General features: G+C 45.0%; 1 protein-coding gene across 11 annotated transcripts; it reads left to right on the plus strand.

Moving 5' to 3' along the window:
• The first annotated feature begins 2,833 nt into the window (after positions 1-2,833).
• Positions 2,834-57,363, plus strand: XPNPEP1 (X-prolyl aminopeptidase 1). 11 transcript variants are annotated; one of them, XM_072805386.1, is made up of 23 exons: positions 2,855-2,982; positions 5,746-5,851; positions 11,380-11,468; positions 13,335-13,479; positions 18,842-18,966; positions 30,549-30,612; positions 31,790-31,894; positions 34,204-34,296; positions 34,615-34,758; positions 36,465-36,560; positions 39,336-39,417; positions 40,890-41,100; positions 42,888-42,977; positions 43,507-43,557; positions 44,936-44,994; positions 45,136-45,213; positions 47,092-47,163; positions 48,666-48,726; positions 50,210-50,279; positions 51,123-51,296; positions 52,005-52,081; positions 53,316-53,414; positions 56,814-57,363. In XM_072805386.1, the coding sequence occupies exons 5-23, from the start codon at positions 18,850-18,852 to the stop codon at positions 56,940-56,942; spliced, it is 1,872 nt and encodes a 623-aa protein (XP_072661487.1). In that variant the 5' UTR covers positions 2,855-2,982; positions 5,746-5,851; positions 11,380-11,468; positions 13,335-13,479; positions 18,842-18,849; the 3' UTR covers positions 56,943-57,363. The 11 variants fall into 11 exon arrangements, with proteins under 11 accessions (XP_072661480.1, XP_072661487.1, XP_072661482.1 ...); XM_072805381.1 differs by lacking the exon at positions 13,335-13,479 and adding an exon at positions 17,973-18,083; XM_072805382.1 differs by lacking the exon at positions 13,335-13,479 and having other exon boundaries at positions 2,856-2,982.
• Positions 57,364-71,248: the final 13,885 nt, after the last annotated feature.

A 71,248-nucleotide genomic window follows, 5' to 3' on the forward strand; every position in this document is an offset into this window, starting at 1 on the left:
TCTGAGGGTCATGAAGGGGAATCCGTTCTGTGCCTCTCTCCTAGCTTCCAGTGGTTTGCTGGCCATCTTTGGCTTGTAGATATATCACTGGGATCTCTGCCTTCATTGTCACGTGGTGTTCTGTGTCCAAGTTTCTCCTTTTTATAAGGATACCAGTCATATTGGATTGGGGCCAACTACTTCAGTATGATCTCATCTTAGTAATTATATCTGCAATGGGTCTGTTTCCAAATACGATCACATTTTGAGGTACTGGGGGTTGGGGCTTCAAACTAGGACTTGTGTGTATGTGTGTGTGTGTGAGGGGGCATGATTCAACCTACATGGTTTTACAGGGGCACCTGGGTGGCTCAGCTGGTTAAGTATCTGCCTTTAGCTCAGGCCATGATCCCAGAGTCCTGAGATGGAGTCCTGCATCGGGCTCCCTGCTCAGTGGGGAGTCTTCTGTTCCCTCTCCCTCTGCCCTTCTCCCCTGCTTGTGCTCTCAATCTCTCAAATAAATAAATAAAACCTTTATTTAAAATATGTTTTTACACACTTAATGTTTCTGGCTCCATCTAAGGCCCACCCAGTCTGAATTTGAATGATGAGTCTGGTTGCTTCTCTCTTTCCGGTGTGTGGTGTAGAAAGTTCGATGAGGTGACCTTTTCTGTTCCTTTGTGTTTAAGGGTTTGGGGGCTAGGAATCCATCCTGCTGCCTGAATGTACCTTACAGAGCCCTACCACTGCCTAGCTTGTGGCAAGTGACTTAACCTGTGCAAATCTCAGTCTCCTTGACCAACAAAATGAGAATAACAGTCCTCTGTTCATTGGGCTGTTGCGGGCTGGGCTCACAGTGCTCAGTAAATCTTAGTGATTGTTCCACCTCTTCAAACATGTGAGGACTGAAGAGTCAGAAGAGCCTGACATATCACCTTTTGTGATAATCTAGCTCAACAACTTTTCTCTGAGTTTGTCCCAAAAGAAGCTTAAGATGGGGAGGGGTGCCTGGTTATACAGCAGACCGGAATTCAAATCCAGTCCAGGGAACACAAAGTATTCTCTTTCTCCCCTAAAGCCAGATGCTGTAAATTCTGAGCAGACTCCTCCTAGGCAATGTGATTACGAAATACCTGCTTCTTTTTATGTCCCACTTCTCTGTCTCTCTGACATTTCCTTTTTTCTCTTACAACTTGATCTTTCCCACCATCTATCAGGTGTGGGCTGGAACCAGTCATTTTATTTACAATCTGTCTCTTCTTGGCTCTATAAATTTGGGGATATGGAATAGCCGTCTGCTGCTTTCCAAGGTGTCACATCTTTTAGTTCTTTCAGACTTTTTCTACGGGGCCTAATTTAGCTTGTCTAAATGCTTATTCAATAATAACCAGAACTTCAAGTTCTTGCAGGCTGCAGAAACTATTTGGTACAGGTGTATTAGGCCTTCACCAAGGTCAAAGCAAGAAGTGTAGATCACCTTTAAAAATGCGGTCACTTTCACTTAGTAAATATTTCCTAAGTGCTGATTCTGTGCCAGGTGCTGTTCTAAGCACCAGGGTCCCTTACCCTTGAGAACTGTACATTCTAAGGACATTAATTCCTGCAGAATATATGCAATGAGAACCTACCACATGGCAGGAATTGTTCACCATTAAACAACACAGACACAATCCTTGCACTGATGGCTATTTCGTGTGTATGTGTGTGTGTGTTTAAGAGGGGATAGAATGCAATACACACAAGTAAATTTTTATTATAGTAAAAGGCGATAAGCACTATAAATAAAACAGTATGGTAAGGGGGATTAGGAGTGACAGTGGGATTAGCAAAGACTTGAAGGCAAGGTGAGAGAAAGGTAAGGAAGAGAGCCCTAATAGTTGGGGGAAGAGCAAGTCCGAAGGAAGAGCATGAGTGTGCCTAGTTTTTTTCAAGGACAGCAAGGAGGCTAGTTTAGCTGGAGTGGAGCGAGCAAGGTAAGAATAGAGGGAAGTGAGGTTAGGGGCAGATCAAGTAGAGCTTTTGGCTTGAGTGACGTGAGGAACCATCAGAAAGCGCTAAGCAGAGGAGCAACATGATCTCAGACTTCAAAGGACTGACCCAGCTGCGGTGTTGAGGCCATAGTGTGCAGGTGCCAGGTGGCAGCAGGGAGGTCAGTGTAATCAATCACAGAAGTGCACCAGACCAGAGAGGGGACAGATGGGGGTGGTGAGAGGGGTCGGATTAGAGATTTATCTAAAAAACGGGCCCACACGATTTTCTGACCGGCTGGATGTGACGTTGGAACCAAGAGGGCAGGGATGACTCCAGGATTTTGGCCTGAGCATCCTGAAAGAATGGAGTAGACACTGACTTGAGGTGGTCAAGACTGGTGAAGCAGTTTTTTTTTTTTTTTTTGATGCTTTGGGCCAAGAGCGTGGTTCAGACGTGTTAAGTTTGAGGGGCCCGTTAGCTCTCCAAGCGGGTGGCCCGCTGGATTCTGAGGTTGTTTGGAGCGTGATTCTGGGGCCCATCCCTAGAGCCTCGCCCAAGTACTATCACGACGGGCTTCCTCTCCTCTGTCCTCCCGACGGCTGGAGCCTCCCTGGGGGGCAGCTCGTCGCGCCTCAGCCCCTCCCGCCCGCAAAGCCCCTCTTTCTTCTCTTGGGCGAACACCGAGAAAAATGCACAGGAACGACGCCGAGCGGCACGGCCTCCAGCCTCCCCCCGCTGCAGGCCAACGGGCTAAGCCTGCGGCGGTGCAAGCGCAGACCCGCCCCCGGCGCCCGCGGAGCCCCGGTGGGCGTGGCCTGCGGGTGGGCGTGGCCTGCGGTGGGCGGGGCGGGCGCGGCGCGAGCGCACGCCACAGAAGGGGGCGTGGCCGCTGGGCTCGCGCGCTCGCAGCGTGCGCGCCGGCCGTGCCGCTTCCTGCGCTTCGCAGGGCGATCAGCTGGTGCGCGCTGCCCTGACGTGGGCCGGGGCACGTCACCGCCGAATGGCAGCCTCCAGGAAGGCCCCGCGAGTAAGGTGAGGGACCCTCCTGGGAGCCGGCATCTGGGCAGGGCGCGGGCCCCGGGGCCCGGGCGCGCAGGTTGCAGCCCCGGAGGGCAGGACCTAGAGGGTGAGCGGCCGCGCGGCGCCTCGCGGTCTGGAGGAGGCCGCGGCGTGCGGGAGCCCCCCGAGCGGGAGCAGCGGGAGGAGCCGTGCAGCCGGGCAAGTTCCGGGCCGGCTTTGGAGGGCCGCGGGCGCCCTCGGGCAGCCGGATACCGGCCCGTGGACGCCTGTGCCCGCGGAGCTGCGGCGCTCGGCCCGAGGGGCGCCGGCCGTGGCCCACCTCCTCCCCAGGCCTGGCAGGAAGGCCCCCGCTCTTGCAGGAAGTTGGCCCGGCCCGTCCAGGCGCCTCCGGGGGTCCTGGGCATGGGTGAGCCCCTGCCTTCTCCCCTCCTCCCGTGGACTGTAATCCTGAGGTTACAGCCCTGACAGTACGGACACCAGCAGCTCGCCTTACTCATTTGCCACCGCCAGGAGGATGGGCACCTGCGGGCCCATCCCCATCAAATGGTTTCGGTGGCTGGGTCATAACCTCTAGGAAGATCCCGCCAGTAACGCGCCCTGGGCTCTCCCTGGGCTCTCCCTGGGCACAGGGAGCCGGGAAGGATAAACTCCTGGTCTCAGACACATTTCAGCCTATGCATCCCCCCCGCCCACCTAGGGTATGCTTATTACAGCAGCTAACAAAGTGGGGGACAGAGAAATGTTGGGAGATCACAAAGGCCGGAAGCAAAGATGCCTGGCGTTCCACACGGGATCAGGGATCAGCCGTCCTCAGCTCAGGTGGGAGTTGATGACTACCCTTGGCAGGATGGCCAGGCTCACTTGCTGAACACAGACCGTGGCTTGTATTAGTGATTGTGAGTGGACAGATCCCAAGCTGACCTTGACCTGGCCTTGGCCTTGCTGTGTCATGATTGGGATGGGTAGAGAACCAGACCTATCTTGTGGAAGGATGGGGGGAGGTGTGGCCATCCTGGTGTGGAAGGAGTTGCCCGCTGTGTTAAGCGCTGGAAATGGGGTTAGGTAAGTGGATAAGGATGACTTAGATCCTAGGCACATCCGTGGACCAAGAGTAGGTTTATAGTATCACAGTATTTTGGGGGGCAGGAGGGTCTTTGAGCATCTGCTGGCACAGCTTCCTTGTCTCACACAGAAGGCAACTGAGGGACCGCAAGCCTTTTGCCCCAGGCCCTTCCCCTTGTGGCAGAATTTGAGGGCTATTCAGTGTAAGCATGAGAACTTCTTGCAGTTCAGGTAAAATGGACTTAGGTAAAAAGGGGTTGAGCTGGCCTCTAGTGCAACTGAGTCCAGGAGACCAACCCTGGCATCATCTTGGCCTCTCTTTGGCTCTGATTTCCTAACTGTTGGCTTCGTTCTCAGGCCGACTTTCTCCTTATGGGAGGTCTGCCCGTTCTGTGCTGGCAGCCCCAGCAGAAATAGAGCCTTCTTTCCTAATGGTTGGAGCGCAAACCCCAGATCTGATTTCCAGGGGGCTGATTTGACCGCATGTTTATTCCTGAACCAGTTGTGTGGCCCCAGGATAGATTGTCCAGGCCTGGGTCCCAGAACTTGGTGGGTGAGGGGATGACATTCATCCCAACTCTGTAGGCTGAAAGAAACGGGCGGTCTCAGAAACCATTGTGCTTTGACCAAAGGAGGGAGGGATGGATTTGGGGTAGGAAAAGACCACGTTTCCCACTACATACCCTAAAACTTGTTTCAATCTACTCTTATCTGAACTCCTGAGGTGTGATTGAGCAACTCGGTGCTTGTTTTGCCCCATCCTGCGTGTGATAGACACATATGGTTCTCATCGTGGACTGAGGGTCAGGGTGCCGGTAAGCATGACCCTGCTGGGATTTCTTTATTTTAAAGAAAAGAGAAAGAAGAGAGAGGGAGAAAGATGTGCCCTGCCTACCTGATGCAAAGATCGAGCAGGCAGTTCTCTGCACACTTCCTTCCCCTTACCCACGTCATGATGTTGAGAAGGTGTAGGTGGAAGTAGTCCTGGGAAGGGGAAGAGTGCTGTGCTGGATGTTGGGAGGCCTTGACTGTGGTTCTAGACTAGCCCTGTCACCACCTAGCTGTGAGGCTTTGAGCGAGTCCTTTGATCTCCTCAGTTTGTCTAGAGGAGGAAGCTGAGTTGGTACCTGAGGTACCTTGTATCTCTAACATCTCATGGTAGCCCTGCTGCAGCTGCGAGGCCTGAGAACGTGTCTGTCCAAGTTAAGTGAAAGGTGGCTGGATCTTTTTTTTTTTTTTTTTAAGATTTTATTTATTTATTTATTCATGAGAGACAGACCAAGACAGAGGCAGAAGGAAAAGCAGGCTCCATGCAGGGAGCTGGATGCAGGATTCTTACCCAGAGACCGCAGGATCGTGCCCTGAGCCAAAGGCCGACTCTCAACCGCTGAGCCACCCAGGCATCCGTAGGGTGGCTGGATCTTGGATTCAGAGATCACGGTGTCACAGGAGCAGAAAAACTGTCATGTTTAACTGCTTCATGTTTAGCTTCCTTCATGATCCTGACAGGAGGGTGGAGGTAGTGATGCTAAGGGAGAGAGCTTTACTTCAAATTCTCCCTGAGCATCACCTGTCAGACCTGATTTCTTATTATGGCTTTGCAGCTGAGGTATGTGGCCTGTGGCAAGTTATCTTTGTTCTCTTTTAAAGTGAATGAATAGAGCTACTTCTGAATAACTTCCCTCCAACTCTCTTGTCCTGTATCCTCATTAGTCACGGCGACCAGTTAACTCCCAAATGTATAGAGAAACCGACTTCCTTGGCTCACCGTCTTGTAAAGGTGAAAATATGAAGTCAAGGAAAACCAGCAACTTGCCAGGTGACTATGCGACATGGATCTCTGCCCAAAAACAAGAGGTTACTTTGTAAAATATTATAACAACTTTATTGAGATATAATTCATGTACCACACAATTCACCTTTTAAAAACGTACATTTCAGTGGTTTTTAGAATATTCTCAAGAGTTGTACAACCATCACCACAGTGTTTTGGGACATCTTTATCGCCCTGCCAGAAGAAACCATGTACATGTTAGCGGGCATTCCTCATTTCCCTCAGCTTCACCCTAGCTCTAGGCAATTGCCAGTCTACCTTCTGTGTCTATGGATTTGCATCTTCTGGACATGCATATAGATGAATACAGGGACGCCTGGGTGGCTCAGAGGTTAAGCGTCTGCCTTCGGCTCAGGGCGTGACCCTGGAGTCCCAGGATTGAGTCCCACATCGGGCTCCCTGCATGGAGCCTGCTTCTCCCTCTGCCTGTGTTTCTGCCTGTCTCTCTCTGTGTCTCTCATGAATAAATAAACAAAATCTTTTTTTTTTTAAATAAAATCTAAAAAAAAATAGATTAATACAATATATGGTCTTCTGTGACTGTCTTTTTTCACTCAACATAAAATGTTTTCAAAGTTTACTATGTTGCAGTACTTACTCCTTTTAATTGCCAATAATATTGCATTGTATGGATAGACCACTGATTTATCCATTCTTCAGTTGATGGACGTTGGGGTTGTTTCTGTGTTTTGGATATTAGGAGTATGCTGCTATGAACATTTGTATACAAGTTTTTATGTGGACTTTTGTTTTCAGTTTCCCACACCTAGGACTGCAATTGCTGGGTCATAGGGTAACTCTTTAACTTCTTGGAGAATGCTGGACTGTTTTCCAAAGTCACTACACCATTTTGTAGTCCCACCAGCAATGTCTGAGGGTTCCAATTTTTCCATATCCTTACCCATACTTGTTATTGTCTATTTTTTTTTTTTTAATTTTTATTTATTTATGATAGTCACAGAGAGAGAGAGAGGCAGAGACACAGGCAGAGGGAGAAGCAGGCTCCATGCACCGGGAGCCTGATGTGGGATTCGATCCCGGGTCTCCAGGATCGCGCCCTGGGCCAAAGGCAGGCGCCAAACCGCTGCGCCACCCAGGGATCCCGTCTATTTTTTTTTTATTATAACTTTCCTAGTGAATGTGAAATTATATCTCACTGTGGTTTTGATTTGCATTTCCCTAATGGATAAAGATGCTGAAAATCTTTTCATGTGCTCATGGGCTATTTGTATATCCTCTTTGTAAAATGTCTGTTCAGAAACACTTGACCATTTTAAAATTGGGTAGTCTTTTTATTGTTGAGTTGTAATAGTTCTTTATATACTCTGGATGTTAGACTCTTATCAGATATGAGTTGCAAATATTTTCTCTCATTTCATAAGTTGTCTTTTTACTTTCTTGATGGTATCCTTTGAAGTACAGAAGTCTTTAATAATGAAGTCCAGTGTATCTATTTTCTTTAGTTGCTCATGCTTTTTTTTTTTGCTTATGTTTTTTGATGTCATATTGAAGAAATCTTTGCCTGGTCCAGGGTCAGGCAGATTTCTATGTATTCTAGGAAAACATTTATGTCTATGATCTATTTTGAGTTAATTTTTTAAAAAGATTTTATTTATTTATTCATGAAAGACACAGAGAAAGAAAGGCAGAGACGTAGGTAGAGAGAGAAGCAGGCTCCAGGCAGGGAGCCTGATGTGGGACTCGATCCTGAGACTGCGGATCACGCCCTGAGCCAGGGGCAGGTGCTCAACCACTGAGCCACCCAGGCGTCCCTTGAGTTAATTTTTATATATGGTGTGAGGGTAGAGGTTCACCTTCATTCTTTTGCATATGGATGTCTAGTTGCCCCAGCATTATTTGTTGAAGAGACTATTTCTTCCTCCATTGAATAGTTTTGGCACCATGTCAAAAATTGACAGTAAATGTGAAGGTTTATTTCTGAACTAATTCTATTTCATTGATATGTAAGTCTGTCCTTTTGCTAATACCACACTGTCTTGATTAGTATATTTTATTAGTTTTGACATCAGGAAGGATGAATCCTCCAACTTTGTTCTTTTTCAATATTGATTTGGCTTCCTGGATTGCATTCTCATATGAATTTCAGGATCTCTGTCAATTTCTGCATACAGACTAGCTGAATTTTTTTTTTTTTTTTTTTTTAAGATTTTATCCATTCATTCATGAGAGACACAGACAGAAGCTGAGACACAGGCAGAGGGAGAAGCAAGCCCCTTGTGGGGAGCCTGATGTGGGACTCAATCCCGGATCCCAGGATCACACCCTGAGCTCAGGGCAGACCTTCAACCACTAAGCCACCCAGGTGTCCCCAGAGTATAAGTTTGACATTTATTTTGTTAAATTTATTCCTAGATACTTCCTTTGATACTTTTGTATATGAACTTTTCTTTTTTCTTTTTCTTTTTTTTTTTAAAGATTTTATTTATTTATTCATGAAAGACAGAGAGAGAGAGAGAGGCAGAGACACAGGCAGAGGGAGAAGCAGGCTCCATCCAGGGAGCCCGAAATGGGACTCGATCCCAGGTCTCTAGGATCACGCCCTGGGCTGAAGGCGGCGCTAAACCGCTGAGCCACCTGGGCTGCCCAAATGAACTTTTCTTAATTTCATTTTTGGATTGTTCATTTTAAGTATATAGAAAAAATTTTATTATTGTATATTAATTTTGTAGCCTTCAGTCTTGATGAGTTCTAACTTTTTTGGGTAGATTCTTTAGGATTTTCTATTTGAAGATAAAATGCCCTTTGCAAGTAGACATAATTTTACTTTTTTTTTTAAAGATTTTATTTATTTATTCATCAGAGACACAAAGAGAGGCAGAGAGAGGGGCGGAAACAGGTGAAGTAGGCTCCATGCAAGGAGCCCAACGTGGGACTCGATCCTAGGACAGCGGGATCACACTCTGAGCCTAAGGCAGATACTCAACCACTGAGCCACCCAGACGTCCCTTTACTTCTTTTCTAATCTAGATGCTTTCTATGTCAATTTTTGCCTAATTGCCCTGGATAGAACCTTTAGTACAATGTTGACTTAAAATAGAAAAATTCACATCTCTGTTCTTGTTCCTTTTTTTTTTTTTTTTCTTGTTCTTGATCTTACGGGAGAAACATTCAGCTTTTTTGTATTAAAGATGATATTAGCTGTGAATTTTTGTAATATTCTTGATCAAGTTGAAGAATTTCTCTTCTTCCCTTTAATGAGTACTATAATCATGAAGAGGTGTTAGATCTTGTCAAAATACTTTTTCTGTGTCTATTGGGGTAGTCATGTAGTTTTTATTCTTTATTCTGTTGATATTATGTATTACATTAATTTTTTTTACATTAATTTTTATATGTTGAATCAGTCTTTCATTCCTAGGATAAAGCCCATTTGGTGATGATGTATGATCCTTTTTATATGTTACTGGATTCAGTTTTGCTAGTATTTTCTTAAGGATATTTGAACTTATATTTATAAGAAATATTGGTATGTTTTACTTTTTAATGAAAGAATATATGATTCTCTCAATAAAGAATATCTCATTCTGTCCAACAAAATTAAAGTAGAACATTTCATTCTGCCCAACACAATTAAATTCTCCGAGAACAGGTCTGGAGTGATTGGTGAAAATGTCTGGTCTTCTGGTTCTGGCTGTGTCATAGACTGAGCTAATGTGGACTCTTTTCCCTTTACTAACATATAAAAATGTGGTAAAATTATAACAAAATTACTTTTAACTTCATAACTGAGTAAAATCCAAACTCTTTGTATAACCAATAAGAGGCTCCTTGTTGCCTCTCAGATCTTATCTCCTAACCACTTACCTCCTCATCTGCCAGCACACAACCACACTGGCCTTCTTGCTTTCTCTGATGTATACCAGGCATACTCCTGCCTTAGGACCTTTGTACTTACTATTCCCCTTTTCTAGAATGTTCCTTTCTTAGACATTCACATGACTTGATTTTTAGGACTCTGCTAAAATATCATCTATTAGCAAAGAGACCTTGCCTAGAAAACCCATATAAAATCACCTTTCACCTTCACTCTTCCTCTTGCTCTGCTTTGCTTCTTTTCATAGAATGCATACCCCCTGATAGAACATATTCTTGTTTTGTATCTTTTGCCTCTCTTCCTGGATCCTCCTCTTTTCAGCATCCTCTAGCCCTACCACACACCCTTCTAAAACCCCTGAGATCAGTGACGATGTCTGTTTTGTTCACTGTTGTGTCTAGAGTGCCTGGATTATATAGGAGAGTCTCAATGAATATTTGTTGACTGAATGGACTTGAAAAAGAGAAATCCGGGCAGCCTGGGTGGCTCAGCGGTTTAGCACTTGCCTTTGGCCTAGGGCATGATCCTGGAGTCCCGGGATCGAGTCCCACATCGGGCTCCTTGCATGGAGCCTGCTTCTCCCTCTGCCTGTGTCTCTGCCTCTTTCTCTCTGGATCTCTCATGAATAAATAAATAAAATATAAAAAAAAAAAAGAAAGAGAGAAATCCTCAGGTGCCAAAAATTTAGAGGAACTTAAAGCTTGAATGGTAGCTAGTAAGCTGAGCCTGAGGAGGTTATTAGACTCTGTAGGCCTTCATACCTGGGGTCCAGGGCATCAGACTATCCTGTATGCTGATTGGAGACCTGTGTGTAAATCTTCTCTCGAAGAAAGTAAAGTGGAAATTAGTCTCATAAGCAAACAACAGTGACAGTAGTGCTCACACAATCTAGGACATGTCTGATTTTCATAGATGAAGTAGTCTCAACTGAAGATAAGCTCTTTTTTTTTTTTTTTAAAGATTTAATTTATTTATTCATGAGAATACACAGAGGGGGGAGAGAGGAGAGAGGCAGAGACACAGGCAGAGGGAGAAGCAGACTCCATGCAGGGAGCCTGACATGGGATTTGATCCTGGGTCTCCAGGATCAGGCCCTGGGCCATAGGCGGCACTAAATCGCTGAGCCACCAGGGCTGCCCTGAAGATAAGCTCTTAATAAAAGATTACAAAACACACAAGGAATAAGTTACTAAGAGGGAGCCAGCAGACCCAGCAAATTGAAGATTAACCATCCCCAGACCTGCTAATGGAAAGTCTGAAGTGAATTATAAAATAAAGGCCCCAAATAATTAAAGCTGAGAGAAAGAATAGAAACCATAGTGAAAGAATGAGACACCATGAAGAAAGAGCAGTCAAATTTAAAGAGAACCAAACAGAATTTATACATGTAAAAAAAACAGTCATTGCAAACAAAATCTTTTTAGACTACTTAGACAGGAGATTAGACATAGCTGAAGAGAATTCAGGAATTAGAGGTTAGATATGAGAAGGTTTGCCTGCCATGGTGCTGTTGAAGTTGCAAGTTTTATCTGAAACTTTTACTTATTTCGTTATGATACCGGGGTGAGAGTCCTAATGACTCACGAAGGAAAATTGCTAAGTGAGGTAGATATTCTCTAACTAAGCTTTGCCACGTTTCCTATGGTCAAAGTCTGCAATATCTGTTCTTTCTCTTAAGGGCGAATCACCAGGATTTTCAGCTGAGAAATTTAAGAATAATTGAGCCTAACGAAGTGATACACTCAGGAGACCCAGGTGTGAAAACAGGTAATAATTTTGCCTATTAATTAGATGGGATGTCCGAAAACAATTTTAGGTCCTTGTACCCTAATCCCAAGTTGGGAGAGAAGAGAGGGTAAAGGATTAATAATTGCTCATGGCTGGGACTGAGGGGACAGAAATCTGGAAATTAAAAACCATTTTATCCTTTGGGTTCTGGGTAGTTGGTTACTGTTTTTGTATATATTTACCACTTTTTTTAAGGTAATAAGTTAAGAGAATTATAATTTTCATATTTCCTATTTTTGGTGATTAAGTGGTAGTGGTAGAGGAGTAGATAGGTTATTATTGAAAATACCCTATTCTAGGGTCTAGAGGTGCCTGGGTGTCTCAGTTGGTTAAGTGTCTGACTCTTGATTTTGGCTCAGGTCATGATCCTAGGGTCGTGAGATGGAGCCCTGCATGAGACTCCAGACTCTCTCTCTCCTTTTCCTCCCTCTGCCAACCCCCACCCTGTGCCCCTCCCCCCAAAAGCACTATTCTAGTTTTTCCTGTCTCTAACATAAACTTTTATTACTGCCTTAGAGATTGGCTTTCAATTTTTGTCATAAGATTTTGAAATGAGAAAATTTTATAGTATATTACTCTGCTATATAAATTATGCATTCAGGAAAATCTTTTTGGGAAAAATTTCTGGAACCATACTCTCTTCCCAGAACTGGTTAGTTGTGTTGTTAGGTTGCCAGAAACTTGAATTCTGAAAAGTGGTATATTACTATATTTCTATCCCTTGAAAGCTAGTGCTTTTCTTTGGGGTACCCAGGAGCATTTACTTTTAGTCAACTGGAAAACTCGATTATCTGAAGTTCATAAACCATAGAAGAGCAGTGTTATAATTGCATGCAACTAGGTTCCTTTTCTTTAAAAATATGGATACATATATCCAACATATTTTAGGCCATATTAGGAGGGAGGAGAAGAGGAAGGAAAAAGGAAGGGGAAAAAAGTAAAGTAAAGGAAACAGTGATAGAATTATCAAATGTAGAGTTTAAAGAGACCTTCTCTTTAGTATGTCTGAAGAAATAGAAGTTCGGGGACCATCAGTTGACTGAGGTTGCAGATCCCGTGGAAACTGGAATCCACTTGTTTCGATTCTGTTGGTCTTAGAATAGTTTAAGAGAGCGTAGCAGAGCGTCCTCCAGATAATATGGTATAATAGTGCACAGACTTGGGAGTTAGATAGATACTAGGTCCTGGTGCCTGATGATTGAGTTGAATGGGGCAAATATTTAACTCTTTTCCTTTATCTGTAAAATGGGAATACTGAAACCTCCCTTGGAAGGGTTATTTTGAGAATCATTTAAGTATGTAAAGCCCTTGGTCCTCCCTCAGCAGTGAGACAGAGAAACAAACCACTGCCTCTAAAGCTATTGATGCTGGAAGAGCAGCCTGGTATCCATGTGTGTGTTAAGATGCTGAAATTGGAGTAAACCAACCCCTTCTATTCTTACAAAAAGGCATGTAAGAAACCCAGCTGGTGCTTCAGATATAGATTCAAATAATATTTCTTGAGCTTTTATAATGTACGCGATGCTGTGCATGGTACTTCCACACATGTTGTGAAGTTGACTTCTCCTACCCACCCAGTGAGGTAAATACGGTGTGCCTTTCATATACTTCTAAGCAGTGAAAAGTTTTGTTTATGATAAAGGCTCAAGGTTTCGGAATCTATTTCTAAAAGCAGGCCCACATATGCAAGAGACTTTTACATGAGTCATTCTCTTTAAAGCATGATTTAAAAATACCTGGCAGCGTATGGGCTAATGTTACATCATGGACTAGGCTTGTTGCTCTTGGCTTCCTACTTCCCAGCACACCCTGATTAACTCTTGGCTGCTTCTAAATTTCTCAAAGTGATAGAATGCGGAATGAGCAGATGCTGTTAATACGACGTCTTCTAATATCCTAGCTTCTTTCACTGAAGATTCATTGCTGTTGATTATATTGAGTCTGGAAAGATCATGACATGAATTTGGGACATTCACTCAGCCATCCTTGAGTGAGTATCCATATGTGTTAGGTGGTGGGCTTAATACATGGATTCAGGAATGATGATGACATGTCCCTGTTTAAGGAGAAGCAATATGCATACCTGTTGCACTATTTATCACATTGCTTTCAGGGTTAGTTAATTGTGTATCTAGCTCTATTAATTGTACACACATAACATTTACTATGTGCCAAGCACTGTTTCTAAGGCCTTTGTATATAGTAACCTATTTAATCCTTGTAAGATTTTTCATCTCCTCTGTCTTAGTTGCTTTTTCAGCCACTGCCACCTCCATGGCTGGATCTTGTAATGGTGTCAGCTTTGTCCCCTCCTCAGCTAGCGGCTGATCCATTCAGTCTCTTTCACGGCCTGTTGGTGCTTGTGGCTACAGCTGTCCAAGCCACCTTGGCGCATTGTCACCACCTCCGTGAAGCTGCCTCCATGGCCACAGCTCGTTGCTTTGGCCATTGCCTGTCACTGTCTTCTTCACCTTTACTGTGGCTGCCACTGCTGCTTACCATGTCCTAACTGCAGGTTGTGGTATTGGGACACATATCAAACACAAAGATATATTTGTGACAAAGAAGTGGCTGCCTCTGACCCAGGACACCAACCAAATGCAAAGGGCGAGAAGGAGGAGGAGGAGGAGGGGGGCGGGGGCAGCAGTTATGGCAGGTGGCATTTTTTAGGGAAGTGTGAAATTCTGTAGTAGAGTAACCCTGCAGTGCTGATGATTCTGAGGAGGCCAGTGGAGCGGGAAAAGGAGATGATGAGGCAGGAGATGGTGATGGAGGCCAGGATGTGCTGGTGAGGAGGCAGGTTATGGTGCCTAGGAACCAAAGGAGGCCTTTGACCAATTCCATTTCATCTTTGATGGTTTTTAGTTTGTTGTTGAGGATTTTGTGCTTGCCATTGGTTCTGTTGACTTTGTCAATGAAGTCAGTGACCAATAATGTTGATACACACGATAGAGCTATAAAAACCCAGTCAGTGCCATCAAAATCCTTAAGTCAGCATATGCCCAAATAGAAACCAAATTCTATAAGGAAATTAATGATCTTGACAGAAAATACATCGGCTTCTATCATGTATTTGCTCTTTAAAATTCCAGATGCCCAGCCTATACTCCAGACTAATTAAATTATTAGAAGTCCCTCAGGTACTTCTGTTTTGCAGCCAAGGTTGAAATACTGCTCCAAAGGAAGTCTACTTTTTAGCTTGGCTCTTTTTAATGATAACTTGCTCAGAAATACAATTTGAAACCCCTGAAAAATGTCATAATAAAGTTTCAGATGCTGGCAAGCTTACAAGGTCACTATAGGCTTTATTTTGAACCCAGTTGGAGGTATTGACATATAAGCTTAGTTTGGATCAGATCATTGTGATCTCTCTTTCTTAGATGAGAAATTACAGGTTCAGTAGATTAGACAAAAGGAAAGGATGCTCCTCTGTATTCAGAATTAGCTCTAATGCAAGGAACATGGGCCTGTTCAAATTGTGAATAGGACCATTTCCAGTGACTCTAAGTACTGTCCTTTGGAGACTCAGATGGAGCTCTGAGGCTGGTGGTTGAAGCTACCCTTGCAAAATGAGAATGAGGCACTTTTTCAGTGAGTCCTAAGATCAGTATGATGCCTCATAAGGGAGTCTATTGGATGTAACCATAATGATGGAGACTTCTGTAGCTCCAGATGCTGGCAATGATGGAGAAGAAGCAGATGGAAATGTTAAAAAAAAAAAGAAACTTAGAAAGATCCATACCTAGCCAAGTTCAAGCTATAGGGTGTCAGTCCTGGAAGATATAATGGCCCCAGTGTAACTCTTCATTACTTACAGCTTTGTATGCTAGGATATTTTTGGTTAAAATATTTTTTATTTGTTTAAAAAAATGAGTTGGCAAAATCTGAAACACTGGCAGCACTAAAATGCTGGTGAGGAAGTAGAGCATTGGGAACTTTCATTCATTAATGGCAGGAATACAAATGGTCAACCACTTAGGAAGACAGTTTGGCAGTTTCTTATAAAACTAAATATATCCTTAGCTTATGATCCAGGAGTCATGCTCCTTGGTATTTACCCAAAGGAGCTGGAAACTTATGTCCACACAAAAACCTGTACACGGATGTTTATAGCAGCTTGGTACATAATGGCCAAAACTTGGAAGTAACCAAGATGACCTTCAGTAAATGAATGTATAAATAAACTGGTTCATCCAGGCAATGGAATATTATTTATCCCTAAAAAGAAATGAGCTATCAAACCATGAAAAGACTCAAAAGAACCTTAAGTACATATTGCTTCGTGAAAGAAGCCAATCTGCAAAGGCTGTGTATTATAGGATTCCAGCTATTTGACTTGCAAAACTATGAAGACAATAAACAGATGAGTCACTTTCAGGGGTTGAGGGCCAGTGAGGGGAGGGCTAAATAGACGGAGCAGAGGGGATTTTTAAGGCAATGAAAACTTTCTTTTTAAAATTTATTTTATTTTATTTTTTGATTTATTTATGATAGACAGAGAGAGAGAGAGAGAGAGAGAGAGAGAGGGAGAGGCAGGCAGAGACACAGGCAGAGGGATAAGCAGGCTCCATGCTGGGAACCCGATGCAGGACTTGATCCCGGGACTCCAGGATCGCGCCCTGGGCCAAAGGCAGGCACTAAACTGCTGAGCCACCCAAGGATCCCCGGGCAATGAAAACTCTTAAGTTATTTTGTGTGATATTGTAATATTGGATACATGACATTATGCATTTGTCAAAAACTATAGGATGAAAAAAAACCCCAAAAACTATAGGATGTACCACACCAAGAGTGAATTCTTATACAAACTATGGATTTAAGGGGATAATAATGTGTCAGTGAGGGTTCATCAGGAGCAACAAATGTACCACTCTGGTGAGGGATCTTTTAAAAAATTTTATTTAATTTTTTTCAAGTTTAAAAAAAATATATATATATATTTATTTTTAAAGATTTAATTTATTTATTCATGACAGACACAGAGAGTGAGAGAGAGAGGCAGAGACACAGGCAGAGGAAGAAGCAGGCTCCATGCAGGGAGCCTGACGTGGAACTCCATTCCCGGTCTCCTGGATCACGCCCTGGGCAGAAGGCACGCGCTAAACCACTGAGCCACCGGGGCTACCCTCAAGTTTTTAGTTAAATTCCAGTTAGTTAACATATAGTGTGATATTAGTTTCAGGTGTACAGTTTAGTGATTCAACACTTAGAACACTGGATGCTCATCACAAGTGCCCTCCTTTTTTTTTTTTTTTAAAGATTTTATTAATTTATTCATGAGAGACACAGAGAAGGAAGCAGAGACACAGGCAGAGGGAGAAGCAGGCTCCCTGTGGGGAGCCCAATGTGGGACTCAGTTCCAGGACCCCGGGATCACACCTTGAGCCAAAGGCAGACGCTCAACCACTGAGCCAGCCAGGTGCTGCCACAAGTGCCCTCTTTTTTTTTTTTTTTTTTTTTTTTTTTTACAAGTGCCCTCTTTAATCCCCAAAAGCCATCCTTTCACCCATGTTCTCTATAGTTAAGAGTCTATTTCTTGGTTTTCCTCTCCTTACTCCCTCCCCTCATGTTTATTTCTTAAATTCCACATCTGAGGAAAATCATATGGTATTTGCCTTTCTCTGGCTGACTTATTTCACTCAACATAAGGCTCTCTAGTTCCATTGGCGGTGGCCTTGATTGTGGGGCGGGGGGGTGGGCAGTGAGGATGTTTGTATGTTGGGAGGAAGGAGGTATAGAGGAACTCTATTTTCTGCTCAATTTTGCTGTGAATTTATAATTCTTCTAAAAAAAATCTATTTAAAAAATGAGCTGGAAAAACTCATTATTCTACTTGAATTCTAATAGTATAGTTTTGTGTCACTACATGGGATTAGGAAAATATGGTTGCTGTTTTATAATTGGCTTTTTGTGAAGTTGTTTTGTTATAACTCATGGGACTATAGTTAGATATAGTCCTTATCTAGTCAGATCTATAGTTACTATACAGTATGGTTTATCAGAACTGTACACTGATACCAATATTTTTTGAGAAAAGATTTTCTTTTAAAGATTTTATTTGTGAGAGACACAGAGAGAAGGCAGAGACATAGGCAGAGGGAGAAGCAGGCTCCATGGAGGGAGCCTGATGTGGAACTTGATCCCGGGACTCCAGGATCACACCCTGAGCTGAAGGCAGACGCTCAACCTCTGAGCCACCCTGGTATCCCGAGAAAAGATTTTTTTGAAGAACTAACTAAAGTGATTTGAAAGTCTGCTTGCATCATCTGTGCCTTTATCACATCGAAATAGTCGATGCAATGCTCTGAGTACCTAGAAATTAGTAAAATTTTAAGAATTCTAGTAAGACCACATTTAACATTTTCTTTTTAATGATTTTCATATTTCTGTTTCTATTTTGTATTTTCTTGAGCTGGTGACTCTGTCCCAAAAAACTCTAGTTTTATTGGGATAGACTCCTAGGGACCCCTGTGATTTTTTCAGGGCTCAGTTTGGAAACCTTGGATCTACTCTGCTCTCACCATATTTTAGAGAGGTGAACACAGACCACTGAGGCCTGTCCCCTTCTCCTTGACGTTGCACACCCAATTGATAGTAAGTATTCACTAGAGCACATGACTTAGACTCTTGACTTGTAGTGGTCTGACCTTTCTACTCTTCATCTATAGTTGGCTATTTAACTGAAACATAAAACATACTTCTTTTAATGCAGTCAAACTTAAACAGTAAGATACCAGAAAAAGAAAATAAAAATCCCCCTGTCCAAAGGTAACCATTCATTAACACTGGGGTGACTGGCCTTCTAGAAACTTCTCTGTGGATATACACATACGGAATTTTAAATAAGAACGATCTATACATATTTTGTAATCTGTTTTCAATCTTTGCAAATGAAATACAGGTCTGTATAACTTTTTTTTTTTGGTCTGTGTACCTTTTAATGATTTTAGTAGTGTACTATTATACGTATTATATGTATTATAGTTTATTTACCTAGTTATGTATTTTTCTCTACTTTTTTAAAAAAAACTACAAAGATAAACAGGTATCTTTGTGCATTTATATATCTCTTTGTAATATAGTCCTGGAAGTGAAAGGGGTAACTGATCAATTTGGAAATGGGTATTAGTAGCTCAACTTACTTGCCGCAAATGGCTGTTTGGAAGTGGTATATAAAACTATAAACTTGAGAGTTTTAGGGACCTTTGGTTTTGGTCTGGTGGTGAGGTGGTCAGTTTGAAAATGCAGCTGGGGTGAGGCAGCTGGCAGGTATGTCTCTAGGGCTCTCTTTGAGCTAGTCATGAGTTGCATAGAGCAGGCTGGTTTTGGAACTAACTCTCCTGTTTTTGCAGACGGCAGGATGGCTCCAAAGGTAACCTCAGAGTTGCTTCGGCAGCTGCGACAAGCCATGAGGAACACAGAGTATGTGACAGAACCGATCCAGGCCTACATTATCCCATCGGGAGATGCCCACCAGGTACTGAGTGGAGATGGGCCAGTGATGTACCTCATCAGCCTCTACTCTGTTTTCATTCTTTTCCCTCATCCCCAGGGTGTTTGTAGGATTCTAGTTGTCAGTCTATAGCTGAGCATGTCCTCCAAGGCTTAGCACAGGGACCTGTGTCTAGTAGGCTCTCATGAATGCTTGTGGATTTGTTCCTGGCTCCGTTATTTCCAGTGAATGCACTCAGTTTTCAATAACTTGTGGAAGCGTTAGTGGACAAATGAAGGGGCAGAGGTCTGGGCCTTTCTGTTGCTGACACACTTTACCCCATCTCTTTTGCCACACCCTTTCTTTATAAGAATTGCCTGTCCTGCCTCCCTTCTCCCCATCCAGACTATCCCTCCCATCCCTCTGACATGGCTGGAAGAACAGCCAGAAAGTAGTCATGATCTATACCCCAACAGATTTTAGGGATAATTTTGAATATTACCTTCTCCTCTCCTTCCTCCCCAACCATTACCTTTGATGGAAGCAACTCAGTAAATGCCCTTTACCTCTGAGAACACTAGTGATCTAAATATGGGAGGAGTTGGGTTTAGAGAGGTGGAGACTGCATGTGATGGGGCTGAAGGGCAGAAGGGTGGAAGGATTCTAGTATCTACTCTTTTAGGTCATTGAGTCAGCAAGTGTTTAAGTGCCTATACCATGGTCATGGGACTGCAGGTTTACAAAGGGAACAGTATACAAAATACTGTTCAGAGGGATGAGACAATATACAAAGTATTATTCTTCCATAGACTCATCTATACATATATATTTTTTATAGCCTTTGCTTATATGCAAGGCACTGCCCTAGGTATGGTACATGACACAAAGATGAGAATGGTCCTGTTTTCAAGAAGCATACAGTTGAGTACTGGAGTAGAGACATGTCTGTATTCAAGGTGGGACGTGGAAGTGCCATCAAGAAAATCTGGACAAAACACTGTGGAAGTTTGAGGGTGAAAGGGAAGATGATAGATGGCTTCAAGAGCAGGGAAGGCATTTGAACTGGATTTTGAAGAATGGGTAGAATTGGATAAATAGAGGAAGGGGAAAGGATTCTAGGTGAGAAGATTAGTAGGAGCAAAGGCAGAGAAGCGGGGAAGGTTGGAGTACTTTGAAGAAACAACATGGCAAATTCCCATGGCAAAAGCCCAACGAGGGCATAAGCAATGGTGGGAAATACAGCTGGTGCTCTAGGATCCATTAGTTATAGGTTGCAGAAACTGCCTTGAGGTCCTTTGAAAAATAAAAAGACTTTATAAAGGTTTATGGGCAGAGCCACTGCTTTGGCAAAACTCTAGCTTATGAATGGTGGTCTCTGGACTTGTGGAATGTCAGGGCCTCAGATGGAGTGTCTCATGGAAACTGAGGGCAGGAATGCAGGAGGCCAAGAACAACTGGGATGGGAGGGTTTCAGTTCTTGCCATAGATCAGTTTCTCCCTTTCTTAGGCAACAAGGTAGATGATAAATAGGGGTCCATCTGACAGTTCCCACGTTTATATCTTGATCTTTTACTTTGAAGATACCAGATTGAGCTAGAACCTTAATCCCAAGTCCAGAGTCCTGAGTGAGAACTTAAAAAAAAATTTTTTTTATTAGAGTTCAATTTGCCAACATATAGCATAACACCCAGTGCTCATCCCGCCAAGTGCCCCCCTTAGTGCCCATCACCCAGCTGAGTGAGAACTTGATTAGCATAGTAACTTGGTGTATTTTGTATTTTCTTGAGCTGATGACTCCGTCCCAAAAAACTCTAGTGTGTGCGTGTGCACGCATTTGTGGGATGGCATGTAGTGTAGATAGGACTGATGAGGGTCTACCATGATGGAGGGGAAACGTGTAAGAGTATTACTTTAAGTTGAACAAAGTTCCCCAAAATGTCAACTTGAACTGGCCTCTTTTCTGTCCCTCCCCAAAGGTGCCAGACTGCATGGTTGTGACAATATCAGGCCAGTGTTAATCTGGGATAGCAGGAATATTGGACCCCTGCCTGGAAACATAAGATTTCCTGGCCTCAGGAGCAAATGAAAGGCTGAAATGAATAACCAAAGGGATTGGATAATTTGAGGCAACAGCGTGTAGTTAGTATACTTTGATGTTTATTTTTTTTTTTTTTTTTTTTTTTTTTTACTTTGATGTTTAGAGCCTTATTCCCCCAATAGTATTCCATAGTATTTCTATTGTGTCTCATAAGATGTTCTGGATAAAGTGTATTCAGTGGTCAAGAAAATAGTAAATGAGCTGAGCAGTTTCTTTTTATTGTTACAGTAAGGAAGCTTAACATTAACTGTCATCGCAGCTATTTTTAAGTGTACAGTATAATAGTGTTAACTATGTGCACATTGTTGTGTAATAGATCTCTGAAACTTTTCCATCTTGCAGAACTGAAACTCTGTACTCGTTGAACAACTCCCACCCTCGCCTCCCCTTTTAGATTTTTATTTATTTATTAGAGAGAGAGAGCAAACACAGAGGGAGATGGAGAAGTAGACTCCCCGCTGAGCAGAGAGCCCGAAGCGGGACTCAGTCCTAGGACCTGAGATCATGACCTGAGCCAAAGGTGGATGCTTAACTAACTGAGCCATCCAGGTGCCTGTCTAGTTTCTATTTCTAAGAGTTTGACTACTTTATATACTTCATATAAGTGGAATCATACAATATTATCTTTTTGCGACTGGCTTATTTCACTTAGCATAATGTCTTTAAGGTTCATCTATAGTGTAGCATATGACAGGATTTCCTTTTTAAAGGCCAAATGATAATCCATTGTGTGCGTATACCACATTTTTTTTATATGCCACATTAAAAAAAAATCTGTTCATGTGTGGATGAACATTTAGGTTGCTTCTAGCTCTTGGCTCTTGTGAATAATGCTGTAGGGTATATAAATGTCTCTTCGAGATCCTGTTTTCAGTTCTTTTGGATATATACCTAGAAGTGGAATTGTTGGATCATACAGTAATTCTATTTTTTTAAAAAGTAAACTCTACCCCCAATGTGGGGCTCGAACTAAGGACCCCAAGGTCAAGTGTCATGCTCTATAGACTGAGCCAGCCAGGTGCTCCAGTAATTCTATTTTTATTTTATTTTTTATTATTTTTTAAAGATTTTATTTATTTATTCATGAAAGACAGAGAGAGAGACAGAAAGACAGAGACACAGGCAGAGGGAAAAGCAGGCTTCATGCAGGGAGCCTGACATGGGACTCGATCCTGGGTCTCCAGGATCACGCCCTGGGCTGAAGGCAGTGCTAAACTGCTGAACCACCCAGGCTGCCCCAGTAATTCTATTTTTAATTTTTTGAGGAACCTCCATACTACTTTCTTTGGTGGCTGTACCATTTTGCCTTTTCACCAGCAGTGCACAAAGGTTCCAATTTCTCCACATACTTGCCAATACTGTTATTTTCTTTTTCTTCTTTTTTCCCCAATAATGGAATCCTAACTGATATGAGGTAATATCACATTGTGGTTTTAATCCTCCATTTTCATGATGATTAGTGATATTGAGCATCTTTTTTTTTTTTTTTTAAAGATTTTATTTATTTATTAAAGATAGATAGAGAGAGAGAGAGAGAGAGAGAGAGAGAGGCAGAGACACAGGCAGAGGGAGAAGCAGGCTCCATGTAGGGAGCCTGATGTGGGACTTAATCCCGGGTCTCTAGGATCATGCCCTGGGCTGAAGGCAGCGCTAAACCGCTAAGCCACCGGGGCTGCCCTTGAGCATCTTTTCATATGCTTGTTGGCCATCTGTACAGCTCTTGGAGAAATGTCTATTGAAGTCCTTGGCCCGTTTGAATGGTTTTTTAACTGTAGGACTTTTCAGGGCTTTCAGTATGCAAATGTGCACTGTGCAACTCTAAGGAGAGGATGAAGTATTTATTCAGCATTTTCTAGACTTAAATGGAATTGGAATTCCATGGAATTCCCACAGTCATCTCAGGGGGTAGGGTAGGCTCAGGGACTCAGTGTTCTATGGAATCCCTTGGTCCATTGATCCATAACAGCACTTTTCATGCTATGATGGGTCTTACTTGCTTCTCAAACAGGTGAGAGGAAAGGGAGATCCTTGTGTAGAGAGGAGAAGCCACCAAAGACTAGGGTTCTGCATGTAAAAGTGGATGAAGGGGGAGGTGAGAGAGTGTGAGATATGAGTATAGGAGAAATAGAAGATCTGGTTAGAGCGGGAGTTGGTGGCATGTGAGGAAGCAATGGTGGAGGAGTACATTACCGTTAGCTTTAGTAGGCAGTGGGGAGGTGGGGGGGAGTTGGGTGCAAGTTTAGGGCAGGGGTTTATAACAATTCTTCCATTCACTTCTGTTCTTTAGAATAGATGAACAAGATTCGCTACCTTCGTAGGAACCAAAGTTTCATCTTGCCTCAGGACTGGATGAATAAGTAATTCAGCCAACTCAGCCTGGGCCAGAGTCATGGTAGGAGGTGTAGGTAACAGGCACCCCAGCATTTAAGAAGGGCAGACTCTAGCCTTGTTCCTGAGGAAATCCTTTTTCCCCCTGCTTGGGCCTCCTCTGATGGGTCTTTCCTCCCTCCTGTCAGGTCAGGCTTTAGCCTTTGGACTTGGGCTTCGTATCACATGGATTCTGATCACCAGTGATGCTTTTGCTGATGCACCAGTGATGTTTTTCATTTTCTGCCTTTCAGGCATCAGGCAGTTGCCCTGGACTGATTGGATTGCAGCTGTTTTATCTCAGTGTTGAGCAGGATGGTGGTTCCTGAGGTGGGAGCACATTATATGGCAACTGGTGTGGGATCTTCTGTAAGTCCCTGTATGGGTCTGGTTTCTCCATAGAGACCCAACAAATAGGATGTATAGAGATACCTATTTATAGAGAGACATCCTGAGGGATGGGCTCCCACATTAGCTCCCCTGGTTCTCAGACCTTCGAGTTTGAACTGGAACTACACCCCCAGCGTTCTTGGTTCTCTAGCCTGCAGATGGCACCAGTGGTGTATGTCCCTGTCTGAGTTAAAGGCCCGAGAACCAGGAATGCTGATGTCTGAGGGCAGAAGAAGACAATGTTTCCGCTTAAATGAGAGAGCAAATTCGACTTTCCTCCATACTTTTGTTCTGTTCAGACCTTTAATGACTTGGATGCCAAACACATTGGGGTGGCAATCATCAGCCAGTAGCTGATTCAAATGTTGTCTTTTCCAGAAACCAACTTATAGACAAAGTCAGAAATAATGTTTTACCAGCTAGCTATATGGGGATGCCTTATCCCAGAAGGTGGCCCACAAATTTCACTATCCCTGACCCCTAGCACACTGCTGTCTGAAATTGGGTCTCTCTTCTGAGAGGGTCGTAGAGCCTGTTGTAGAGTCCCAGCCAAAGACTCCTTACAGCTCTGCCTTGTTTGTGAGCCTTCACCTCCAGGGGAGGCCTTGTTGTAGGAAAGACTGGACCATGAATGTTATTTGAATTAAATGTTGAAAGTTTCTGGTTAAGGGTGTGTTGGCATTTCAGTTTGTCTTCTACCTGGAGTTAGGATACAATGTATGTGTTTACTAGTAGGAGATGTCCTTGTAGCCAAGGTAAGCCAAGTTTTATTCTTGGTTCTGGGTGCTGTCTGTGAGCCTTCTTCTTCTTCTTCTTCTTTTTTTTTTTTTTCTCATTTTAAAGCTATTTTTGGTCCAGTATCTTGATTTGGGCCTAATCCGTCCAAAGCAGTTCCTTGTTAAACTGGGGGAATGACAATGAGAGTGGCTGAACCACAGGTGATATTCCAGGCTCTCCCCAGCTCTTCATCCCCTGCTAATGATCCCAGAATATTAGAATATTAGAATTAGTTGGCTTCTCCCTGGATGAGGAGACTGAGAGTCAAAAGCCTGTTGAGCCTCATCTCTCTGGATGAGGAAACTGAGAGTTCAAAATCCTGTTGAGGGCTTTTGAACAAGGCAGTGACATAATCAAAGGAGCTGTGTTGAGTGTGGATTGGAGAAGGGACATTCTGGGAACTAAGAAGCCATTGGGAGACCATTGCAGGATCCCGGAGTCGGGGTACAGAGGCCTTGGACTTGGTGGTGGCCTTTAGGAGCAGAGAGGACGGGAAGGATTTGGAGGGAGAAGTAGTAGAGCACAGATTGAATGTGGACCTTATAGGCAGATGGCAGAGGGGTTTGGGAAGGTTGGAACCTGGGAGAGTTTGTGATGCCATCCAGAGAAACAAATGAGAAATGCGGAGTTCCTTGTTTCAGTTCCTGTGGAGAGGTGGGGCATAGTTGGGGTGACTGCTAAGTGGGACTCTGGGGCCTTGCCAGGACTGTGAAGACAAGGAGCAAGGGTTGGCTTTGTGTGTGACCTGCCGCAGCAGCCTTCTCAGGAATAGAGAAGCTGCTGTTCTCTGTTCCTAATTGTTTCATTTCAGGCTAGATTCAGGGTTGATGGAATTTCTCCTCTGGGTGGGGAAGGGAGGGTGTTGGAGAATGAAGGGGAATCTTGAATTCTGTCCTTTGTGTACTTTCCAAAACATAAATATGCACACCCACACACTATTCCGTGCTAGAGAGCACCCCAAATGCATAATTACGCAAGGACTGGGCACTCCAGGAGTCTGCGTCTCACTGTCCTCTGCAACTCTAAGAGTTTGTTCTTTGTAAACCCAGGACAAGTGATGTGGTAATCATGAGTTTGGGCCCAGGGGGACTTTTACAATGAGAAATTGTCCATTCTTTCTGGTAATCTGAATGCTTTCATGTACTATCTAAGTCAAACATTGGGATTTGTGGGCGCCTCTGGCCCTAAACCTGGAGAATCATTGAGTGGGGCCAGAACTGTGCCAGCACTACCCTTTAGAAATTCAAATTCTTTATCCCCCCCATCTGTAAGGCTTCATTATTCTGCTCTTGGGTGTGTTTAATCAAAGGGTCATGTTCTGTCAGAGGTGACTGCCAGTTTGAGTTTTTGGCTATTTTTATGGTTCCTCCTTCTGGAAGACTTGAATCAGATTTTCCTAACCTCTGTCCTACTTCCATTCTTCCTGGAGTCAGCTTCCTGTTTTGTATCTCTTAAACAGGCTCTCTCCTAGGGTGGAGTAGTGATTTTTTTATTTTTAACTTTTTTGGAGTAGTGATTTTTATCACAGAGTGATTGTATCTACTGTATTTTTTTTTTTTTTTTTTATCTACTGTATTAATTAGAGTAATGCTAGCTGTGGTAACACATCTCAGAGTTTCAGTGGCCTGGTATTGTAGAGCCTTATCTCTTGTTTGTATAGCTGTCTGGAGTGGGTGTTCTTGGTTGGTGGGTGACTTTCTTCTACTAGGAAGAGAGTCATTCAGAGATCCAGGCTCTTTCCATCCTCTAACACCACTACTCCAGTGGGTGGAAGGCGGAGGAGTATGAAGAGGTCACACCCCCTTTTTACTGCCCTGACCCAGACATTACCCCAACCCTACATTTCATTGGTGAAAACTAGGCATGTGACCCCACCTAGATGCCTGGGTACCTGAGAAAAGAAGTCCTAGAGGGGAATATAGTTGTTGGCAATAGTAGGGATTTTGTTATCATCACCCAAGGCAGGGCATGGATAAATGCCAGTGTGGATTGTCCTGCAAATTTCTGACGTGTGGGAGTTCTCTGAGTGGAGTGGGCTAGAAAGCTTTGTGGAAGAGGATGTATTTGAACTGGATTTTGAGGGGTGGTTAAGGCTTTTTTTCCTTATTTATAGTTGTGCTTTATTTGGCTGAATATTATTTACTTGTTTGAATTAGATGCCAACACTTGAAAGATAGGTGACCTTTCATCAACACTCATATATTTAGCTTCTGAAATACTGAGGGGTGGCAACATGTGGCCTGTACTCCAGCATGACAGGCATCAGAGGTGAGAAGAGCTGCTGTCTGGAAAAGTCAATTCCTAATCCTCCTTGTCTAGTTTACTTGCCTGTACCCTAAGACACTTGAGTTTGAAACCACAGTTACAATCCCTTCTGGTCTGAATAGTACATTCGTTTCCTCCCGCTGCTATAACATTATCACAAACTTAGTGGTTTACAATAACAGAAATCTGTTATCTTACAGTTCTGGAGCTCTGGAGTCTACAGTGGGTCAGTAGGGCTATATTTTTTCTGGAGATTCCAGGGGAGAATCTGTTTCCTTGCCTTTTCCTGTTTCTAGAGGCCACCTGCATTCCTTAGGTTGTAGCCCTTCCTCTGTCTTCAAAGAGAAGGCTAAGATTTTAGCTAGGTACAGAGAAAAAGGCTCATCTTTCCTTCCGCTTTGTTCATTTATTCCGCAGATATTAAAAAAAAAAATATATATATTTATTTATTTATTTATTTATTTATTCAGAGAGAGAGAGCGAGAGAGGCACAGAGACACAGGCAGAGGGAGAAGCAGACTCCATGCAGGGAGCCTGACGTGGGACTCGATCCCGGGTGTCCAGGATCACACCCCGGGCTGCAGGTGGCGCTAAACTGCTGCGCCACCGGGGCTGCCCTATTCGGCAGATGTTGATTGAGGATGAATATATACTACCTATGCTGTGATAGGGGACAGGGGCAGTCACAAATAGACAAATACTCTGATCTCATGGAACTTATATTTTGGGGCAGGCTAATAATAATGTAAGAAAGAAGAAGAGCATAGAAAAATGTGCTATACAGAGAGGTAAAGGCCAGGTGGCCACTTTGGGTGGTTCAGGCAAGCCCCTCTGTGAGGTGATATCTGATCTGAAATGTAGTGATGAGAAGGAGCTTGCCAGGCCACGATCAGAGAGGGACTTTGATAGGCACAAGAAAGAGCTTGTGCAAAGGCCCTGAAGCCGGAACGAGTTTGGGAAAGAGCAGAAAACCGGTGGTGTGGGTTGAATGTTTCAGGTGGTGGAGAGAGTGGAGGAGAGTCCTGAGAGGACAGCAGGGCCTGGTCAGGCAGTGCCTTGGGGACTGGGCTGGAGTTCGGATTTTACCCTAAGTTTGATGGGAAGCTCTTGGTAGGTTTTAAGCAGGATGCTAACATGGCATATGTAGACATCTTGGAAAGCTCACTCTTGAGTGTGTGAGAAGAATGGATTGGTGGGTCCCTGGTCCAGGTGGAGATGATGGAGGCCTGAACTGGGTGCTGGTCTTAAGAGATGGAGAGAAATGGTGTTTTTGGAGAAAAAGCCAATAGCTCTACTTCCTTGTTTCTCTTTCCTGGCATGCTAAGGTTTTGGGTTAATTATATCTCCCGGGAGAATGTTCTTGGATTTTGCCAGCCTCACAGCTGGGGGAAAAGTAGGAGGCCCAGGCCCAGTGCTTGTCTGGCTTTTGCCTAGTTTGTTGGTATAGAGGTGACAGCTTCGGTCAGTGACGGCTTCCTGGCAGGTTGACTACTTAGGTCATGTCTAGACATTCTTGCCCAGACCTCCTCTTGATCCCAAACCAAACATGTCCACCTGCTGTTAATTCCACCTCCCTTTGGAGAAACCTGCCTCCTGCCTTTGCTGATAGGCAACTCCTTTGAGAGGGCCTGTCCCGCTAGGGGTGGGGCATTCCTGGAGAGCTGCGTGCTTGAGTGGAAGAGTCTGCCTGTGCCCAGACGAGCAGTCCCTTCTCTGCCAGCCCTTTGCTGGCAGCCTCACTGTGTGTCACAGGTGGCTGAGCCTCTAGCAGGGGAGACTCCTTGGCCATCAGGAGTGCCCCTTGCCTCTTCCCCATTGTGTACTGTGAGTTTTAGCATGGAGGTTATTTTTGTTTCCTTAGTTTTCCCAGCCTCTTGGACACTTTTTCATCATTCATGAAGAAACTAATACTATCTGTTCCACTGCACACTTGCAGCACTCTCAGCATTCTGGTGAGTCGTTTTAGACATTAACTTATTGCTCCTCACAACGATCCTGGGAGAGCGGGAGCTCTCCTCTACCCTCCATTTTTGCCTTCTTTTTCTTTAGTCTTGCACCCAATGATTACTGCGTTAATAACCAAATGAGAATTCTGCAGTTCATAGATGCTGCTGGCAGCCATTCTTGCTGGTATTAGTGCTAAGATCAAGCATTCCTCTGTGTTTGAGGGATAAAACATGTGCCTGCTGTGGCTTTTCGCAGTCTGAGGGGACCTGTTTTAGAAATGAGGAACTGAGCCTGAGAGACGCAGTGAGCCTTGTTGTAGACCACGCAGCTGGGTCTGCTGGAGGGCAGGTGTGACCTTGAGCTCTGTCATCTGTCATGGCTCCCTCTGTCATGGCTTCCTCTGCTGGCCCTTTGGGCATCTCCATGGAGAGTGGTCCTCTGGCCGGTTTGAGGCTGTGGCTGCAGCTGCCTCGGTGAAATGAGTGGGAGCGAGACATGGATGCTTTTTCACCCCTACTTTGTGTTGACCTAAAAAATGCCTTGGTCTGGCAGCCCCATTCCCTATCATCAGCATTCTTTTTTTTTTTTTTTTTAAGATTTTATTTATTTATTAATGAGAGACACAGAGAGAAACACACACACACACACACAGAGGCAGAGACACAGGCAGAGGGAGAAGCAGGCTCCATGCAGGGGGCCTGACATGGGACTCGATCCCAGGTCTCCAGGATCAGGCCCTGGGCTGTAGGCTGCACCAAACCGCTGAGCCACCTGGGCTGCCCCATATCATCAGCATTCTTAACCCTGCTCGGTCCTTTAGCTCGGAAGACCCCTGCCAACAGTAGAAGGAACAGCAGCTCTGGTTTCCAGCACACCAGATCCTGGCCCAGCTACTAACCTGTGAGTGGGCAAGTTGCTTAAAGATTCTGTCTTCACCCTTCAATTTTCTCATTTGCCAGTAGTCTTATCCCAGAGAGTTGTTGCGAAGACGAGAGATAACATGTCACATGGGTGCAGCACAGCAGAGTGCTTCAGAGCCTGAGTTCAAAGCCCCTGCAACCTTTGGGGAAGTTACTTTACTGTGTTTAACTGTGTTGCCAGAAGTGTCCCACCATGACCAGGCACCATCTGCACAGAAATGTGAACTTCCCGTGTTGTTCAGTCTCTAACCCCTTCCTTTTAGAGGCAAGGGGATGGGAAAAACATGCTTTGGGACATGACATTTTCTTTTGCTGAAGCCTCCTGGATCAGAGGAAGTGTTTCCATTTATTCTCTAATGGGAAGGGACAGGGTCTGTATGGGAATGATTGGTGACGCCACATTAGAGGAGAATACACCCAGAAGTTCGGAAACAAGCTCATGCCTAAAGAGATCTAAGAGAACTATTGGCACCTAAAACAGAAATTCAGCCTTTCTTTTCAGAAAAATAACAGATGCCTAAATGTCAGTGGCAAGGAAGAGAGAAGGCTATTGGTTTGTTTTTTGAGTAAGATCTCAGAAAAGAGCAGTTTATTATGTTTTGTCTTAATCTGCTTTGTTCTCCAGAAGAAGAAATAGAGGCTAGTGGGAATAGCTCTTTTAGCCCATATTTAATTAGGGTCTTCTGCAGCATGAGCAGAGTTTTCTTCATGTGCAGCTTGACTTTTCAGCTAGACTGTTCCTTGAAGGTGCCAAGGCTTTGCCAACCGAGTCTGCTGTGTCCCCTTGCACACAGCCGGGCACATGGAGAACAGTCAGCATGTGGCCATTCTAGGTCCACTTCAGCATCCTTTCTGTTTTCCAGAGTGAGTACATTGCTCCATGTGACTGTCGGCGGGCCTTTGTCTCTGGATTTGATGGCTCTGCGGGTGAGTTGCTAAATTCTCTCTCTGTTCTTTCTGTATTTTGTTTGCTTCCCCAAAATAACCAGGCCAACTTTCAGCCTGTGATAGAACCAAAAAGAAAATGCAAACCAGACACTCCCCCTTGAGCCTCTACAGAAAGGTGTGAACTCCCAGCATCCCCCAACTCTCTGAATTTACCTTTTAGTGGCCCTTTTCTCGATGCTTTTGCTATTAAAGTTTTCTTTTTCTTTTTTGCTCTTAAAGTTTTAAAAAATTTTTCTTTAAAAATGCTTTGGACTTTTTATTGAATATAGCATACATACAGACAGTTGTATCAATTAAACTGAAAATACTTGTGTAACTAGCACTCTGAATAAGAAATGGGACACTAACAGTGTCCCGAACCCCCCCTAAGCTTGCTGGTCCTATGTCATTCTCTAAGTGCTTGACTTCCAGATTCAGTAATTTCACTTTAAGTTTAAAAAACAAAGGGTAATGTTGAGCTACATTGGTGCCCTGCCCTAACTTTTCCAAAACTGCTGTGCCCTTGAGTTTTAGGGTGCTTCCCCCCCTTCAGACTCTCCTGTGTTACGCTAGCTAGACTTGGCAAAGAACTGCTTCCTTTGGTCTAAGTGCTTGTGTTGGTTGGCACCTCAGGGTTGCCTTTGGCTGGTACGTCTGCCAGAAGCCCTGAGTTCTGTCAGGCGGTAGGGACTGAGGGCAGGTAGGGATGGGAGGCATCCAGGAGTCGCTGTGAATACTGATAGTCCAGTTGATTTCTCTCAGGAAAGGTGAAGCAGTTCTCTTGGCGTAACTGGTGGAGCAGAGCACTGTGACCACTGTGCTGGAGTCCGTTTCCCCTCTGTCTTGTTGATCATGAGGCCTTTTTGACCGTAGGTACATAGTCCTCTTGACTCGTGCTGTGCAGATGGGGAGCTCCAGGGACCCATCAACCTGGGCTGCCTGAGGGCGGTCTCCTTCAAAGCTTGACCCACAGCTGGTTCTCAGTGGCATTGTCTTCTCTTGCCTAGAGTTTTTCCTGGAGTCAGAGGCCCATCTGCCCCACTGGCGTGAGTGGTGGTGGTAGGCTGGCCGCACAGGAGCTGGTACTTCTCATTGTGCTTCTCAGCCTGCTGCCACTGTGTGCAGCTTCTATGTGGTCGTCAGAAATTTTTCTCGTTCTTTTGCTCCCTTACTCCAGGCACGGCCATCATTACAGAAGAGCATGCGGCCATGTGGACTGATGGACGCTACTTTCTCCAGGCTGCCAAGCAGATGGACAGCAACTGGACGCTCATGAAGATGGGTGTGTAGAGGTGTGGCCAGCCCAACTTTACTTGGCCAGCTTTGGGAAGGGACCCTAGAGTTCCTCAAGGACTCTGGATCTTAACCCTTTTGTGAGGTCATGGGCCCTTTTGAGAATTCAGGGTGTGTTAGTCTGCTTGGGCTGCCATAACAAAATACCATAGACTAGGTGAGTTAAACAACAGAAATGTATTTTCTCAGTTCTGAAGGCTAGAAGTCTGAGATCAGGGTGCCAGCATGCTCAGGTTCTAGTGACAGCCCTCCTCCTGATTTACAGATGGCCACCTTCTCTCTTGAGTTCTTATCTGGCAGGGAGAACCTCTCTTCTTCTTTTTAGAATCCTATCGGATTAGAACTCCACCCTTAGGATTTCAACATAGGAATTTGAGGGGACACATTCCAGTTCATGGCATAAGAAAACACTCTTTCTCTCATATCTACGTGTACATGCACACACAGAGGCAGACATCTGGGGGCTCTGGAGCTGGTACAAATGGATAGGCTAGTGGCCTTTAAACTTGTTTATTGCATGCCTCTGGCTCATGTACCTTCAACATATATGTATACTTGTTTATATGTTTATATATAAACATCTGCATTTCAAATGTGAGCAAAGATTAATTTCTTTCTTTTTTAGACAAAAATAAATACAAATAGACATCTTAATACTTCTTGCTAACACCCCAGGGGATCGTTCAGTGTATCCCTGGGGTATGGGTATCTCTCTTTGGGGCCCACATCTCTAGCTGTCAGGTCTGCCTGTTCCATCTCGTAGGTATGTGGTGGCCTGGCGGACGAGTCCTCCTTCCTTCTAAGTCTCCCTGTAGTTGGCTGTGTCTTCCCCAAGCCCCCCTTTCCTCAGGCGTCTCTCCTGTGTAGGGCAATTCTGGTGGGTTTGGTTGAGGAGTGATTCATCCCTGAGTTTTTGCCAGATATCTGTCTGCTAGGAAATAGCATGACTTCATCCTATAAAAGTCATACTAAGGGCATTAAAAGAAAACTTCGTTAGTAAGTGGCTTTTTAGTGGTTTGGAAAAAAATAGCCAAGAATCAAATAGCAAAATAACAGCTCAGTGCCAGCTTTTAGGCAGTTTTTTGGAATTGAGGTTCATGAGCTCATTTCTTTATAAACCTTTGAACTTCCCCTCTGTGGTTATGTGGTTATCAGCAGTCAGTAGGGAAAACAGTGAAGATAAGTACTGTTTTTAGAATATACGAACTTTCACTCTAAATATAGATCTATTTCCCCAAGATGTTAACTTTTTAGTAAAGATCTGATCAGTTAAGAAGCATACATCCAAATGTAGAAGGTATTGGCTTAGATTAAAGAAAAACTGGAATATCAAAAATAACTTCACTTCCTTTCTTGAGGTTTATTTGGTGTCCCATGACTCGTCTCTTGGAAATGGGAAGGGCTGTTTGCTCTTAGGAATTGGGAAGCCAAAAAAAAAAAAAAAAAAAAAAAAAAAAAAAAAGGAATTGGGAAGCCAAGGAGCCATCGTAAGGATGATAGTGATGAGACCTGTGTGGCCCTCTTGTAATCTTTGGAAAGATTTTTTGCTGCTGAGACTTGTGTTCAGACCCCAGTCAGGCCTGGTTCAGGGGTGGGAGCCTCCTATCTGCCACCCTACCTTACAGTGAGAGGAGAGCACCATGTCCTGTGTTTTCTGGTGTGAGATGTGAGGGGGGGTTCCCAGTTCCCAGCCTTCACCAGTCACGACCCAAGTGTTCATCAAGTGACCAGTAGTGATAAAGTGACCAAAGGCTGAGAAGATGTTCTTTGCAATGACATATGTGCCAGTGTTGTAGTGATTCCCAGGATGCTGTTTTTATGAATGAAAATCTTGCCTTTTCCTTTTTTTTTTTGTCTTCTTACTCCTATGCTTTTTTTTTTTTTTTTTTTTTTTAAGATTTATTTCAGAAAGAGAGGGAGAGCGTGAGTGTGAGGGGCAGAGGGAGAGGGAGAAGGACTCTTAAGCGGACTCTGTGCTGAGCACAGAGCCTGACATCAGCTAGATTCCACAAACCTAAGATCATGACCTGAGCTGAAACCAGGAGTCGGACGCTTAACCAGATGTACCACCCAGGCACCCCTGGTGCCATCATATACTTTTTAAATACATCATCTTATCCTTCTTGCAATCTTCCAGGATTAAGCAAAGTTTGGGTTCTCTAAGTGCAGCCAACCTACCATATAGAAGGTGCTTCATAAAGACCCTAGGATCATGATGTTGGTGAAGTGCATCCTTTGGGTAGGACTATGAGCTTGGGTCCATTGGGAATTGTTTCTTACATGTTCTTCCCTTGGTAGGTCTGAAGGACACACCAACTCAGGAAGACTGGCTGGTGAGTGTACTTCCTGAAGGATCCAGGGTTGGTGTGGACCCACTGATCATTCCTACAGGTGAGTGAGCTGGGGTCCTTCCAGTGTCGGGGAGGAAGTGGATTCTAGATGCCTCTCCATTCCCTTTGTTTGCTTGTGGACTTGGATCATTTAGGGGCTCAGCATGACTTGATGTCATGATAAAGGTCAAGGTGAAGAGAAGAGTTTTGGCAGAGAGGCAGGGGAAGGCTGTTGGTGGTGAAAATAACCTTTTTACACTCATCCTGCATACCCAGTGCTAGGCCATGGGAGGACCGCTTTTCAGAAGGCACTGCTGCCTGCCTCAGCTGAAATGGCATTTGGTTCATGTATGGTTGGGCTACGTGTACTTCTCCCCAGATTACTGGAAGAAGATGGCCAAGGTTCTGAGAAGTGCAGGCCACCACCTCATTCCTGTCAAGGAGAACCTTGTGGACAAAATCTGGACAGACCGTCCTGAGCGCCCATGCAAGCCCCTCCTCGCACTGGGCCTGGATTACACAGGTCAGAACCCTGCTGCGCCCAACAGGGCCCCCAGCCCTTGTTCCCTGCCCGTCACCATTGTCCCCATCCCAGTCCTCTGAATCAGAATCCAGCTTGAGCTGGTGGGCGGTTTTGCCTCACCCTGGCACAGTGTGGCATTTGATGAAAGCAGGAGCTTTATTTGTTTCCACAGTGGCCACCTACTTGCCACTTATTTGCATAATTTATGCTTGCCACGCTCTTCTGGGCAGACCTTTGGCCGCTGCTAAGATGGCTTTTTTACCACTCTGTTGCTAACTGCCTCTAACATGTCTGATAGTGGAAACAGGGCTGGGGGCTTTCTAGGTTCCATTTCCTTTTCTTCCACCCGCATTTGGAGGTTTACCTTCCTAGGCCCCCCACCCTGTATCTAGAACCTTCTGCTTTAGAGGCTTTGGGTTGTGGGTGGGTTTCTTTGGCCTGTATATTAGTGGTTGGTGAAGAGCAAGTTGTGAACTGTTGGTGGGAGCTGAAAGTGTGGATTTATAGAACAGTGAGGGATGCAGAGAGAGGCCAGGGAGGTGGGGCTGCAGGGGAGAGAGCTGTGCGGTAGAAACAGAAGAGGAGAGGTGGATGGGGGATGTCTGGAATGTAGGCAGATTGCCCAGAGGGGTCCTGGGAAGAAAGCATTACAGCCCAGGCTCTTGCCAAGTTTTAAACAGCATTCCCGAGCTGATCTTCAAAGCCGTGTTGGTTGCGGGGGCAGCCCCCAGCTTGCTTTCCCTGTGACGCCCTCACCGGAGGGGATCACAGACTGAGGGGGATCGGTCCAGTGAGTGGCCTGGGGTCAGCTAAACATTTTCCACGAGCATGTTTTGAATTTTTTTCTTTTAACTGACTCAGAGGCTCCAACCTATTACTTGTACGAGAGGGGAGAACAGATGTTGGGGGTAAGACTTTTGGTCAGCAAACGTGAGTGACTCCTACGTGCAGGACACTGTGCCAGGTGTTGGGTGAACCAGATGGTTCCCCAGTTCCCAGGGGCAGGCTTGTAACCTGAGCTGTCAGTGCTGTTTCATGGCGGGTGATGGTGGTGATAGTGGTGGTGAAGGGGTGCGCCTCTCTAGGGCTGCAGTTTCATCTGGAGAGCTGCAGGGAGCCAGCCCCTGGCTGTGATGGGACAAGGGTGATTTGGAAGTTAATAGTCACAGAGTCAGATTGCAGGGAGTTCCTAGGTCTTAGCACCACGAGGTGAGTCTCTCAGCTCCAAGAATGTCAAGTGGTGGGTGATATTCCCCTGGGCGTCTAAGCCTGGATGAGTTTTCTCTGCTGGGCAGTATCTTCTCATAGCTCCCTGTGCTTCTGCCACTATTCAGTCTTGACACAAGATAACTATTGCTGTATTGATTGTCTTCCCTTCTAAATTGTAAGCCCCATGAGGGCAGGGGCTGGGTATCACTTAGAGCTGTGACTGCAGTGATGAGCACAATGTCTGGCAGATATCTATGCCCACGAAGTCTAGATACTTCAGAGACATTTGTTGGATGAACAAATGCATTAATTTTGTGGGTGAGGCAGTCAGGGCTCTCGAAAGTCAACAGGCTTGGACAAGAGGCTTGAGTCCAGGCCTCCTGTTTCCTCAGGCAGCATGCTCTGTATAAGATGGCCTGGGTAAGAATGTTTGGGATGGGTTCTTTCACTTGGCTCCCGTGCAGGGCCAGAGTCACAAGCACATTTGTTTCTTGCAGGCATCTCCTGGAAGGACAAGGTTGCAGACCTTCGGTTGAAAATGGCTGAGAGGAATGTCGTGTGGTTTGTGGTCACTGCCCTGGATGAGATTGCGTGTAAGTGCTCTGGCTCTGCTGTGTGGGCACATTACCTGGTCTCTCCCTTGGTTCTCTTGGAATCTGGGTGTTCACGCCAGTCTGCTTTCTGAGTGGCCAGGGAATAGACAAAGACCACGTCACCAAATGAGTACCCAATACACCAAGTAGGTTGGAGAAAGAATGATAGAGAATGGGAGAGAGGGACATAGCGTGGCTCAGAGTGGTATTATAGCCTGGGGCTGATGTGAAATCTGTGATGTCCACCTCTGGCCAGTCTCTTCAGGACTATGACACCACCAAGGAAGGACATTTCTTCCCAACATTTTGTGTCTGTCAACATTCATATGTCTCTCCAGCTGTAGAAATGGCATCATAGGAGATTGTTTTTTTTTCTCTACACTTTTCCTGTATTTCCCTCAGGTCTTCACAGTGCAGATGTTCTAGAAATATTTCTACATCAGAAAACTCAGGAACTGAAAATTCTTTACCAACTTTTTTTTATTTTTAAGATTTTATTTATTTATTCATGAGAGACACAGAGAGAGGGGCAGAGACGTAGGCAGAGGGAGAAGCAGGCTGGAGCCTGATGTGGGTCTCAATCCCAGGACCCTGGCATCACGACCTGAGCCAAAGGCAGATGCTCAGCCACTGAGCCACCCAGGCGTCCCTTCACCAACCTTTTTGATAACAATAGCAGTTTCTGAATCTTTAGACATTAAATAACCCTTATGCAGTTGTTTAGTACCTTGTCATCCTCTAGAACCTGAAGACATTTGGTTGACTCTTTTTGTCCTGTCTTCTGTTTTCTGATTGGATTTAACCCAAGGTAACTGAGAAGAGGCACTACCTTATCTGTTTATCTTCTCACTAGAGAAAGATACCCAACTACACACTGTCCTGTTTTTCCAACCCCCAACCCCCAAACTTTGTCAAATATCAGTGATGTTTGACATGTATGTCATATATCAGTGATTGATATCTTTAATTAACTACCTAGATATTGGCGAGAATAACAAATGTAAAGTTAATTTCTCCCTTTGATTTTAAGAAAATACATTCTTGGGACACCTGGGTGGCTCAGCGGTTGAGCACCTGCCTTGGGACCAGGGCATGACCCTGGAGTTCTGGGATCGAGTTCCACATCGGGCTCCCTGCAGGGAGCCTCTTCTCCCTCTACCTATGTCTCTGCCTCTCTCTCTGTGTGTCTCTCTTGAATAAATAAATAAAATCTTAAAAAAATACACATTCTTTTTTTTTTTTACAGATTTTATTTATTTATTCATGAGAGACAGAGAGAGAGAGAGAGAGAGAGAGAGACAGAGACAGAGACAGAGACACAGACAGAAGGAGAAGCAGGCTCCACATCGGAAGCCCGATGTGAGACTTGATCCCAGGACTCCAGGATCACACCCTGGGCTGAAGGTGACGCTAAACCGCTGAACCACCCTGGCCGCCCGAAACACATTCTTATTGTGGAAAATGTAGAGGAAATAAAAAGAAGAGAAAAATATCCACTATAATTTTGTTACCTAGAGATAATCACTATTAATATTTTGTGCGTATATGTCTTACAGCTTGATTTTTCTAATGTCTCTGTATACTCTAAGCATATATAATCATAATTTAAGTAAATATAAATATCCCATCATATGGTTATCCATAACTTACTTACTTAACCATTCCCCTAAGGATGGCCTTTGGGTTATTTTTGATTTTCCCATGACTTTATTATGATGCTACCATCAAAATCTTAGTACATCAGAGTCTCTGTATATTCCTGATTATTTTCTTATTTTGTGGTTGGCTTTTAGGGGTTGCATTACGGGTTAGAGGGTATGTACATGGTAGGGCTTTGGACCCATCTTGCCAGTTACCTGCCAGAAATGTTTACGGTGGATATGAATATGCCTGTCCTGGCACACCCTTGCCAGTCCCAGATACTGTCATTTTTAAAAAAGTGCTAGTCTGATAGGTAAAAAATATTGCTTCATTGCTTTACTGTGAGAGGCCATTATTTTAAAATAGAGGCAGTTCTTTTCTCACCAGGGTCTTTTTAACATTATGTTCTTCGGGAGAGCAAGAATTAGGCAGCTGGAAGCTATGGGAGCATAGCTATGGTCTCTGCTGGCCCCTGTACTGATTAAACATACAATGACTTCCCCAAACGCCCGTTGACACTGGCTCTAGGCAGGTCCTCCACTCTGGTTTGGTACCACAGTTTACCCTTGGGTGGGCTTGGATTTGGGTTTCATTCATGGGCCTAAGCCCTGCTGACTCACTGCTTTTGTTCCTGTGCTGGGAAGTTCCGCCTCCGTGGAGCTCCTCGACTCTTAGCCAGAGGGCCTTCTTTGAGCTCCCTCATCGTGGGTGGGTCTCAGTTTTTCTACCCTATGTCTTCAGAAGGGAGAGAGTGCTTGGCCCTTTTCCCTTTACTTGGGAGTGCCAAAGGTTTTCCCTGTGGCAAGGCCAGGCTTGGCTGGTCACCACCAGGCAGACCATTTCAACTCTTTTGTTTGGAGGGTAATTTGCCTGTTTTTGGACTAACTTCCATTGCATTCCGTTCCCGGGGCAGTGCTGTGGCAGCATAAGGAACAGATCTGGTGCCATCATTTGGTGGACATGAGCAACTGCAGCTCAGAGGTAAAACCAGGAAACAAGGTTTCCTGCTTTTCTGAGAGATGAGTGTCACTGAATCCTTCTGTAGAAGCCTTCCATGGATGCCAAAGTACTTAAAAATTCCTGTTAAAATCTCAAGTCAGGCAGGTGACAGAGTCTTTTTTTTTTTTTTTTAAGGGCTGTTCAATCTCCGAGGATCGGACGTGGAGCACAATCCCGTGTTTTTCTCCTATGCAATCATAGGATTGGAGACGATCATGTGAGTGTTTGCCCCACAAGGGAAAGTCCTTCCTTCCTCACAGCTCCTCAGATGCTCTGTCTCCCTTCCTGGTCAACCCCATCGCTGCCTGAGGTCCTGCTGATGCATTGCTTTTCTTCTGCTTTTCCCCTTTCCTGCCTCTCTCTCCCTTTCCCTTCTGATCTTCCTACACAGTAGGTGTTTTTTACATCTCGCCTCTTTCTTAATCTTCCAGATGACTTGAAATCCATGAAAGTATCTCTAGTACTAGGAGATGAAAAAAAATAGGCAGGGACATCAGAACAAAACCGGAATGGTTAGTTCACAAGATTGCTTCTGCAAAGTCTTGGTCAGGCCATACACTGGATTCTAGGTTTTGTAGCAGCCAGTGCAAAGGGATGGATAGGCTCAGTGCTACAATCCTGGGTACACAATTCAGATAAACTCAGGCATTTGAAGGTCGGAAATGACACAGGAAGATGGTTATGCCTTGTTGAATTGTCTATTTATCTGCCAAGGAATTGCTTGTGACCTTCTTGTGGTTGTGCTTCTATCTGGATGGCTCTCTTTATTCACATAACATTTATGAGTTTCTAGAGTCTCTGTTGGCTGCTAGGTTGCATCAGACAGATAGGGTCTGGGGCTAGAGTTGGGGAGATGAGTGTCTCTTCAGGGGGTTCAGGCATGTAAGTGGGCACTGACTTATCAGTAGGATGGATATGGGGCCTGGCCTAAACTTGGGGGGTCACAGGAGACTGACAAGTAATACTGAAGCAGAGATCAAGGGCACATGTGAGCTGGTTAGGTGAATGGGGGCCATGAGGAATGGTGATCTAAGCAGAGGAGAACAGCATTGTCAGTGGCTCTGGGCAGGGGAGAGCACGATGGCTGTGAAGGACCTGGAGTGGCTTAGTGTGGTTGGAACACAGGAGTGTGAGGCCGGAAGGCGAGCAGGGGCCATGGAAAGGAAGGCCTGTAAGCCAAGTCCAGGAGCTCCGACCTTTGTTCTGAGGACACTGGGGAGCTGTTGAATGGATATTTCACAAGCAACCACATGATTGGGTTTGCAAATCATAGAGAATACTATGGCTGTGAACATGGGATGGCTAGGGGCAAGACTGGATCCAGGGAGATCAGCTAGGAGGCTGTGGCACAAATCCAGCAGGGAGATGGTGGCAGCGTGAACCTGGCCTGTGACTGGGCAGGGCTGGAGTCAAAGCTGGACAGATTGGATGGGATTTAGACTATAGAGATCTTAGTGGAGGGAAGGAAGGACATCGGGGACTGGCTGGAGGAACGAGGTGGATGGATATAACATACACAGGGATAGAGACAACTTGGTGAACAGGATGTGGGAAAGGAACACAGAGAAGGAGAAGCTGCTTGGTTTTGATTGCTAAAAGACGGAGCCTGTTGTATTTGTGGGCCCATGTTCCTCCCTCTCGCTCACATGCCCTCTTTTCTCTGCCACCTCACTTCTCGCTTCTCTGCAGGCTCTTCATTGATGGTGACCGCATAGATGACCCCAGTGTGAAGGAGCACCTGCTTTTTGACTTGGGCCTGGAAGCCGAATACAGAATCCAGGTGCTTCCCTACAAGTCCATCCTGAGCGAGCTCAAGGCTCTGTGTGCCAATCTCTCCCCAAGGGAGAAAGTGTGGGTCAGCGACAAGGCCAGCTATGCCGTGAGCGAGGCCATCCCCAAGGTTGGTAACCCTGCTGAGGCCCGTTCAAAGCCTGCACCTACCAGCTGCCAGCCCCTTCCCAGTTCTGGCATCCTGCAGCTTTGTCTTTGAAACAGAGGTTGTTCTGGACGATCTCTGGGACTGGCTGTCAGGTTAGGGATGACCTGTCCCTAAAGGAGCCCTTTGGGCTGGAGCCATCTTGAGGGTCTGAGGGCCCTTAGAACTCATTGAGTCTTCTGTGTTTTCCAAAATGTAGCATGAGAGAGGATCTTAGGTGGTAAATATGAATGCTTAGGTTTATTTAAGTGTTACCTGTTTTATTTTTTTATTTTATGTTTTTAAAGATTTTATTTATTTATTCATGAGAGACAGAGACAGAGAGAGAGAGAGAGAGAGAGAGAGAGAGAGGCAGAGACACAGCCAGAGGGAGAAGCAGGCTCCATGCAGGGAGCCTGACGTGGGACTTGATCCCAGGTCTCCAGGGTCATGCCCTGGGCTGAAGGTGGCGCTAAACCGCTGAGCCACCTGGGCTGCCCATGTTACCTGTTTTAAAAGCAATTTAGTGTACACTAGAAAAAAATATTTCTAGCATTTGAGACCATGATGTTATAAAAATTATTTCTTAAGACAGAGTTTAACAAACTAAGTTGATTTAAAGATGGTCTAAAGAAGTATTAAGTAAATAAAGGTCTAGAGGGTAGGCAGCCAGGGTGGGAGCTGAGTAGGTGGTATGAGAACACCTGAAATCTGGGAAACACAACATATGCCCCTTCCCTACCACATTTACCAGCTAAGGAGGCTGGGGACCCAGAGTGGCATGGGAAGTTAGAGACTGGTTGAAGGTCAAATGATAGTGATAGCGTTGCCCTTTACTGAGTCCCTGCTGGGTAGTGCTAAGCAGTGGACACCTGTCTGCTCATTTTCACTAGGGCTCAAGGCAGGACTGTAATCCAGGCCACCTTGGATGTATGTAGCCTTTTCAACTGTCCTGCCCTGGGCTTCTGGCTGCAAGTGGCCTTTGGCAAGCCCAGGGGTATCTCCTCTCTGCTCCATCCTGGGAAAAGCCTAGACCTACCTTGCGAGTGCACCCTACCACCCTTATAGTACGTGTGAGTCAGTCTTGACCTGAGTTTGGGGGTCATGCCTGCTTTCTTTGTTTCAGGAGGTCTACATGTGAGAGTGAGGGAATGAGATTGGAGAGAATGAATGCCTTTCAACAAGCTCTGTGCAAGAGCACAGATGTGGTCCTGAATCCCTCTCCCATAACACAGGGCTGGGTTCCAACTCATTCTTAAATTGGATAGGGTCTTCCCATACCATGAAGAGCAGGTGATGTGTGATCCCGGAACAAGATAGAGGAAGGAGTGGGAGCCCTCCCTCATCAGTCGTGTGTGTCCTCAGACAATGGGAAAAAGCCTCCTTTGTGCAGCAAGAAAGGGGTTATTTCGGTCAAGCTTTGATCGTTAGTGAAGTCTGACCATGATCATGACCATGACCATGGAGGCTTGAAAAGCAGTATCTTCCTGATGGCTGGCAGCCAGCAGTGTCCAAGAGCTGAGGATGGGGGCAATAGAAGAGAAATACTCTGATGGACTTTATCTTTTTGGAAGAGCTCAAGCCCCTTTCGTCATGCTCAGAGTCCTCAACCGAAAGGGGTGGGTCTTCAATCCCCAGGCACAGCCAGGTGGGTCCTGAGTGGGAGCTCTTCACATGATTTGTCTTACATGTGATGTGCTGGGTGAAGCCGTGCCTGCCTTGGCCTGGGGTGCGTGGAGCCGGGTTTGATTTCCCGGCCCTTGTGCCCCTAGGATCATCGATGCTGTATGCCTTACACCCCCATCTGCATTGCCAAAGCTGTGAAGAATTCTGCTGAATCAGACGGCATGAGACGAGCTCACGTGAGTAAAGCAGCCTGTGCAGAAGAGCGGGTGTCAGAAGGCCCATCCCAGTCCCTCGCCTGCCGCATGGCTTTGAGCCTGGCACAAGGTCAGAAATTCTCTGAGCCTTCCAGTGTTAATGAGAGAATGAAATCAAACACTCAGTGGGTTAGATCTTTACAGAGTCTAACATACACCACAAAAAAAGGCATTGATGATGATGTCTCTTAAAAGGCCCAGCATATGTTTCAAGGCCAGCGGTGGGTCTAGAAGGATGCAAGGCCCACAGATGGCTTTTGCCAGTGGCTTGACCGCTGAGGGATTTGCCCCTGTTCTCCGGGAGGGCCTTTCCTGGTTGTGCCCTTTCCCTGCTGGTGGGAATTGCTGCCCAGTTGTTTATAGGGAGTGCCTACATGAAAAGTCCTGATGGCTAGAGGGCGTGCCCTGTGGGTCCAGCCTTCTCGGTATCCTGCTAGGGCTGGGCTCTGAATTTGCCCAGCTGATTTGCAGTAATAACTTTAAAAAAAAAATGTCTCCATTGTTTGCACAGATTAAAGATGCTGTTGCCCTCTGTGAACTCTTTAACTGGCTGGAGAAAGAGGTTGGTTCTTAGTCTTTGTTTACCACATGGCTGTAAATTATTCAGAAGCTGTAAACGTGTGACTCTAACCGTGGCCCTCTGCTCTGGTGACCCTGAGGTCTAAGGTCTTGATCTAATTTTAGTACTCTCTCTTGGTAGTTCTTTCAGGAAATTTGGTGTGTATTTAGAATTTTTTTTTAATTGTTGAAAATAGTAACATTGATGAAGAAAGAATTTCCTTAACTGAGAGGACCTTTTCTGGGTCAAGGCATTGTCTTATAAGTGGAATTTCATTATAAGGAAAAATGACTCACAATAATATTATAGACAAGCTGATTGTATTAAGAGAAAAAGATCTTTGTGTACATTTTAGACTTCAATTTGAGATGTAAAACTCTGGATAGTATATTGACTCTTCGGCCATGAGTTTCTTGCCTTTTCATTCCTTATGGTTGACAGCAGGGGGATTGCTTTGTGCTGTTATTAAACAATCTCATGTTCCCTTTAAGTGTTATATAAACAACTCTTTAAAAGTAGCTTAAATTGGAAAAAGAGTATCACCCTTACTCCCACCTGTGTAACTATTTTATTCCCTCTGGCTGTTGTTGTTCTGTGTAAATCAATTTTACATGTCTCTCAGTGTATAGATATGATTTTGTATTTTATTTTATTCACTTAGTACCATAGTGTGAGCATTTTCCATGTGCTTTGAGGCCTTTAAAAAGGATCCAAATTGAAAAAAAAAAAAAAAAAAAAAAGGATCCAAATTGTAAAAGCATTGTGTGGTGACAGATGGTAGCTACACTTGTAGTGAGCATAATGTAACACAGAGATGTTGAATCACTCTGTTGTATACCTGAAACTAACATAGCATTGTGTGTCACCTACACTCAAAACCACAAAAAAACAAAAAATAAAAAACAATAGCAACAGAAAAATGGATCCAAATAGAGAGGTTGTGTTTAGTGGTTAGACCAATTTGCCATTCCTCCTATTTTCAAGTATTTAGAGCTTTTTTTTTTGCGCTATTATCAGCTTGTAATACTATCTTTGTGTTTATCTTTTTATTTAGGATGACTTTTTTAGGACGATATCCTAGCAGGAGATGCTTTTGAATTTTTAAACTTAGATGGATTGTTTGGGGAGGTTTTAGGGCATAACACGGAGGCAAATAGTTGAATCAAAAATTGAAAGGATAGAAACCCTTCTACTTTAGATAGTTTTGATAAGAGTCTTTGGAAATTCCCTCATTAAAGATGAGACATCAGCTGTGTCCTGTAGGTAGAAAGTTGGGACATGGGAAGTGAAGAAAAAAATAAGCTTTTAATGCATGCCCTTTAATATGTACGAAATGCATTGATATATTGCCCCAGATGGTTTATAAGCAACTCTCTTATAGGTGCCCAAAGGTGGTGTGTCTGAGATCTCAGCTGCTGACAAAGCCGAGGAATTTCGCAGGTAAGGAACCATGTCTGGGGGCGTGGGGGCATGAACCTTATGGTTATTTCTTTGGCAAGTTAAATGAGACTGAGAGGGCCCTGATTCTTGGCACAATAAAATCCTTTAAGCCGCTTTGCTCTCTGTGTCTTTCTGTTCTAGGCAACAGGCTGACTTTGTGGACCTGAGCTTCCCAACGATTTCCAGTACGGGACCCAATGGCGCCATCATTCACTACGCGTAAGGCATGCGGAGGAGCACGCTGCCTGGCTTTGCTGCTGCTTCTGCACAGAAGCCTGAGCAGGGGAGAGACATTATTTTACCAGAGGCCCCAATGCCCACCTCTATGTGTCTGTTGAAACTGTTCTTATATGGGACACGAGGACTTGTTATCTCTTGTTTCCTCTAAATCTCCAAGTCTCTGCCTTTTGGGAGCCTTGACCTCAGGTGTATGGCATTGATCTTCTCCATGATATAGTCAAATGGGTTGTCCCCTCTTTCCTTTCTGAGGTCACAAAAGCTGTATTCATAGCTCTTGATCATGGTGATCAGAATATTTTAGTGTTTGTCTTTCCTGATAATGGTAGCCTTCTTGATGTATGAGTCCAAACATCTTGTGAGCTCCATCCATCACCTCCTTACTGAAAAACTTATCACTAGGTTATTGAGCATCCTCTTGTGATAGGGAGGTAAGTAGCACCCTTTCTTTCCTCCCTGCGGGCTTGAAGCTTGGCACCCAGCCTATGGGGAATATCAGCAGATGATGTGCAAGATCCTGTGGACTCACAGCACAGAGCGTTCCCTGTACTCTGAGATGGGAGGAGCACTGATGAGTTTGGGAAATGAAACTTGGCTTGGTCATTAGGCTTTAGCTTCAGATTTGTCCAGTCGAATCGCTTTGCCTTGTGTTGAGCATTTTGAGTTCTTTGCTTCATATCTGTGATATACACAATCAGTGGAGGAATGCTTGGTCTGTCTCACCGGGCTGTATATAGGCAGAGATCCCTGCCCCCCCCCCCCCCCCCCCCTTTTAATAATTGCTTTTAGACCTTTTAGTCTTGGGGCAAATTTTGAAGTGGTGTGTGGGAGACAGTCACAGATGTGATTGTGCAGTTCTCTTACATTAATGCTTCTGTTCCAAAATTAAAATGTAAAAAGGACTATAGTTTTTTTTGTCTTATGTTTAATTCAGGTGATGAATTTCTTGGCTGGATACTATCCTAGAATTTTGCATATAATTAACACATGAAAAAATTTCAGATCAAGGAGGGGGAGAAGTCTGCTTCTGCTTTGGCATTTTTACCCTGTGGGCTGTGGGAAGCCTGTTGAGAAGCAGGGCGCTGGAGCTGGTTCCATATCTGATTGTCTTTCTCAGTCGTTTGGCTTGAGTGTGACCACTGATGCCCTTGGTGCTGAAGAGAGGAGGTGGTGCCTGGAAATGAAGGAGTCCTTCTCTCAGATGCAGGACAGAGACTTGGAATGCTCCCTTTAGCATTTCCCAGTGCAGTGGTACTATCTGGAAATCAGATCACTCTTTAAAAATACTTCATGTTCATTTAAAAAAAGTGCTTCGGCATTAGAACATTGTGATCCACTCCTTTTCCCAGTTAAAATCCCTTTAGTTTTTCTCCCAAACTGAGACATTTACCTTCTGCCTGTCTGGTGGTGTGGGGAGCACATGGGGAGGCCCCTGACGTGGAATCTGAGGCAGGGGCCTGGACTCCCACACCCAGAGACAATGACTCTTGGCCGCTCCATTCCCAGTTTTCAGGACTATAGCATGGTCCTCTTGAATCTATTGATTATTATTTCTGTAGCTTTTATAATTATTACATGAATACCTGTTTTGTTCCAGATACAAATAGAGATAGATGTGAAGAAATACGTTCTTCTTCCCTCTCTTGAGCTGCTTATCCAGTTGTGGAGATAGATTGACTGGGTCTTTGAGTAGTTCTAGAAGATTAAATTATTTGGAATAATTGTGTGGGTAACTTTTAATTTTGATATAATTTCAGACTTACATAAGTTGTAAGAGTAGTATAAGGAACTCTTGTATGTCTTCTCCCAGATTCAGCAAGTAAATTTGTGGAATAATTAATTTTTAATTAACTTTCTTAGGCCTGTCCCTGAGACGAATAGGACCTTGTCCCTAGATGAAGTATACCTGATTGACTCGGGAGCTCAGTACAAGTAAGTGAACTACGGCTTGATTGGGGTTGGGTAAAAAAACTTGAATAGGGAGCAAGCCAGGCTCCAGCCAAGGGTGCTCAGCTGGGAATCTCACTCTGCTCCAGGCACTAATGGAATCATTCTCATGTCTTGTCCTTTTTTTCACCCCTGCTTGAACTTGTCCATTGGTGACTCTTCCCACAAAAGGCTGTTTGATAGAAATGTTTAGTTCTTGGCCGGAAGTTGTTAAATACTAAATAAATAACTGAAAGCAAGCTTTCAAAACCATTGGAAAGGCTTCTTCCGTAGCTCATAAACTGCGTGCTAGCTCTCTGGACTTGCAGCGGCCCCAGGGCCTTACGAAGTGAGGGATTAATTTTAAATGAGTAAATGAGAAACTAGGGTTGCCCCTGAATTTCTGAATTTCCATCTTGATGTCTCGCAGCTTTCATACTCAGCCTCTAGAAAGTTTCTCAGAGAAGAACCCAAGATTTTGCTGGATCTGAATGTGGAACCCAGGAGAAGGAGCTGGAATAGATATTGTCTGCATTAAGAGAGCACAAGCCAGGCCTTTTAATGCTCCATTCCCACTGCAGTTGGGACTGTGGCTGATGGAGAGCCTGAGTATTTTTTTTATTTTTAAAGATTTTATTTATTTTTTAGAGAGAGAAAGAGAATGAGAGCAAGATTGGAGGGAAGGGCAGAGGGAGAGGGAATAGGAAAGAATCTCACTGACCTGATGCTGAGTGCAGAGCCCTACATGGGGCTTTGGATGCTTAACCGACTGAGCCACCCAGGTGTCCCTGGAGAGCCTGATTATTTGGTGGGGTCCGCCACATATGTGGAAATGACAGCCTAGCGTGGGACACATTGGTTACCATTAATGATAATAGCTTAGAGCTCAGGGTGTTGAGATGATTCAGTTTTAAATTTTAGTAGGATTGCAAAATTCCCATTTCTATGTTAGGGGTGTGAATTAGTCCACTCTAAGAGATGCCTTTGGGTATTTTTAGGGTCTAGTCCTTTGCTGTCCTGATGGGAGGAATTAGAGGTTGGCCCTGTTTTGATAGAAGCAGTCTCCTATTTGCTCCTATTTACTTTGTCCTCCTCCCCCTCATTTATAACCCCGTGATAGTGTCTCCGATGAGACAGTCCTCACATTGTAGACCAAAAGTGCTTATGTCAGGGCCTGACAGAGTTCATTCTCACTACCTCCGACCATCCTAGCATTCATACTTTGTTTCATTTTATTTATTTATTAAAAGATTGATTAATTTGAGAGAGAGAGAGAGAGATAGAGAGAAGACCACAAGCCGGAGGGGAGGAGGAGAGGGAGAGGGAGAGAGTGAATCTCAAGCAGACTCCACACTGAGCATGGAGCCCGATGTGGGGCTTGATCTCAACGACCCTGAGATCATGACCTGAGGTGAAACCAAGAGTTAGATGCCTGACTACACCACCTAGGTGCCCCTGAGCAAAAGCTTATTTTTAGTGAACACTAATCTGTCCTTTCTTTTGGAAAGGGATGGGACGACAGACGTGACACGGACCATGCATTTTGGGACCCCTACAGCCTATGAGAAGGTAAGCTGGAGCAGAAAACGAGAGAGCCCTCCCTGTTTTCTTAAGAATGGCATTGCTTTTATGAAAAGGAATTGTATAATGAAGTAAAATTTGTCTGTCAGTTAGTAAAACAGCTCATTACTCTGGAGCCTGGCTTATCTGCTTCGTGATGTCCATTTAATTAATTACTGGAGAAATTTTAAAAGCATTCCATTTGCTAAGGTCAGAGCCACTCAGATTTCAGTTTACACAGCGTCAGTGTTCTCTTGAGTCAGGAAATCTCTATGGAGATGGGAGTGGGGTAGTGAAACGTCTGCTTTTTACACACGGTCTTGATTTGATTCTGAAAGCCACCTGCCTTCTTTTAAGTTCAGCATTTCCATCTATGGCTTACCTCAGGCACCCCCTGCAATGGTACACACTGCTTAGGTTGTGCTGTCTGGCGTGGAGAGGAGATGGCAGTGAGGTAGAGGGATGTGCACCAGGAGTCTGGAGGTTGGACTTCAGGTCTTCTCTGCTGTACACTGGCCCCGTGACTTGCCTAAAGCACTTAGACCACCTCCATAAAAAGGGGGGTAAGAATACCTGCCTCCAGGGCTGGTTGTAAAGGTGCCATGACCCTGGTAAGTTCCTGGATCAGTCCCTACCAGGTGAATGTTGGTTGAGTCTCTTGAGTGAATCTGTTTTTCTAGGAGCTCCTATAGGAAGTATATCCCAGGGGAAGAGTTTTATGCTAAGCTGCAGAGCAGATTTCATAGTTTTAGTCTTGTACCTCATCTGTTTGTAGACACGAGCACCTTAAAATAATTTGACCTCCGTGCCACATACCTTTGGCATGATTCTTTTGTGCAGGCTAAAGAGCTCGAGACCAGATTGAAGGGTGTGGGTTTAGTCATGGTTCTGTACCTTACTGGCAAGCCACTAACCTTCCAAGCAGCACTCTTCTTTTCCAGGCAGTAGGGCTAAGCCCTGAGTATAACACTGGTAAGGGGCACAGATGCTGGAGCAAGACCGCCTGGCTTCAAGGTCAGATGCTGCCAATTACGAGCTACACCATTGGCAGGCTAATTCATCTGTGTCAAGTGAGGGTGACAACAGAATCTCCAGCATAGCGTGTGGCGTTTAGTGTTCAGTGCTTAGTACCATGCCTGGCACAGGGGGACTAGCTCGGTAAATGTTAGCTGGTGTCATCAGGATTTTTTGTTACTTTTCCTCGTCTTTCTCAGGCTTAAAGTGTATCAGAATGTTCATTACAAGGGAAGGACCTGTGGACTCATCTCTCTGACAGTTCTCTTTTAACTAAATTTAATTTCAGGATTTTCTAAAAAATCGGCCCTATGGCCCACCTTTTTTTTTCCACCAAAGTTTTTTCTTTTTACTCTGATTTTCTCTGTGGTGTTGCTAAAAACCTTCAGAAGCAAGGTTTTCTGAACTGCCGGGAAACTACAGGACCGAAGCATCATGTCCTCATTCTGCAACATGCCTCCTGGGTTTTCTTTGGCAGGAATGCTTCACATATGTCCTCAAGGGCCACATAGCTGTGAGTGCAGCCGTTTTCCCGACTGGAACCAAAGGTAGGTGGTTCCTTCTGTCATATGGCAGGCTTTTTCTTGTTCAGGCACCAAACATGTCTAAATTTGAGTAGGAGAACATTTCCTTTCTTGTCATGTAAGGCCCAGCCAGGGCTAGTGTTGCATGGAGTCTCCTAGAACCACTGACTGAGCTCAGGGAACCTCCCAGGGAGCCAGGCTTCGGTTTGGGCCTGACATCAGCGGTGTACCTCTCCTAACCACCTAAGGTGTTAGATGAGACATATAGGTGGATCCCAGGAGAGAGCAGCCAGGGCTGAAGGCCTCCAGACCTGAGTGGAGGTTGATACAGCCTCCTATCTGTCCTGCCTCAGTGGACCAGTGCCTCCTTTTGGGATCCTTGTCAGGATTTATTTTCCTGGGGACCTGACTTCACATATATACCAGATGAGGACTGATGGCTGGGCATTGGATCTGCTTAGATTGGGCCTGCATTCATCTCCCTTGGCATCTACTTCCTTGTAGTCTGTTTAGAGTCTCCTCTTTGTAATCCTGAAGCCTCAGGATCCCAGAGCCAGGAAGGGGATGTCTGTATCATCAACACCCTGAGCTGCTGCAAGGTATCCAGCCCCTTCACTGGCTTCCTGGACAAACAGTTCTCTAGCTTCAGACTGAGCTCCAGACTGGCTGGGGAGTGGCCGTCCTTGGGAGCTCTGATTGTTAGTTCTTTCTTAAGCTGGGTTGAAATCAGAGCCCTCCAGTAACTTTTACACGTTGGTTTCTGTTTCACTTTCTGGAGCCAAGCATAATAAATCTAATCTCTAAAGTGCTTTGCAAATTGAAAAGTACTGGACAAATATCATCAAGTGGTTCTTATGTGTCTTTCAGGACACCTTCTTGACTCGTTTGCCCGCTCAGCTTTATGGGATTCTGGCCTGGATTACCTGCACGGAACAGGACATGGTGTTGGGTCTTTTCTGAATGTTCACGAGGGTCCTTGTGGCATCAGTTATAAAACCTTTTCTGATGAGCCTTTGGAGGCAGGCATGATCGTCACTGATGGTAAGTGTCCCTCACATCCAGGGTGTGCACGGGTCTTTGAGCCTGTATGAGGCTCTCTGTTGTTTCTTATATTTTGATGATCTTAAAGTAAATTGGATATAATTTCCCCCTTTTGTCACCTTGAATTTAACAAGACAACTTTTTATGATTATAAAAGTGGTACGTGTTCATTTTAGAAAAGGTGAGACTGTGGGACAGTGTGTGGAAGATGAAAATCATTTGGAATCCAACTACCTAGGGGGAAACATTGCTTAATATTTTGATGTTATAGCTGTTGGTCTTTTATATATGTGTGTATCTTTTTTTTTCTAATCATTCCGATTCTACTGGATGACATATTGTTTGTATTCTACTTTCTTACTTAATGTACTACTTTTCCCACATCATTACCAGATCTCTGCATAAATTTTAATGCCTGCATCGTGAATGTGCTCCAGTGATTTATTTGGTGAACCCTCTGTAATTGTATTCCCTACCCTGGCACCTGTTTTCAGGGACTTAGGAACCTTTTTGTTCTTCGAGTACCTATTGGGGGTAGCCTTATGGAGGAGGCATCTCTGGGCTCTTGTGGCTGGACTTGAGTGGGCTCTTGACCTGTTTCCCCTGCTCCTTCAGAGTGGAACTGTCATTCCAGGAGCAAGCCCTTCCCCTCTGTGTGCACGTGTCCATCATGGGCTGCTTTTCATTTCTGGGTTTGATTTCTTTTAGAGCCGGGGTATTATGAAGATGGGGCTTTTGGAATTCGCATTGAAAATGTTGTCCTGGTGGTTCCTGTGAAGACCAAGGTAGGTGATTATTTATTTATTAATTTATTTAAAATTTTTCTAATTTCTAATGAGGCAAAATGAAGATGTTTGTCTTTGGAGCCACGAATGTGCCATTCTGGAGCCAAACTGGATCTTCCTTGCCCCGATATCAGGGAGTCCCTTAGAAATTACTCTCCTCTGCGAAACCAGAAAGAAAAACCTTAGTGAATTGGGATCCACAGCTGGAATTCATGGGCCCCAGGCAGGCCCCTGCCAGATGTGATTTGGAGCTCTCTCTGAGTTTACTGGAGACTGCTTCTTGTCATGATGCTTCCTCTACTGGGGGCAAGTGTTGGGGCTGAGAGAGGTGCTTGTTTAACGGCTCCTCCCAAACCCGGGGCCAGGGCTTGGAAACTGTATTTTCAACAAATGTCTCAGATGATTTTTATTGGGTAAAACTGAGGAACCCTCAGTTATCCATGGGTCAGGCCCCGCAGGCTGGTGATTAGACAGGTCTTTTGCCCTCCACAAGACAGGTGCTTCACCTCCCCATCACTATTATCAAGAGGTTACAAGGCTTGAGGTGCTAGGCTTTACCTAGAAGACCCATTTATTCCTGTTCTGTGGTGATGGTGGAAATGGAACAGTTGGCAAGAAGTGGCTTCCTTTTTTTTTTTTTTTTTTTTTAAGAAGTGGCTTCCTAAGCCTGCTCTCTGCTTCCACATTGAAGTCACTGTCCTTGTGAGTGGCCTCTCACCTCACTCAGTCCCACAGGCCTTGCCAGGAGCAGAGACCCAGCATGCTGGCAGGTGCCCTGGCCATTCCATGCTATATAGCATGGACAGACCTGTTATCAGTCACCTGATGAGACCAGCTAGTCAAGGCAGGACACATGGTTAACTTAAATAAAAGTGATGTTGGGGACTTGTACTCCGATAGAGTCTTGAGAACCCAAACCAATGATGCCCCTCATCCAGACTCTACCATGCTCTGCCCCTGCTGCTTCTCTTTCACAGTGGACATTAGCTTGCAGACCTGCTGCTGACAGCCCCCTCCTTGGCATAGCGGAGCAGCTCGAGGACAGTGGCATCAACTGGGTTCATTGTACCTCCTGGGCCTATGAAAATGCCGACCGGCTTACCCCTTCTTGGTTTCCTAGTCACACCTGGCCCCAGGGCATGGGGGCGGTGATCATGTCTGGGGGGAATGACCTCATGGTGGTTCACTGTGGTAGAGAGGAGTAAAAACTTGTGTTTTCTTCCTTTTCCAACAGTATAACTTCAATAACCGGGGAAGCCTGACCTTTGAACCTTTAACTTTGGTTCCAATACAGACCAAAATGATAGATGTGGATTCTCTTACAGACAAAGAGGTAATGAGGGTGGCTTGGAAGAGACAGAATGAGAGTGGGGGTGGAGAGCTTACCTCATATTCTCTAGTCTGTTCTCACTTTTTTAGAGGTGTGTGCCACCTGAGTCTGAAAATCCTGGGTCTCCTGAGGACTATAGGTGCTTGTCCTGCATTTATTTGTTGGCTCTCCAGGTAGAGATAGTCCTCCTTGCACCATTGTGGGGCTGCAAGTCTATGACTGGGACTGGTCTATGTTGCTTTCCTTGAGGCCCAGACCTGTAGGTGTGCTGAGGTGCGTTTAGCAAACCATGGGCCACGCGTCTTCTCTCTGAAAAGCCGGATGGGTGGTAGGGCCTGTTGGCCATTGCATATGCCAGATTGTTTTCTCGTGTTGAATGAAACATTAAGGGAATGAAAAGCAAAATCTATTATCACATGCCCAGTTTTCACACAGAGAGAAGAGAGGTGGTGCCTACTATCTGGTCACTCCAGGCTGTGAAACTCTTTGTAAAGCTTGGAGCACAGTGGTGCCCACTATCAAGCTCAGAGGGTTGCAGGTCTTGAACCCCCCCTCACATCCTGTGGTGGGTGTCCAGGCCCACAGGGCCAGGTGAGGCGGCAGGCCCCGGGACCCAGAGTAAGGCCTGAGGGATCAGGCAGGTGATGAAAATCAGAGTAGAGAAAAGGGTCAGAAACAGGGCAGGAACAGTCAGCACTGGACAGACAAACCGTTCCCAAGCCAGAAGCCAGGAGGACACAAGTTCCAGAGCAAGGCAGGTGACTGATGGGAGCCAAAGGCAGGACAAGCATGACAGGTTACTGTAGGAGCAAATTTTTGTTGCCCAGAAGAGCCACTGGCCTCATCCTGGGGACCTTGAAGTGCCCCTTCAGGCATCTGGGCCTCATGCTTGGCACCAGAGCAAATGCCTCCAAGGCCTGAGGAAGCCTCGCTGTTGGACTGTAGAATGGGACTCCCCAGCCAGAAGCCTCTTTTCCCTTATCCAGCTCACAGATGGGTGACAGAAAAAGGCCATCTACTTCCTGCTTAGCATGGGCACCTCTGCTTAACCATCATTGTCCTTGACCAGCCAGATGTCCCCACTCACGGCACTTAAACGAGGGGTACTGTTGTGGCTTTATTCAGCATGTAGATGGTGCTGGACAGGAGATAGCTTGTCGGCAGCACAGGGTCCAGTGTGTCTCTGGCAGGAAGAGTTCCTTCAGCAATCCAGGGGCTCGTCTTGAGCCCCCCTAGGGTGACTCAGGTGAAAGGGAACATGAACATATGAGTGGGCATGGAAGCCATCCTGCTTTGAATCCTTGGTGCACTGTAGGAGCCAATGTCTCTTCTCACGGGCTTGGATACAGCTTCCAGGGTCTTAGCAAGGGATTCTCCTGCAATCCTGTAAAAAGTCACTCTCCTCTCGGCAGCCCATGGCAGTGGCTTCCTACCACATAACTCTAGGTCACACAGTCTTTGCTGTCCCTATAAAGTGCACTATCAGGAGCCATTCCTCCCAGTGATACTCTACTTTGTCCCGGGAAATAGTACATGGGGAGGAGCAAGGCCATTCTTCTTTGAGGGAGAGTTTTGTTAACCTAACTCAGTCCACCCCATGACATTGGACATAGACCAGTGGGCTCTGTTGTCATCATTGGTTCATTACTACACTGTGCACGGCCAAGTCACTGAACTGTTCTTTCTACCAATTAGTTTTTATAGGGCAGATAGTATCTTCTTAGCCTTAGATCATAAGCAAGTTCCTACAAAGAGCAGTAGATGTATTTAACATATCAAGCAGAGTACATTTGTTGTTTCTTTTAGCAAAAGAATCTTTTTCCATGTACCCCTTAATAAATCTGGGGCTTCATTCTCTTTGAAGGCACATTACTACCCACAACCAGATTCTTTCCATTTGGCTTTTATGATACTTGGTCATGCCCGTTACCATCTCCCAAACAGTCTTTTTGGTTTCTTTAGGGACTTTGTGGGTTGGGTTTGCATTCCCATTCTTTATCACCAGATGGCAGCTGAGGACTTTGGTCATGAACATGGGCGGCTGCAGACTTTCAAGGCCTTTGGGATGTTGGTCAGGCCCCACTGAGGATGTGGGTACAACTGAAAGGGTCTTAGGGGACTTTGACCTTGGCTTCAGGGTTGGCTGCCTTGGGCTGCAGGCTGTCTTGTAGCCCATTCTGACCCATAGCAGTCTGCTAGCTTTTGACACCCTGTCCTGCTCCCCAGCTCCCAGCAGGGGCTAGTAGATTCTTAATAGTGGGGAGTGGAGCCCTGGCTGGGTCAGAGCCCCCTGGCAGTACCACTGCATCTGTCTGCCCATCTTAGTCCCTGAGCTCATCCTTGTACGTGGGCAAGACCATAGTCCCTGATGTCCATCCTTTTGTAATACCACTGCCTTCCCACATGGTGTGTGGGTCATCACAACAGCAGCATAGATGATGATATTACTCTTGCCATCCTCACTGCAGCTGAGTGTCTGGTCAGGCCCACTTCATGGACAGTGAAGAGAATAGGTGGTAGTCCTCTGGGTAGAACTTGCTTCACTCTAGCCTTCACACCCACCCTGCCCCAAGGGGGAGACTTCACCCTTTTATGGCTACAGAACTTTCACCATCAGGTGCCGGGAATCAGCTCTGACCCAGGCACCAAGTCCTGTCAGACCTCCTTCATTCTTACCTCTTTTTAAAAAAATCTCTTGGGGTGGTGGGCACATTCAGCTGAGTGTCTGAAAGTTAAGCTCCCAGCCCCATCCTGTAGCACCGCAGTCCTTGGTCGCCAAAGGTTTGGGGTTCATCTAGATAGCCACACTCCCAAGACCCATAGGGGCTCAGCTGATCCTAGTTTATTCAGCTTTGTCAGTGGATACAAATAGGAAACTCAGTGCATTGGTGGGACACCTTCAGGTATGTCTCTTAGCAGGGCTCTTACTGGCCATCTCAGCGCTAGTTTTCAGTACTCTCTCCTCCACTGCCACCCTGAGATGGCGAAGGTATTTGGGAACAAGGCCACATAGGTGGGCGTAGAACCTACCAGATTGCCTGCCCCATCCCTCTTACAATGTCCTGTGGTTGTGGCTTCTGGGGGTCCTGTTGAGAAGAATACCTGGTTCCAGGTTACTCTGACTCAGGGGAGCCCAACACCATGACTTGCTCTCAGGTAAGTATGGTTCCTTCACACGCAGTAGACTGTTCTGGAAGCATTTTGCCGGAAGTGATGTGGCCTTGTCCCATCGATTTCCAGGGAAATAGAACACGAGGAAGTCACTTGTCCCTAAGTAGGGGGAGAAGGTTTTGTGTATCTTTGTCCTCAACTTGTAATCCTGGCACTCGGGGCCTCCCTGTTTGCCCATGGAATCCTTGGGAGGGGTGTGAATACCGCATTTGGCTTTCTCCCTTCTTGTAGTGTGATTGGCTCAACAACTACCACCTGACCTGCAGGGATGTGATCGGGAAGGAATTGCAGAAGCAGGGCCGCCAGGAAGCTCTCGAGTGGCTCATCAGGGAGACACAGCCCATCTCCAAACAGCATTAATGCCTCCCTGGTTTGGGTTTTTGTAAGATGCTCCAGGGAAGGGAAGAAACCTGGCAGATTCCTGACATCTGTCTCCTTTCCTCTCCTTCCTTTCTTCCCCTTTTTACTTTGAGATTCTAAGGAGAACTGAAAATCTTCTTATCCTCTTTGATATTTTCTTGCAAACACTCGATCTTTTATGATTTTTTTAATTATTGAGAACGAGCCAAGAATAAAATTGCTGCACTGGAAGGAGGGTCCCCCCAAAACTGAACACTTGACCCGGGGGGACGCCTCGAGCAGCCACAGTGAGTTCTCTGGCCCGTGATGGTGAAGCCCTGCGCGCTTGCTCTCTGATGGTTCCAGGTGCTAGTACATCATTCACAATCTCCTTGATTCATGGGACTGTATTTATGATCAGTGAATAAAATGTCAAAATGTACTCTGTCTCAGCCGTGTCTTTCCTCGCATCACTGTCCACCCTGCGTGTTAGACAAGCTCATTCCTAGGGCTGGTGGCCTTTGGGGGAGATGTTTTCTAGGTAGAAGGTTCCCTCTGAGGGCAGATCCCTGGCCTCCCCACATATTTTCTGGCTTAACTGGAAAGCCTCCCTTTCTTTTCTCTAGAAAACCCAATATTTTGGTGAGTATGTCAAAAGTGAGTCTTCTGTGGTCCATCCGGTGTCACACATTGCGGGGTCTCCCCCGCACACCAAAGCCATCATATTTCCTTGCTTGTGCACAGTGTTCTGTGGTAAGTGCCTGCGACTCCCCATCCTTGGGCTTTCTCTTGACTTGCACACATGGGGCAAGCCCAGAGGGCTGCAGAGCTGATGTTCCATGACAGACCATCATAGTTGGGCACAGGAGAACAGACTTCTTCAGCCCTTGACTGGGATGTCTGAGGTGTGGTCTACACTGACTCGTGGGGTTGCCCAGTGGGATGGAGCCCCGCTGCCCACCACGGTAACTTGTTCAAGAACACACCCTTTATTTTCTTCCTTTCCTTCTGTGTTTCACTTTTCCTTTTCCCCACCGGTATTTCCTGGGGACATCCCCCCAATAAACTAATTACACACAAATCCTTGTGTCAGGGCCTGCTTTTTAAGGAACCCAACCTAAGACATACCCTGGAGATACAGCCACTAATCTGGTATATGTTTTTTCCAACTTCTTTGTGCTAAGTATTCAGTAACATGTAGAACAAGTATATGTGTATAAAAGAATACGTATGTGGAAACTAATACAACACTGTGTGTCAATTATACTTGGATTTAAAAAAGTGACAGACTGCTTCCAGTCTGAATTTAACACTGAATATTAGAAATGGAAACCTCTTTGACTGAATTGATAGTGTTGTGTACATACAACCTAAATCTAGTTTTAATCTGTTAGGAAATTCAAGTTATGTTTGGTTTGATGGGTTAATTAGTAACTTCTGAAAGTACATCTTCTCTGCTGTCAAGATGAGATTATCAGTTCAAAATGCGGATTTAAGTTCTCTGAAACGGAGGGAAATTTTTAAAATACGTGAATATTTTACATTTTTGGATTTATGGTTTTAATATCTGAAAAATATTAAAATTAAATAACCTCCTTAATCATAAAAAAGAAAGAATATGTATGCATGCACACACACACATCACATGCATAAACATTGGGTCATGCTATACATATTACCAAATTTTTTTTTATTTGGCGGTATATCCAATTATTTTTCTTTTTTTTCTTTTTTTTTTTAATATTTATTTATGATAGTCACACAGAGAGAGAGAGAGAGGCAGAGACACAGGCAGAGGGAGAAGCAGACTCCATGCACCGGGAGCCCGATGTGGGATCCGATCCCGGGTCTCCAGGTCACGCCCTGGGCCAAAGGCAGGCGCTAAACCGCTGCGCCACCCAGGAATCCCCTCCAATTATTTTTCTATATTGGTGCACACAGATCTGATTATTTGTGATATTTCATTGTATGGCTAGCTCTTTAAAACTAATCTCATTAAATCTTAAACCATATCTTGGATTCGAATGGCTTTGAAAGATGAACAATATAAGCATGCTTCGGCCATCCACCAAAAGCATGGTTGGCAATATCTGTTACTTTCTGCAGCTGGGGAAGCAGAAAATAGAGTGATCTAATCTATTTTTACCATTCAGAACCAGAATGTCAGCAGGGAAAGTTTCACTGATAACGATGATCCTTAAATTGACAGAGTGCCTAAAAACACTTGCCAACATTTCCGTTGTCCTTCCTCTCTTCTTTTCTCTCAAGGATCGTTGGTTCCACCTGCTATGTGGGAGGAAGCAAGATACATGGCTAGTTCTCAGGTTGTATTTGTGATGTGGACTCAAAATAACAGGATGCATTTTGATCCACCAAAGATCAATTCTTGAATATGTGTGTTTGACACTTGCTCCTCTTTCTGTGTCCCATAGGATTGGACTTAAGTTTCTCCTTAAATGATAGGATGTATTAATCATGTTTCTCCTCCATCATCCCTCTAAAAGTCAGAAGACCTCCCCTTTAGGACTCAGACCATCATCTCTTCTGATATCCTGAAGGTTTTCCTCTCTCAGGAAACGGGAGCTGTGAATTGCAGTTGATCTGGAGTTCAAGCAGACCATAACTCAAGTGTGACAGCAGCTCCACTGTTTGTTCAGCAGGCTGTTAAGCCTGTCACTTCCCAAGGCAGCCTTAGAGAAAAGTTTGATTTAATTGGCTCACGCCCAAGAAGCAAAGGTTCCTGGTGCCAGGTTCCTGGAACTTCCTGCCTGGATCTGTGTCTTGACATTAAGGCCAAGTGCCAACACTAGGCAAGCTGATCCCAGAAAGATGGAGAATCGGAATAAAACCACAATGTGCAAGTGCTTAAAGGGAAGATGAGATAAACGTGAGTCAAAAGACTCTTCTTTACTTTTAAATAAATGATTAAAAAAAAAAGTTTAGGTGTAAAAGCAGGCAGTATGCTAAATTTATGGAATAATTCCAGGGAAGTTGATTTTTTTTTCTTGTTCAGTTTATCCCTTGGTGAAGTTTTAATGTACAAGGTGGTGAGGATTCCAGGAGGGGTACAGACATGGGGTTTGTGCTGTGGACAGCCCTCAGGGGCTGACTTCCCTCTGGTAAAATCCATCCATGTCATTTGTACTGTGTGAGGGGCCTGCCCACCACCCAGCCCTTTGTGCTTGTCCAGCCTGAGGGCCCATCCTGGCAGCACGAAGACAGGAATGGGCAATTGTGTAAGGAGGCATGGTTGTGAGCCGGGAGGACGGTTTTGCCCTTGCTGTTTCCACACAGCTGGGGGATTTAGGCCAGCAAGGACATGAAGAGTCAGTGAGAAGCAATTTGTAACATTTTTCATGCAAAATAGATTGAATCTATTTCAATCTATTTTGCTCCTAGGGGAGATGGGGGTGGTGGTGGGAAGGGGGGGGGGGTGAGGGGAGGGGCTTGGCATTTAAAGCCCATACTGTGCTTGTTAGGTGTGAAAGTATTTGGAGTACAGAGTAGGGATTAAATGCACAGTATCTGTTTAAAAACAAAAATGCAGATTTTGGCAGTCGTGTTGTAGTTTTTGGATTTCCCCAAATCACTCCATAAGAATGGTGTTTTGCTGGGATAACAAAAATAAAACTCATGGATGAGGTCTACACCAGATGTAGGTGTAGCATCCCCACAAACCCTTGCTGTGAGCATGTCAGCATCAGTGTAGGAGGAAGCTGAAGGTCTGCCAAGAGCCCCCAAATAACCATCAGGAAGTTGAAATCTCAGTGAGCCAATTCAAGAGTGGTCACCGAAACACGGAGGGGGGAGGGTGTGTAGTGGTGGTGGTTTGCACACATCAGTAGGTGAGCAGGAGGGATTTGAGGTAAGGCCAGCAGGGCTGGAGCGGGCAGTGTCCCAGGAATGCCTAGGACAAAGTCCCACACTCAGGAGAAACTAGGGATAGGCTCCCAGAGAAGGCAGGTCTGGTGCAGAACAGACAAAGGAAAGAGGACCAGTGGGAACAGAGCCAGGACCTTGCAGAAAGTAAGTGCTGTGTCTTTTAACATATCACAAAGTCAACAGCAAAGGCCGCTGGCTCTAGAGCCCTGAATAAAACTATCCTAGTTCAAGTCTCTCTTCCAGAAGTTCAGGAGAATTAATTTCACCTAAAAATGGGCTACAGAAAAAAAGATTGAGGTAAAGTGCTCTTATGAACTTAAAAATAATGTGCAGAATGACCTGCCTACGGTGAAATCGCATCATCAAGGCATGCCCATAAAAAAGTGAAAATGATAATGTTTCAAAAATATATCTTTGGTTTGAAAAATAACATGCCAGAACAACATAAGACAGAATTAGAAAAGATGGGAAATTGAGAACTCAAGAAAGAATGAGAAAAAGCAATCATTTTAAAAATGAAGGAAAAACCAGCAGGAAGACCGAAATGAATAAATGCAACAATGTTTCAAGATCAATAGAAGATGAATAAGAGGAAAACAAAAAATAAAACCAAAATGAATATAAAACCAAAATGAATAAAAGGGATTTAAGAGAAATTGACAGTTATAAAAGATAAGCAAAAAATTTAATATTTATGTAATAGGTTTCTCTAAAGAAAACTTAAGGAAATAGAACAAAAATTAACTATAACTTTAGAAAATATTTCCAAGATTTAAAAAACTCAAAAAGTTTGAAATTACACATTGCAGAGGAACACCCCAAAACCGAATAAATAGGCCCAGAATGACCAACAGGACATATTGTAATAAAGCTCTCATAGTTTAAAGAAAAATAATAAATCCTTTAGTATTCAAACAAATGATCCAGTAACTTAACAGTAGAAAAAAAAATGTGCAATTGCCATCTAGAATTGTTCACAGCAACATTTTTGGTGATAAGTAACATGTGGTTATGCTTACGGGGGGTGTTCATTATAATTCATTGAGTCCCACATTTGTATCCTGTGTTTTTTTGTGTCTGGTGTGAAGGAGGCAGGAGGTACCCGCCTGCACCTCACATGCCCTGTGATGAGGAAGGCTCACAGGCGAAGTATTAAAATGTGATTTTATTTTTCATTTTGATACTTTTAAATTTTTAAAAAGACTTTATTTATTCATGAGAGACACACAGAGAGAGGCAGAGAATAGGCAGAGGGAGGAGCAGGCTCTCTGACACGGGACTCCATCCCAGGACCCCAGGATCACACCCTAAGCCAAAGGCAGACAGACGCTCAACCACTGAGCCACCCAAACATCCCATTTTGATATTTTTAAAATGTGTTTTTTTTTAAAATTTATTTATTTATTCATGAGAGAGAGAGAGAGAAAGAGGCAGAGACATAGGCAGAGGGAGAAGCAGGCTCCATGCAGGGAGCCTGATGTGGGACTCGAACCCCGGTCTCCAGGATCACGCCCTGGGCTGAAGGCAGTGCTAAACCGCTGAGCCACCAGGCTGCCCTTTAAATGTGGTTTTAAAGAGGAGCTGAAACTTGTGTGTGTATGTGTGACATACCCTAGTTTTTAAACATCCGTAACCAATCTCACGTGAAACAAAAACCCAAAACCTGTGTGGGTCAAACAAACATGTGGGACCTGAATTTGGTTCTTGGGCAGCAGTTGTGTCTCCTCGTTGGCCTGTCACCCCAGGACAGGCCTCAAGTCCAGTGACCGCTGCCCAGTGAGAGGATGGCTGCCCGGCACCTCTCAGACACCGGGGCTCAGGTGTGCGCATCCACTCTCTTCATGAAAGGAGATGCTGCAGAAGACTCACCGCGTCATATGGCTGAGGATCTCTTTTTTTTTTTAAAGATTTTATTTATTTATTCATGAGAGACGAGAGAGAGAGAGAGAGAGAGAGAGAGAGAGAGAGAGAGAGGCAGAGACACAGGCAGAGGAAGAAGCAGGCTCCATGCAGGGAGCCTGATGTGGGACTCGATCCCAGGACTCCAGGATCATGCCCTGGGCTGAAGGCAGGCGCTAAACCGCTGAGCCACCCAGGGATCCCTGAGGATCTCTTTCTAATTGTTAGTGTGGACTCTCAGCATCTTTTATCTTTTATTATTTTATGATTATTTTTTAAGAGGGAGAAGGGATCTTAGGAGGGAACAGGTCAGCTTGAAGGCCCGCACCAGGGTTGCACCGATTCCTGGTCTGGCTCTCCAGCCAGGGCTCTTTCCTCCAGCAAGTGCTGCATCCCCAGTCCCTGTCCTACCAGCAGGGACAGCCACTGGCTCCAGCCACCCTGCGAGGGGCTCCCTCCTGTCCTTTTAATTCTCTCCCTTCTTCGGAGTCTATATGAGTGTTTCCTGATCATTCCAGCTGAAAGTCCCTGCTCCAAATTCTTGTTGCATTTGCTTTCTTCACAAACGGTAGTGGATATTTCCTTGTTAAAACCAAACTTTTCCCATATCTCTCCAACTAGACTTGTAGCTCGTTGGGACTAGCCAGGACTGGGCACACAGGAGGTACTCACTATATATTTATCGATCGATCCAGTGGTGAAGGCATCCCAAATATGTTTACAGCTGAGCTAATTACAAGAGTGATTGATTTGGTCCCACCTCTTAATAGCTGGTATGGGGCAAATTACGTACTTTTCTCTGACCCCATCATCGTCTGTAAATGGGGATGATATGGTATTTGCTGTTAGCATATTTGTTTTTTTTAAAGATTTTATTTATTTATTCATGAGAGACACACACAGAGAGAGAGAGAGAGAGAGAGAGAGGCAGAGACACAGGCAGAGGGAGAAGCAGGCTCCATGCAAGGAGCTCGATGTGGGACTTGATCCCAGGTCTCCAGGATCACACCCTGGGCTGCAGGCGGCACCAAACCACTGTGCCACCGGGGCTGCCCCTGTTAGCATATTTGTGAGGGCTACGTGAAAAATTCTGCACAAAACACTAGCCTACTAGACAGGTAAAGTACAAGTACTCAGTTACCTGGGACACCCAAATTTTTAAGCACCCTGTTTTGAATTCTCTGCTTATTTTCCCCTATTTTTTCCTTCTCTGATTTTCTCATGTTATTATTAAAAAAAAACACTTTATCATTTAGAACTGTTTTAAATTTACTGTGACGATAGTATAGGGAGTTCCTTTACACCCTGACCCTGGCTCCCCTGTTATTAGCATCTTACATATTATGGTGCATGTGTCACAGTTAATGGACTGATGTTGATGTATTATTATTAACAATAGACCATAGTTTATTCAGATTTCCTTAGTTTTTTGCCTAATGTCCTTTTTCTGTTCCAGGATCCCATTCAGGATATCATACTGCATTTTGTTGTCATGTCTCCTTAGGCTCTTCTTAGTTGTGTTTCTTGGACTTCATTTTGGATGACCTTGTGAGTTTTGAGGAGTTCTGTAGAATGTCCCCCTATTGCGATTTTTCTCATGACTAGACTGTGGTTATGGGTTTTAGGGAGGAAAACTACAGAGATAAAGGGTCATTTTTATTGCGTCATATCAAGGGTACAGACTTAGAATATGACTTTTCCTATTGCTATTGACCTTGGTCACCTGGCTGAGGTGGTGTTTGTCTGGTTTCTCCCCTATAGTCACTCTTAATCACCTATTTCCATACTGTACTCTTTGGAAGGAAGTCACTATGTGTAGCCCACTAAGCTATGCTCAGTTTTCTTAAGGGTGGACTGTCTACATCAATTATTTGGAATTCTGCATAGAAAATTTGTCTCTTCTCACATTCATTTTTTCAATTATTGTTTTGTATCCAAATTGACTTATGCTTTGGTTTATAATTAATATTACTGAATTTTATTGCAAATTCTTCTAGCTTTGGCCATGGGGAACTCTTTCACCTGGTTCCTTTGTCTTTTTGATACACTTCCGTAGGTGTGTGTGTGTGTGTGTGTGTGTGTTTAGGCACGTTCTTACTTTCCGGCCCCAGGCTCATCTTGTGTATTTCTCACCTCAGTTCTAGAATCAGCCATTTCTCCAAGGAGCCATAGTTCCTTTTATTGGAGAAAAGTATTTAAAATTACCATCTGGATAGTGGATGGATTCTTTGCTACTGGACTGTCATTGTTTGTAGGCCCTCCCAGCCAAGGGCAAGGAAATGTATGTATGTACACTAACCATCTCTGTCTGTCTGTCTGTCTATCTATCTACTTATATATCAATTTCTACATGTAACTATCTGTGTCTACATTAAGCTAGATGTGGTATTGATATCTCCAGCTCTAATCCGTGATCACCCACCCCTGCTTCTCTGGAATCTCCCACTCCACCAGTGTGAAAGCTGGCTCCAACCATCCCCATCCATTTACCTAATTGCTGAATTCTGATGTACAGGTGTGGCAGTATTAGGTTTGTGAACCTGTGCCACAGTGGGAAAAACTCTATCAACTCGAGTTCAGTGTTTATATGCAGTTCCATGCAGTTCCTTTTATTTTGGTTTTGCAGACACCACTCATTTCCAAAGTGATTTAAGATAGCACCCTCCTTCCTCTCCCTTCAGTGAGCTTGCTTCACACATTTGAATGCAGTTGGAGCGTCTTGCCACAGTCCTCATTCCATGCTGGGGCCTCCCAAACTCTTAACTGATTTTTTTCCAGTGTGCATGCATTCACATTCATTCTTTGTGCTGTATGGTTCAGGTTTTGGTGCATGTACAGTGTTGTGTGTCCACACCTACAGGATCATACAGAGTAGTTTCACCGCCTTCATGGAGTCCCCTGGGCTTCACCTACTCAGACTTCCCACCTGTTTCCCATGTTGCTGGCATCCACTGACCTGTTTTCTGTCTCTGTAGTGTTGCCTTTTCTAGAAGGTCATATAATTGGCATCATATAGTATGTAGATTCTTTCAGACTGGTTTCTCTAACTTAGCAATATTTAGATTTATCCATGTCTTTTTGTGGCTTGATAGCTTATTTTTTTTTATCCCTGAATAATATTCTACCTATTGGAAGACATCTTGTTTTTTTCTATCATATTTTTTTATTGAGAGGGAATTTTTTTTTTTCTGAGGGAATTTTTATTTTATTTTTCCATTAGAGGAGTAGCATGTTAGCAGCCTGGACATCCATGACTTCCAACCCAGCCTGAGGGACTTGGTTTTGAAATTGCAGTTTATTGAGATTTAATTCACACACCATGCAATTCTCTATTTAAAGTGAGATGTGGGTGCTGGTGCTTTCTCAATCTCCCCAGAAGGTATCAAAGAAGGTTTTCACGCAGAGACATTATGACTCTAAGATGTATCCTCATGTCTGAATTGTTAGAATGTGAAATAAACCTCATTATAGAAAACCTGACCAAGCCTGCTCGGGTGATCTGGGGCTGTGGTAAAGCTTCTTGGAAAGGGAGTGAGTGGGAGATGACATCTCCAACGTCCTATCCTCCCTTTCCTTCCTCCCAGGGTCAGAAGAGTCTGCAATACACTCAGGGGGATGGGGAGGACACCTTTCTGAACAAGAGAAATATTTTGTTTATTTAAAAGATTTTATTTAGCAAATTTATTTTAGAGGGGGGGGGGGTGGGAGGAAGGAGAGAGAGAATCTCAAGCAATCTCTGCGCTCAGCACGGAGCCTGACTCGGGGCTCGATCCTCGGACCCTGAGATCATGACCTGAGCAGAAATCAAGAGTCTGACATTTAATTGAGCCACCCAGGTGCCCCCAAGAGAAACGTTTTTAAAGAAAAAGATGAATCGTCCAAGGAGAATGCTTGGGAAACCATAGGGGGGAGATCCTGGAGTTTCCACAGCTGGAAGTGTGGCCCCCCAGGGGCTAGGGGGGCCTCGCGGAGGGCGCCCCGCCCGGGCCCTCTGAGCAAGCCTGCGGAGGGGGCGCAGCTGCAGCCGAGGCGGCCTTGCGCGGTCGGCAGGTGGCAGTGTGGTCCTTCAGAGAGGGCCGAGAGGACCGAGAGGGCCGGCCTCCGAGGACGTGCCGGAGCGGAGCGGAGCGACGGGTGTTCAGGACACTGCCGCGCAATGTCCTCTCAGAAGCCACTGCAGGCAGGGATGCAGGTAGTTCGTTTAAGGAGGATGGCGCGCAATGCCGGCTCGGGTGGGACCCCGGGCTGCGGGTGATGGGTGCAGAGCGATGCATGTCCCATGGGGCATGGGCTTCAACGGAGACACCTGTCCCGGTGCGACCACAGCACAGGGGAGTTTGTAGTGTAAGTGGGACAGGCTGGGGTGTCTGCAGAGCTTCCCTGAGGCCTCCGCGGTGCTCTGGCCCAGGGGCACATCCGTGCCTGCCTCCGACCTCCAGGCTTGCCTGAGTCCATCCAGGTGAAGTCGCCGACCCCAGCTGGCCTCTGCCAGGATGGTGCACCGTGCCAGAGGCTGGAAAGTCACAACTTTGCTCTCTGGCCTTTTTTTTTTTTTTTTTAAAGACTTATTCTTTTTTTTTTAAGAGAAGTTTTAGGTTCACAGCAAAATTGAGAGGCAGGTACAGATTTCCCTGTCCCCACAAAGGGGCAGCCTTTCCCATTATTAACACCATTGGGGTGGTACATTTGTTACAATTGATAACCCTACATCGATGCATTACAATGACTAAAATCCATAGTTTATATTATGTTTCGCTCTTGGTGTTATGCATTCTGTGGGTTTGGATAAATGTATAATAATAGCATGTAGTCATCATTATGGTATCATACAGAGTTTTTTAAAAAGATTTTATTTATGAGAAAGAGAGAGAGAGCACGAATGATGAGGAGGGGCAGAGGGAGAGGGAGAGGGAAGCAGACTCCCTGCTGAGCGGGGAGCCGGATGCAGGGCTCCATCCAGCACCTTGAGATCATGACCTGAGCCGAAGGCAAAGGTGTAACCAATTGAGCCACCCAGGTGCCCCTCAGACAGAATTTTTCACTGCCCTAAGAATCATCTGTGCTCCAGCAATTCATCCCGCACTCCCTGATCCCCCGTAACCACGGATCTTTAACTGGCTTCATAGTTTTGCCTTCTCCAGGGTGTCATAGAGTTGGAATCCCACAGTATGTAGCCTTTTCAGATTGGCTTTTTTCACTTAGAAGTATGCATTTTAGGGTTCCTCTATTCTCTTCTGTCTTTTCACGGCTTGGTAGCTCATTTCTTTTTAGCGATGAATAATATTCCATTGTCTGGAGCTACCACAGTTTATCCATTCACCTTCTGCAGGACACTTTGGCTGCTGCCATGTTTTGACAAATATGAATAAGGCTGCAATTCTGAATTAAACATTTATGTGCAGGTTTTTGTCCAGACATGTGTTCAACTCCTTTGGGTAAATACCAAGGAGCACAAGTGCTGGTGCGTGTGTGAGAGTATGTTTAGTTTTGTAGGAAACTGTCAAACTGTCTTCCACAGTGGCTGCAGCCTTTTCATCCTCACCATCAACAATCTCACTTCCTATCCCTCTCCCTCTGGGACTCTGGTTTGCAGCCTTTTGTGGCTTTCCCCTGACTTTGTCCCATTTTGTCTTGGACAAGGGAACTCCATGTGGATTTCATTATCTGCAGCAGGAAATACACATTATGGGTTCCCATCCACAGTGCTGTTTCCTATTTAAGCAAAGGCTAAAGGGTTATGTTCATTCAGACCCTAGAAACCTTTTCTGCCCTCTCCATGTGTTGTGTTTTGCACTCTGTAGCCTCAGGAAGTCTGATTAGTTTAGTGGTTTGGAGCTCAGCACCAGTAAGATCAGAATCCTTTGTTGAGACCCCACATGAGCCGGTGGATTTCTTTTGTTCCATGATCATAACCAATACCCTCTAACTTCTCACCACCGTCATGATGTCCTGGCTTCTCCTCTCTTATTCTCATCCCTTCAGTCTAAAAATGAGGTCCTCTAGCTCCCACCTTCAGGACTGGCCTCTCTCAGACTCCAGGACCTTACTCATCCTCTGCCCAGCTGAATGCAGAGCTGATTCTGAGTCCTTTTTTCTGTCAGTTGGGTTTCTCCCTTGTCCCCACTTCTATGACAGAGACTGGATTTCTGAGTGATCCTGCCTGCCTGAGCTCCAGCTTTTATTTTCTGCTCAACCTTCTGGTGGCTCCTGGATTTCATGAGGGCAGAAGTACTAACGTGGTGGGGTGGAGAATACCTATCACTTACCCATTGTATGACCTTGGCTTGGTTCTTGGCTTCTCTGAACTAGTTTCTTCCTTACTTACGGGGATGGGAATGGCTAAAAAGACTGCTTGTACCATCTTCTACAAAATGTTTAGTCAGTGCCAGTTCACTAGTTTCCATTCTTCCACTTCCTCTATCTTTGCATTCCCGGGACCTGGAATGTTCCAGCTTCATTGGTGCCAATTATTTCCCTGTCTTTCTCACCTGCAGACTACAGAACCCCATGTTCCTTCATATGTGGTGGGACACTTGCCATTTGCGGGGCTCGGCGGAGCTGCCACTAGCCTGGAACATTGCCTCTCACTCTGTCTCCAGCACCACTGCTGTGTTGCTGCCTGCCCCAGGGATGTGTAGGGCAGGGATCCGATCCCTGATCCTTCTAGTCCACTCCCTGACGTGGTCTAGCCTTCTCCTTCAAGGGCATTGGAAGCACATTGCTTACTAACTTCTACAGCACTAGACTTGCTGCAACCTGGTGAGGGAGCCTGGGTGACAAGGCAGCCCATCACCATCTTGGGTGCCTGCTTCAAAGAACATCTGGTAAGGAAGGTGCGTTGCTTGCAAAAACCAAACCAAACCAAACCAAACCCTGACACTGATGATTAGGAACATTTGGGTCTATTGGTTTGCTATAAAGACTGGCAGAAAAATCTCTACAAAGTACATATGTTGGAGGCAGAGCAATAGAAAACACTTATTTTTCTGAGAACTTTCTAAGTGTGGGTCTTCTTCTAAGTACTACACAGTTGTCCTTTCCTATAATCCTCCCCCAAACCCTATAAAATGGGGCACTGCTAACAGTTCAATTTTGGATGTAAAGAAGCTAAAGAGGGAAGGAAATAAATGACTTGTTCAAGATGGCACAGCTAGTAAAGGATGGAACCAGGAACCTCACTGGGCAGTGTCTCTGGAGACTGTGCTCCTATCTGAGGGGCTTTATTACCTCTCTGCCCATCCCCACCCTCATGCTGATCCTACATAGGCAGCCGATGTTTGCAGAGCTGGACACACTCCTTGCACAACCTGGATGTGATGGGAGGTCTTGGGGATCTGGAGGAGTGCTCTTGCTGATTCTGCTCTGAAGGAAATTAGATTTGCCATGACCATGGGTCAAGGAATAGCATTTACAGATGCAGATGTAGATGTGCCAGCTGTCCTTTGGCAGAGAGGTGACCAGTGAGGTACCATGTGTCCTTTGGTAGAGAGGTGACCAAGTGTGAGGTACCAGTGGATGAAAACAACCATGTGCAGGAAACGAAAGGGAAGTCATTACCTTCTCCCTGCCTACCCCAGTGTGCAAGTGTAGAATTAGCGGACATGGCTATAAGGTAGACCTGATGCTAATTGGCAGAAATGCTTTCATTGCCTTATGAAGCAAGGTTCATTAACTGAAACATAATGTTCAGTGTGACTTTAAAATTAAATACCTAAGACATAATGTCTCATGAGGCAGATGTGAAGTGGAGTTATTTATATTCTTGCACTTCAGCATGCTAACTCACTGGATTATTTAAAGCCAAATCCATTCTGGGAAATTTAAGGTACAAATTTGGCCTCTTTTCAGAGAACTTCATACTAGCTTTGATACTTTGACTTGTGAGGTCATCAGATTCCTTTCTCTTTCTTTTGTTAGTATCAGTTAGTGTAACTCAACCTTTTCATTGAACATCTATGGGAAGAGGGAATAGAACATATCGAAGAATCTATGATGTTTTGGAGGTAGAGCTTATTGGGCCGACATATGGCCAGATTATACATGTGGTAGAAACAGTACCAGCTGTGTTATCATTTGTAAGAATCAGAAATGGCCTCTTTCCACATTTAGGAAAAAAAAAAGTGGAAGGAGAAGAGGTTTATGGAGGGTGGTTGGTGGCACTGGTGTTGGGCTTCAGGAACAGTTGGTCTCAAAAGGGTGTGATTCTGTGCGGAATCTGCCCTTCAAACATTCTCTCTTACCACCACTTGGCCAAGGCTTGGGTCCCAGGAACGAGCATCTGCCCTGCGAAGCCTGGGTCGTTGGCCTGCCTCAGGGGGCAGTGGAGAAACAGTGCCACCCCTTGCCTTCTGCTATTACAGGAGGCAGGGTGAGGTGGCAGGGGCTGGGTTTACCTTCAGCCAAAGCCTTGAATGATGGGGAATTCTCCCAAACAGGAGATGGAGGGACTAACAGAAAAGGAATGGTGGGTGTTGAAGTCTGGATAGCCAAAGCAAAATAAGATTGCCCCCCTGTTGACCTGTGGCAAAAACACCGACTATAGAGAA

Source organism: Canis lupus, chromosome 29 (assembly GCF_048164855.1).
Source record: "Canis lupus baileyi chromosome 29, mCanLup2.hap1, whole genome shotgun sequence".
NCBI classification, from domain to species: Eukaryota; Metazoa; Chordata; class Mammalia; order Carnivora; family Canidae; genus Canis; species Canis lupus.

Bases quoted from the DNA above. Each gene is read 5' to 3' on its own strand.
- XPNPEP1 (XM_072805379.1), top strand. From the start codon at position 2,951: ATGGCAGCCTCCAGGAAGGCCCCGCGAGTAAG. The intron at 11,469-18,841 runs GTAATAATTTTG...CTGTTTTTGCAG, and splicing joins AGACCCAGGTGTGAAAACAG to ACGGCAGGATGGCTCCAAAG. The intron at 52,082-53,315 runs GTAGGTGATTAT...CTTTTCCAACAG, and splicing joins TGGTTCCTGTGAAGACCAAG to TATAACTTCAATAACCGGGG.